The 61,367-nt window shown below is 38.1% G+C and overlaps 1 protein-coding gene across 1 annotated transcript; it reads right to left on the reverse strand.

Annotated features, from left to right (window-relative positions):
- LOC109819403 (regulator of telomere elongation helicase 1 homolog) lies at positions 7,374–44,343 on the reverse strand. The gene is given in 26 exon segments (XM_020385115.1): positions 7,374–7,482; positions 7,601–7,891; positions 7,971–8,057; positions 14,475–14,545; positions 16,267–16,412; positions 18,211–18,831; positions 18,920–18,975; positions 24,709–24,808; positions 24,878–24,935; positions 26,306–26,421; positions 26,749–26,805; positions 27,632–27,718; positions 34,443–34,511; positions 34,659–34,769; positions 34,835–34,926; positions 35,036–35,190; positions 35,310–35,451; positions 36,683–36,728; positions 36,865–36,989; positions 37,202–37,378; positions 38,923–39,085; positions 39,359–39,509; positions 40,552–40,633; positions 40,787–40,926; positions 41,474–41,826; positions 44,122–44,343. Coding segments are annotated over 23 exon segments (3,219 nt in total). The 5' UTR covers positions 44,224–44,343; the 3' UTR covers positions 7,374–7,482; positions 7,601–7,891; positions 7,971–8,057; position 14,475.

The following is a 61,367-nucleotide window of genomic DNA, read 5'->3' on the forward strand; positions in this document are numbered from 1 at the left end:
GCGCCCACTTTTAATGGTGATTTATGGAAAAAACCCCATACTTTTCTAGATTAACATGTATGAAGAAGATATTTGAATTCGTGAGATCTGAAAGACAAATCGGGCATACATCTTTTTACACCCTTTTTATATGCACAGAAATATTTTTATTCCATTTGAAAATTTACGTTCAAACTTTTAAGAGAGTTTTGAATGATAAATCTTAAGTTTAAAGAGCATTTTTCTAATTAAACCCCTGACTAAAAGCCTCATCCTGAGGGGTTTATTGATAATCGTCCCAAGTTAAGTGCAAGGGTTTCCTAATCACAATTATATAGCAAAGCCACCTCATCTCACGTTCGTTTGCTCGAGCCCGACCACAAAAATATTGCCGCTTGCGCAAACCATTCAATATTTAATGTAACTTCTCCACCACATAACTCCGTAGAAACCTACACACGCAGAGTACCAACACTCCAATTACTCCCAATTACTTAACCCTGTGCTCCCCACAAATTAATTCCCTCCCCTTATTTAACCCCCCAAAAACAAACTTCACCCAGCCCACCCTTTCTCTCATCAGAAAATGGCGCCAAAAGCCTCACAAATCCCTCCAAAATATTCTCCTCCAAGCCTCAAAAGATCCGAAGCCCTCAGCCTCCCAAAACGCCTTCCTCTACCAATCCTCTCCTTCTCCGCCTGCCCAAGTACCCAAAGGACCCTCCTTCGCCCTCTGGCCGCCACGCCCATCCGCCCCGCCGCCACCCTCTCCGGATGTGACGCGTTCCTCCAAGCCAGAACTTCCAATCTCGTCTTACACTCCACGACCGACGACCGCCACCCGCCCATCAAACCTCCGACACCGCTATCTCAGTTCCCGGCGCACAGTCGAGCTCCATCGGCTGATTAGCATGCCGGCTGTCATCAACGATGGATCATCGTCATCGCGTCATCGTCGACGGAGACGGAGCTCGCCGCGCCCGGTGTCAGCGTGAACGAGTGATGACGTTCCGAAGGACCGTACGACGCACTCTCCGCGCTCGCATCGCCAGCGGACATAGTGGCAGTCACGGACGCGCGGCCGTCGGCCAGCACCAGTCTGATTGACTTCATGGAGGAGCCCTCTTGTTGTTACTTAGAGCTTAACGACCGGAGCGTGCACAAGTACATACTGAAAGCGTTTGCTGATTTGACGGCAGCGACGAGGGGGCAGAGGAGGAGGAGGAAGGCGTACAGAGATCTGGAGATCACGGAAAGCGGCAACAGTTGCAAGCCTGCGACGGAGATGGCTCCGCCGCAAGAGAAGGTGAAAGAATGTTATTGTGATCACCAGAAGCACATGATGAACGTAGGACTTTGTAGCAGTGGTCACATGCAATGAGTTTTTACGCCCCCCACCCTCTTTCTTTACGAATAATGTTGTGTAACGTAGGGTGGAGATTTTATGTATAATATTAGAGTGGGGGTTTGACTAGATCTGTTCTAAAAAGTTCGGGATGTGCTGCAAGGGATGCTAGGAATGTTGGGAATTTAACGCCTAAATCCCTAATGTAACAGAAACGCAGAATAGAGAACAGTACACAAGATTTAACGAGGTTCGGCAACTGCCTACATCCTCGGGAGCCACACAGTCAATTTCTTATTAATCAAACAAGAAATTACAATTTAGGAGCAGATCAAATATGAGATCTCTCTAAAAAGAACACTGTAGCTACAGTGTTAATACCCACTATAAAATCTCTCTTCTCTTTTCTCTCTCTTCTTAAATCTCCCTCAACCACTGTTGAAAGCTGGAGATTAAATGAGAAATCGCTGCTGCGATTTTAAGGGAACGCCGCTGCGTTTTTATCCGCCGCCAGAGAAGATGTCGGGGAGGAGGAGCAACAACCCTAGGGCATCGAAGGGGGGCCTTTTATAGGCGGGATTCGTGAGCTGGCGACAGCCTGTCGCCAGCGGATAAGCCCGACGCGAGGGTCGGAGGCCGAACGCGGGGGTCGGAGTCGCCCAACACCGAGGATCGCGTTCGCATAGCCGAGGGTCGCGTTCGCTCCAGACGAGGGGTCGCGTGGAGCTCCTCCGCCGTCGGAGGTTGGTATCCACCCCCAACCTAACAATCTCCCACTTGGAGACCAAACCAACGCCGACGGACTATCTCATCAAACTCCTCTCCTGTGTGGCTCCGCCTTCATCATTTATGCATGAAGGCCAACTGAAGTTGCACACAACTCCAGTTTCTGAAAGGTCGCTGCCTTTGTCAACATATCCGCTGGATCCTTTCTTCCTTGGATAATCTGTTGAAATCCTTTGACAACTCGTCGGGCTCTGTATCTTCTGAAACCACCATGTTCCTTCTTCACTCGATACACCCACTTGTTGTGACGTGCCTTCTTCCCCATGGGCAACTTAGCTAGTTCCCATGTCTGGTTGGAGATCAGAGATTTCATCTCTTCTTTCGCAGCAAACTCCCACTTGCTCGCATCTCCTCTCTTACAAGCTTCATCAAAGCTTTCAGACTCTCCTCCATTTGTCAGCAACATATAATTCATGTATCTGCTGTTAGGCACAGGAGGACGAGTAGTTCTCCTCAATATCGGAGCTGGTGCGTCGGGCTCCTGCGCACCGTTCTGTCCAACATGCTCTTCTGGCTGAGGACCTTCTGCATTGGGTTCTTCAGAGAGGTTATCTGGGACATCATCTGCATCTACAAATGTTGACTCGCTCTCTAAGTCACTGAAATCTGTCTTGTGCATGTCCTTATACATCACCTTCTCGTTGAATATCACATCTCTACTCTTGATCACCTTCTTGTTTTCGTTGTCCCAAATGCGGTAGCCGAACTCGTCTTCACCATACCCGATGAATGTGCATTTCTTAGACTTGGGATCAGGCTCATTCCTACCTTGATCACTTATATGCACATAAGCTACACAACCGAAAACTTTGAGATGTGAGAGGGTTACCTCCTTTTCGCACCATACCTCTTCTGGTATTCTGTGCTCCAATGGAACCGATGGACCTCGGTTGATCAAGTAAGCTATTGTGTTGACTGCTTCTGCCCAGAACTGTTTTTGTAGGCCTGACTGCGTCCGAATGCTTCTGGCTCTTTCTGTCAACGTTCTATTCATGCGCTCAGCCACACCATTGTGCTAAGGCGTGCCGGGCATGGTCCTCTCCATTCTGATACCGTGCTCATAGCAGAACTTCTTGAATCTGGTGTCTTCATACTCACCACCATTGTCTGTTCTGAGTTTCTTTACCCTCAAAGCGGTCTCATTCTCGACCATGGCTTTCCATCTCCTGAAAGCCTCAAACACTTCTGACTTTTTCTTCAGAAAGTAGACACATACTTTCCGAGAGTGATCATAAATAAAAGTCACGAAGTAGTGTTTCCCATCAATCGACGCGGTGGTTGTTGGTCCCCAAACATCTAAGTGAACAAGCTCTAGCTTCTGCTTCCTGGGGGGTCTGCTACTTGCCTGAAAGCTAACTCTCTTCTGCTTTCCAAGTATGCATTCTTCACACACATCAATCTCTACTGATTGTAAACCTGGGAGTTTTCTCTTTGTGTGCATAACCTTCATCCCCTTTTCACTCATATGACCGAGTCTCTGGTGCCACAGCTTTGAAGTCTCATTGCCTGATGTAACTGAGATTGAACAACATGCACCTGCTGTCATATACAGGGTACCAGTCTTCCTGCCTCTGGCAATCGTCATTGCGCCCTTCGAAATCCTCCAGTCATCGCCATGGAAAGTTATCGTGTAGCCTTCACTAGCCAGCTGGCTTACTGAGATTAAGTTCCTCTTCAGGTCGGGAATATACCTGACATCCTTCAGCTCCCATACTGACCCATTCAGCTTAATCTTCACTACACCTTTGCCAATAATGGCACATGCTTGATCGTCACCAAGATATACATTTCCAAGGTTTCCGGGGATATACTTCTCGAGGAATTCTTTCTGAGAAGTAGCATGAAATGATATATCAATGCGTCGTCTCCTCCTGAAGTGGAAGTGACTTTCACCTCTGCCTTCGCCTCCTTCTCCTTCTGTGCACTCTTGCACTGATTCTTGTAATGCCCGGTTTTTTCACAATTCCAACACTCGATAGCCTTCGAGCTGTTGCTTGGATTCCTTGATTTGGACCTCCTGTCCTTTGATCTACCTCTGAAGTTTGATTTTCCTCGTCCGTTTCTGGTTGAATTTCTACCTCTTGACTCTGTATGCAATACTGAAGAGGTTGTAGCTTCACCCGTCTCTCTCCGTCGGATCTCCTCACTGAGAACCAAATCACGAACGTCGTCGAACTTTAACTTTTTCTTTCCCGACGAGCTACTCACTACCGTGACTGTAGCGTTCCAACTCTCTAGTAGGGAAGACAAAAGTATCAACGCTCGAACTTCCTTATCAAACTCAATCTCAACTGAACTCAATTGGGTTGTAACCGTATTAAGTTCATTGAGGTGTTGTGCTACTGACGCACCTTCCGCCATTTTCAGATTGAATAACCGCCGCATTAAATGAACTTTATTTGCGGCTGATGGCTTCTCATACATATTTGAGAGAGCTGCCATAAGACCCGCCGTGGTCTTCTCCTTCTCTATGTTGAACGTAATATTGCGAGTCAGCGTCAATCTGATAACTCCGAGGGCTTGTCTATCTAGAAGGTTCCACTCATCTGCCTTCATAGAATCCGGCTTCTTCCCCGATAGTGGTTGATATCAACGTCAATCTGATAACTCCGAGGGCTTGTCTATCTAGAAGGTTCCACTCTTCTTCCTTCATAGAATCTGGCTTCTTCCCCGATAGTGGTTGATACAGATTTTTCTGATACAGATAATCCTCTATCTGCATTTTCCAGAATCCGAAATCTGTTCCATCAAATTTCTCAAGTCTCATTTTTACCTCATCTGTGGCCATGGCTCCCACTTGAATCTGACTTCCTCTAGATCGTTTCACGCTCTGATACCAGTTGTTGGGAATTTAACGCCTAAATCCCTAATGTAACAGAAACGCAGAATAAAGAACAGTACACAAGATTTAACGAGGTTCGGCAACTGCCTACGTCCTCAGGAGCCACACAGTCAATTTCTTATTAATCAAACAAGAAATTACAATTTAGGAGCAGATCAAATATGAGATCTCTCTAAAAAGAACACTGTAGCTATAGTGTTAATACCCACAATAAAATCTCTCTTCTCTTTTCTCTCTCTTCTTAAATCTCCTTCAACCACTGTTGAAAGCTGGAGATTAAATGAGAAATCGCTACTGCGATTTTAAGGGAACGCCGCTGCGTTTTTATCCGCCGCCAAAGAAGATGTCGGGGAGGAGGAGCAACAATCCTAGGGCATCGAAGGGGGGCCTTTTATAGGCGGGATTCGTGAGCTGGCGACAGCCTGTCGCCAGCGGATAAGCCCGACGCGAGGGTCGGAGGCCGAACGCGGGGGTCGGAGTCGCCCAACACCGAGGATCGCGTTCGCATAGCCGAGGGTCGCGTTCGCTCCAGACGAGGGGTCGCGTTCGCTCCAAACGAGGGTCGCGTTCGCTGATTTCTAGCTCAACTGCTCGAGCTCGTCTGCGACTTCCATGAGCTCGTCGGAGCTCCTCCGCCGTCGGAGGTTGGTATTCACCCCCAACCTAACAAGGAAAGCTTCTTATTCCTTCCTTGGTTGGGGCAGGCACATGGCGTGAGATATCATTCGAGGAGGAACCCTAGACGCTGACGGAGCAAAGGATCGTCAACAAGGACGATGTAATGCGAAACCCCTGATATGGGTTCAAAAAGGAAAATCTCTCGTTAAGAGGGAACTATTATGCACCAACTCTTATTGATAATGTCAAGTTGACGCAATACACACATGAATCATAAAGCATCTCCGAAACTCAACCGCTAATTCTAGCTGAAATAAGCTTTTCAAACTACTTTTGCACTACTACAATTAAAAGTGTGGGGGTCCTTTCGCTCAAACTACCGTCAAATTTGTTAAGAGATCAAGAATTCCACAACCTTTAGATGTATGTATTAGTGTAGGGGTGGTTCCAAAAGACTATCGAACATAAAGTCTCGTCGAGAGAAATGGGATACCATCTGAATTGCGGTAAAACGATTTTGTGCAAGCGAACGAGTTTACACATGGATAGGTTATAGGAGCTGTACCAGATGTAGGAGTTATATACGCCATTAATTTTACGCGCGCGTTACTCGGGTTTGCACTAAATCAACAGTTAGCTTTAGATTAGCAAGCACGTGGGGTTAGAGTGCAACCAGATGCTGGAGTTGATAGTAGATATAACTTTGCTTTTTAAGAGGACATGTTTTTCTCGTCACTTTCGGTCGCCTCAGTAAAGATTGAAAATGCAACAGTTGTCCTCGATGTAGATTGATTGGGGATTGGTCACGCTCCTCCGTGTTCTCAGGTTTTCCCTTTAGTTTAATGAAATTAATGAAATTTATACATCTCAAAAAAATTGAATATAATTTTTCCGGGTACTGCAAAATGTTGCAGCAAATATACGAAGCCTTACATCGTGTGCGGATCTAGGATGATATCCGTTGCTTGCTGGATAATGCGGGGCGAAAAAGTTATAGCATTAAAGCGAAACTCTAGACTAGGGTAAAAAGCGGTTAAAAGTTAACAAAACCCGACCTTAGGCAAAGGACGTTACTTCCAATACAGAATATGCCAGAGAAATTCGCTACCAACTCGAGTAGAATATTATGGTCTCGGAGACGAACCAAAAGATATTTTACTTGTTAAGATACTCATTTCACATGTATCTTTGACGGTAGTTTGATTTGACATAACTTTTCAATCCTTGGTGTGATGAATTTAGGGCTACACTATTTCCAACTGACAAAGCAATATCCTACTACAGTAATAGTATTTAGTTGAAACTCATTGAATGGGTAATAACAATGCATGTCGATAGGTTAACAAATCTAGGATGCCAGCCAAATGCAAATATTGAAGCTAGAGAAACATCACACGCGCGTGCTAAAGAAGTATGAATGCCCGTTAATTGCCAGCGTGGAAAGTTGGTTAAACATCATACGCAGAGTTTCTCATCATGTGGTCCGTCTCCCAAGCAAAACAATCTATCAAAGATGCACGACCAATTATTAACTACTAGGTAACATGGACGCATCGAAGTCAACATCAATGAGGCTGAGCACTGTGAGAATGACTACTTCAGGCCCTCGCTTGCCAAGTTCGGAGAAGAACATGCTTGAGATCACCTTATAAGGCTAAAAGGTCGCATGTCCTCTTTAAAAGCCAGCTTAGGACATGAGAGAGATGTATAAGAAGTACGAAATAAATCTGTTTGATAAAGAACAGATGTGACCGTAAACACCTACAATTGGCATAGAACCTACAACAACGGGTCTATATGAGATTGCATAACTCAGGATTAAAGACAATTAAACAAGGTGCGAAAATATAATATCTGCATACAACCTCCTTTGTAAGGAAAGGATGAGATGTAAAAGAAGAAATCAAATAGGCTGCGAAAAAGAAGAAAGAGTGATATGAGAGAGGGCAATATTAGATACATAACGTTAAGTACTTTGGTAGAGAATATTTACAAAAACGGGCAAAATGAAGAAAACAAAATTCCCTAACCTTTTTTCATGATAAAAGGTGTTGAACAGCAATGCTCATCTGCTGGCTTGGTACAAATTGCATAAACCAATGTCACATGTGGAGTTATGCTTCAATATGCAGTAACTAAAAGCTTAATGTGTAATACAAGCCTAGTCAACAGACGAGATAGAGTGACTGAAATGTACTAAGAAAAAGGCAGATAGCAAAACAAGTAGACCATAAGTCAAGAACTAACCCAGTGGTCAAATATGTATTGTTACCTTTGCTTTCATCGCTGGTATCCTTGCTTAGATATCCTGATACCCCACACTATGCAAACCTCAAACAGAAGAACAAATTAATTACGAGAACTTATTCTTCTAAGTAAAAGCTTGGAAGTCCATCTTACACGTAAAAGTTCGAACCAGGAAGATGCAAGCGCTGTGTCAAGAAACATGAAACTCGACGTTGTATTAAATCAAGAAGTTAGATTCACCTGCAAGAGAATTAATCGCCAAATTTAATGAAATATTAAAACAGATATAGCAGTAAAGAATAATGCAAAGAGAAGCTATGGCTATCTATTTCACTATCTGTCAAGTATTCTTTGTGTACAAACTACATTGGAAAACTCAAAAGTACAGAAAAAAATTTATGATAACTGCCTCTAAAACCTTCCAAAGTCATAAGTACATCAAACTTTAAATTTACAGCACTTCACTACGTAAAGATCATAACAACAATTTGCACAAATGAATACACTGATACAGTAGAAGATACTAACACTCCAGTGGGACTGAGTATGTAAGAAATAGAATAAACACCACAATTTCTTTCAAGATATTAACATTGCAACGAGCCATTAATACATGTTAATCCCAGATATATAATTAAAATCCAATTGAACTTCATCACAAATTTCCTGTACAAGTTAAGCCTGTAAATAATCATGGGTGTAAACAAAGCATAGCATACTCATGAAACAGCTATTTGATATTTTAAGTTACCAACTTAAGAAGAAATCGAGCATTAAATTTTGATGCTACGTAGAGATATCGTTTCCAGTGTACATTTATGCACATATTACATTTAATTGCAGAAAATTTAATCTGTTCAAGAAGGTAAATTTGGGAGTGTTGTGCGCCGCGGAAGCCCGATTCGACAAAATCAATAGCACACAAGTGGTATCAGAGCTCCAAGTTGGATTTGGGAGTTTTGTTCGAAGGATTCGCTGTTGGGTTCTTGTTTGAAGACTAGATCTACAATATGGGTGATACAAGCAGGGCTAGTTCAAGTGCTACTAGTACATCGGGGTCGGCTTTGACAAAGGCTATCCAAAATTTGAACAACAATAATACTAAAATTGATGTTCCAAAGTTTGACGGCAAGATTAACTTCGGTTTATGGACGTGTCAAGTAATGGACGCCTTAGATGCACAAAATTTGGAGGAGACTCTTGAGTTTCAAGAGAAACCCGAGGAGATTGATGATAGGGTTTGGAAGAAAATGCACAGTAGGACTTGTGGGGTTATTCGGTCATGCTTAACGTCGGATCTCATTTACGATGTGATGAACGAGACTTCGGCGAAGAGATTGTGGGAAACGCTCAACGAAAAATATTTGACGAAGAGCATTGAGAATAGGCTTTACTTGAAGAAGAGGTTCTACCAATTCAAGATGAAGAGGGGAATTTCCATTCGGGAGCGTGTTAACAACTTCACAAAGCTAATTTCGGATATGGGCAATATAGATATCATGGTGGAGGATGAAGACAATGCGATGTTACTATTGTGTTCGTTACCGAATGAGTTTAGTACTTTTGTTCTCACTATGATAAATGGGCGAACTACGGTTAGCTATAAGGAGGTGACCTCGGCATTGGTAAATTATGAGCTGAGGAAGAATGATAGTGAGTCCTCCGAGAAGGCATCGGGTGATGCATTAGCAGTTCGTAGCCGTAGTCCAAACCATCAAAGGTTCAACCGCTCAAAATCAAAGAATAGGGGTGACCATAAAAGTGTTAGTAGAAATCAATGTGCCTTTTGCAAAGAAGAGGGACATTGGAAGAATGAGTGCCCAAAGTTGAAGGATAGAGTCGGGAAGCAAATGGGAAAAGCTATACAAGCTTCAGAGGTGAATGTTACTAAGGTTGTTGGTGACACTTCAGATTCGAATTCTTCTGGCTATTCTTGTCCCGCACTGCCGTCTGTTTGTTATGCCGACTCTACGGAGTGGATGCTTGATTCGGGAGCTACATTTCATATTTGCCCTAAGAGGGATTGGTTTACCAACTTTGAGGAGTTGGAGAGAGGGGACGTGGTGCTCATGGGGATTACCAACTTTGAGGAGTTGGAGAGAGGGGACGTGGTGCTCATGGGGAACGATCACGTTTGTCCTATTAATGGGATTGGCTCAGTCAGAATCAGAATGCATGACGGGGTGACTAGGGAATTGAAAAAAGTGAGGTTCGTACCGCAGTTGACGAAGAACATCATTTCTCTTAGGACTTTGAAGGCAGCTGGTTATAGAGTGATCTTAGAGGATGCTACTTTAAAGATCATGAAGGGATCCATGGTGGTGATACGATGTGTCAGGGAAAACAACCTATAATACTTGAAGGGAAAGACAGTTACAGGGGGTCTGACTGCTTCTATCACCACAGAGGACACTACCACACTATGGCATATGAGACTTGGACACACAGGTGATAAGTCCCTATAGTCATTGACAAAACAGGGGCTATTGAAAGGTGCAAAAACCTGCAAGATGGAGCTGTGTGAGCATTGCATTCTTGGGAATAAGACTAAAGTAAAGTTTGACACCGCAATTCACAACACACAAGGTATATACCGTATATTAGACTACATTCACACAGATGTTTAGGGTCCTTCTAAGCACACATCTCTTGGTGGGGCAAATTATTTTGTCACTTTCATTGATGACTATTCCAGGAGGAATTTGGTATATACCATGAAATATAAACATGAGGTCCTGATATATTTGTGGAGTGGAAGAAAAAAGTAGAGTTGCAGACAGGTAGAAAGGTGAAGACTCTTCGTTCAGATAATGATGGAAAGTATAAGAGTGATCCATTTCTGCAATTTTGCCGGGATCACGGCATTAGAAGATACTTCACTGTTAGAGAGACACCGTAACAGAATGGGATGTCAGAGAGGTTGAACCGTACCTTACTGGAAAATGTGCGATGTATGATGACGCAAAGTGGATTGGCTAGATCCTTTTGGGCCGAGACGTTAGTTTATGCGAGCCATCTCGTTAACAGGTTGTCGTGCACTGCGATAGAAGAAAAGACTCCTATGGAACGTTGGTCTGGTTCTGTGGCTAGTGATTATGAGACTTCGAATATTTGGATGTCCAGCTTATTTCCATGTTAGTGATGGGAAGTTGAATCCGAGAGCGAGGAAGGCTATCTTTGTGGGATTTAGAGAAGGTGTCAAATGCTTCAAATTATGGGATCCACAAGACAAGAAGATGGTCATTAGCAGAGATGTCATATTTGATGAGACGTACATAATGAAGCCTCGAGTTCCTCAGCAGATGGAGGAAGATCAGACAGGAGGGATATCGCAGCAGGTGGAGGATGATTTGACTCCACCCACTCCAGTCAGCACTGTGTACATTGAGACTCCTACAGAAGTGACACTAGAAGGAGTTGAGATGACAGTCGGGCAATTGGAGGATACAGTGGATGGTGAGACTCAGGAGCAGGGTCATACTCTGGGGTCCATTACAGCAGATAGACCGAGGAGAGAGATTCGTCGGTCAGTTAGATATGATGATGTCATGATGGCATATGCTTTATCTGTGGAGGTCGTTGATAATTTGATTCCTGCCACATTCAGGGAGGCAGAGTCCAGCCCTGATTCTATTAGGTGGAGGAATGCTATGAAGGAGGAGATGCAATCTCTTCAAAAGAACGACACTTGAAAACTTACAAAGCTACCTAAGGATAAGAAAGCTATTGGTTGCAAGTGGGTGTATGCTAAGAAGGAGGGATCTTCTATTGGGGACATTCGGTTCAAAGACAGATTAATTGTTAAGGGATATGCACAGCTTGAGGGCATTGATTACAACGAGATATTTTCACCCGTTGTGAAGCATTCGTCTATTTGGATTCTATTAGCATTGGTGGCACAGCTGGACTTAGATTTGGTCCAAATGGACGTGAAGACGGCCTTTCTACATGGAGACTTAGACGAGGAGATTTACACGACACAACCTATGGGGTTTAAAGCTGTAGGAGGGGAAAATTTGGTGTGCAAATTAAAAAAAATCTCTTTATAGACTGAAGCAATCACCGCGACAGTGGTACAAGAGATTTGATAACTTTATGATTGGTCAATGGTACACGAGAAGCCCTTATGACCCGTGTGTTTATATGCACAAGCTACAGGATTGTGAGCACATTTATTTGTTATTGTATGTTGATGATAAGCTCATAGCTTCCAGGAACATTTCAGCTATTGGGAAATTTAAAAAGGAGCTGTCATCTGAATTTGAGGTGAAGGACCTGGGAGAGGCTAAGAAGATACTGGGCATGGAGATTGAACGAGACAGTGTGAAGGGGAGATTGAAGCTTACACAGAGGAGTTACTTGCAGAAGATGCTGAAGAAGTTCAGTTTTGAGGGCAATACCAAGATGGTGAATACTCCTTTAGCTCCCTATTTTAAGCTTTCAGCTTTGATGTCACCAGTTTCAGTGGAGAATCGGGACTACATGTCCAAAGTTCCATATGCCAGTGCAGTGGGTAGCTTAATGTATGCTATGGTGTGTACTGGACTAGATTTATCACAGGCCGTGAACATAGTATCTAGGTACATGCACAACCCCGGAAAGGGGCATTGGGAGGTCGTGAAGTGGATTCTACGGTATATTAAGGATACCGTGGTTGTTGGGTTGATATTTGTGAAGAATGATGAGACAGGACAGGATTGTATTGGTTACGTGGATTCAGACTATGCCGGAGATCTTGACAAACGTCGGTCCACTACAGGTTATGTTTTTACATTGGCTAGTGCACCGGTGTGTTGGAGATGCACTCTTCAGTCTACGGTGGCGCTCTCTACTACGGAGACGGAATATATGACAGTGACTGAAGCAGTGAAGGAGGTTTTGTGGCTACATGGTTTGTTGGATGATTTGGGGATTGCACAAGAGACCATTCAGGTATATTGTGATAGTATGTCAGCTATCTATTTGGCGAAGAACCAAGTCTACCATACACGCACGAAGCACATTGATGTTAGATTTTACTTTGTACGTGATGTATTGGATGATGGCGATGTCACGTTGGAGAAGGTCCACACTAAGGACAACCCTGCTGATATGTTGATCAAAGTTGTACCAGGTGTGAAGTTCGGTCATTGTTTAAACTTATTGAACATTCTTCATTGTTGAGACCATTGGCGGCCATTTGAATGAACTACGTTCGGCTTAATTCATTGGGCAAAAGGATATGTAAGCAATCTTGCAGATGCAGCCGGTTGCATGAGTTGAGATTGATTGGGGGTGTTTTGGTGTCGGCTCAGTTTTGACAAAACGTTCGCTGAGGTGAAGATTTGTAGAATTGGTTTTCAGACTCAGATTTCAGACAGACAGTTTGGCGGTCGATCGGGACGGTCGACCGCGTTCGTGCACCGCATTCACTATGCATCTGGATCAGTGGCGATCGACTGCAGAAGTTTTTGTTTTCGGAGCGGTCGACTGCGACGGTCGACCGCAGAAGTTTCTGGATTTCGCTGCTACCGCAATGGATCGCGGTCGACCGCCGAAGCGGTTTGGGCCTGGGTTCTGTTTCCAGACCCATTTCGCTTGAGAGTTGTATATAAACCCTAAACTCGTTTCTAGGGTTAAGGGTTGGATGTTTTGAGCTGTTGATAGGGGATTTAGAGGGCTTCCATTGTTAAAGTCATTTGAAGAGATCAAGAGGTCTTGTTTGAGGGTTTGTGCTAAGATTTGTAACCCTAATTTGTATTCCTCTTGATTTTCATTAGTAAAACTTCCCCCTCCTTACCCCGTGGACGTAGGCACATTGCCGAACCACGTATATCTTATGTTCTTGCTGTGATTGGGTTGCTTGTGGCTATTGTGATCTATTTTGGTCCTTGTGTGTGCTATTGATTTTGTCGAATCGGGCTTCCGCGGCGCACAACAGGGAGTTCAGAGGAATCATTTTGTTACGTAAACATATAGAATGATTTTCCTGTTAGGTGCTTCTAAATACAATGTTAAGTTTGAGAAATTATTTTTTTTAAAAAAGGATTAAGGCAGCCATTGCTTCGTATTTCATTTAGTACAGGAGTGAGGGTTGATAGAATTATTTTGTACAGCATGAAATGCTATGGTAGCCTTATTTTTCCCTGTTTAACAAATGCTGAAGATGAAACCAGAACTTGACATTTCCCACAACCCCGCCTGATCCAGACCTCAGAAAGACTTGAGCATTCTTTAGTTTCAGATAGCTGCTAGTGTGTTTGTACCTAAGAATTGAACGCAAAGCAAATCAATTATTTTTTTCCTCCTAAACTCATATAATTCCAAGAATTGCTTCCCTGGTTCAATGAGTTTAATGTGACTGATGCATGACCCATAAAGTGAACTTCCTTGTCTACAAACTCGGTTTCTGGGATTTATTGCAAAACCCTCTCCTGTGCATAGCTATTTATTTAGAATTTCAGTGCCAACTCTACAGATGTCAGCATCAAATTAGTTGCTCTTTGTAAAATTTGGCCACCCTTTCATAGTCTTCAACCCCATAACAATCACATGCTCTTTACTGGACATTGCTTAAGACGATGGCGTTCAAAGTTGCAAGCTCAACCAAAAGTGAATAGTAGAATAAAAATATATTAACAAAAACAATATATTTCACTCTGGAAAGCAAATTCTTACATCAGCTATCAAGAGCTCTGAGATGCTGCTCATATATAGTCTGAAATTTGGCAGGAACAAAATCTTTGAACCTGTTCATAATACCAGTGTAAATGAAAAGATAATGATAAAGAACAGAGTAGTTTCTTAGTCAAAACTAACAAAATAAAATTAAGATAGGCAAAGCATAAAAGATGATGTGCAAAAAGAAACACGAGATAAATTCTGAAATATACATAAATTCTGAAATATACATGGTCTAGTAGGAAAAAAACTGCCCGCATATGTAATAGGTACCAGCTGCCACTGGGAGAAATTTTGAGACAGATATGGAATGTTTGAGGCAGATAAACATCTAGAAGTTGCTTTAAGGAAATAATAAAGAAATAAAAAAAAAAAGATTTTACAGCTTCATGGTAGAAGAGCAAGCTGCAAATGAAGAATGATTTTTCTCTTCCTCCCACCTAGAACTAATAGGCTAGGGGCATAATGACAATTTTTCATTCTCTTGTCTAATAAAACTGAGCTAATTTAGCTTCTAGACATCAAACCTGCAGGATCCTTTTTGCATTACAGGTACTCTCATAGGCTGTAGGAATTAAAATGAACAAAAGCAATTTTCGGAAAAATCAAACACCAAAGGATTTTATCGACATAGTTGAAAAGGAAAGAAGAAAGAAATTCATAAACAAATTGTGTTACACAATCAAAATTAACTAGGAAATAAACATACTAACACTCAAGAACAAATGAGCAACAGAAACAAATAGCAAAATTTGGAAAACTACTCTGATATGGCATTATGACCATTTTACGTTTTACTATGCAAGTTCTTTCTAGATCTATGAAGTCAGAGAACGTGTAAAAGCTATCGCAAAAAATTACATGTGATGTTTAACAAGTAATAAATTTAAATTAGCAATAAGCAGGACTTGTTGTTCATCTTGTAGTAAGCAGAAGAACATGGACGCTCAATGAAGGGAAAATGTGATTACCATCTGATAAGCAGGTTTGTGAACATTGAGATATCAAGTATAGTTGGATTATTTTTTACTATTAATCCCCAGATTCATCTGAACTCTGGATATGTAAACATCTATAAAGGATAGAGGAGGGATACAGCATAACATGATACAGATACAGATATAAGGCCAATTTTTAGAAAGCTAGGACACAAGTATGGTTTACATATGCCCAATTTATACACACACACACACACACACATATCACATATATATATGCACTAATACAGATACAATACAATATGATACATAGATGGGGCAAATCCTAAAATTAGGATACCAACATGTCTGGGACAGAAAAATGATAAGACCATATATGAGGTTGAGCATGCTAATTTTTTAAGTCGGGTTATATGAAATGTTTAAATTATCTAGATTAGTAGTCACATGAACTATCATATTGTGTATTGAGGAAATTGATAAAATATAACTGTAATGCATCTGCAATCATATACAATTGCAAACCATCATAGGTACTTGAGGTTTTCCATTATTCGATTTTTCCACCCCTAGTTTTGGAAACATTTAGGATATGTTATAAATTTTAGCATATGTCAAAAGGAGTACTCAAGCGTTAACCATTAAGTAGTGCAATATCCATGTACCAGATATTTTCACATATGGGCATGCCCCCTAGAACTAGAAGTATGATACTACATAGGTAAGTATCAAGGTAAAATCAAAGCCAAGGTGGAGCAGAATGCTTTTCCCAATCAATTAATAATAATGTCGGTGTAAAATGTTGAGTTTCCCATTATTTAGGATAAGCAAATTGGGAAGGTAAGAAATACCCTATAAGCAGAGGAAACCTCACTGGGCCAGAGAACAAGATTGCAATCCGCTCTATCACAGCTGATATCTTCATAGTCTTTGATTTCAGTGCCTTCATAAGACCGACAAATTCTTTATATTCATCAGGAGTTAGTTTTTCTTGAACCTGCATGATTATCAGAGAGAGGAAGTTCAATATGAGATTTAATTCCTTGGTAACAAGTGAAATATTAAATCAACAACCAACAAATAGGAGGGGAAAAAATAAAACATTTGAAATCAACCTACGCCACTCAGGAAGTTAGATAATTAAAATAAAAGCACGAGCTTTCTACAGCCAATTAGTAAACCTGTACGGGACAGTTAGGGCCTCATAAAAGATGTGACCGGTAATGATGAAACTAGATGATCATATTCTTAGAAAACAAAGAAAGAAAGAACGAAAATTGTCTTTAAAACCACTGGCAATCAACTTTCTTTAGAACAACCTCAGAATAAAAAAGCGGACATTTTAGATTACTTGTTTCTATTCAGCATTTTAAGATAATTCAAGCACAGAACATTGCTTTAACAAATTAAATACAAAAACTAAAATATGAACATACGATGAACCATCGTTCAAATATTAGCTCCTACACCGTTTTGAATTTATTCATTTATCACCTTACCGTTCCTACCAACAGAAGTCCACCTAATAATCACTTATACTGCACCCATCTTGTCTACTTGTGAGCCCACTATGCCCAGCATACTCATGTAAGCCTAATTAGGCCTTATTTACTTGTCTGAGCAGACCCATTGTTAGATATTACATCAAGAGTCTGTAAACTGAAATTTGTGATATAAAGGAATTATGTTGATATGTTCAATGCTGTTCCACATATACAACAAGAACTTTTTACCTCAAAAAAATGTTCCATATACCTTGCGTTTAATTTTAGCCCCATAGTCATTGAGGCTAGAATTATTTGTTAAGATCTAATATTATCGCTTTTCCATTAACTTGAATTATGTTATGTACAAAATAAAGCATGGTACATCTAGTTGAAATTAACCTTGATTACAAGGACAAGTGAAAAAAATGGACTTCTTGCAGAACATTGGTTAAGAAGTAAATAATTCAGCCACTTCAGCATGAACGCAAAATGCAACTACTAATAAGTCTTTGAACTGTGAGTTGCTTATAGCTTTCAATTCCTTAACACTAACAGTCCCATTTTGTGCTAAGGCTTCAACTAAAGGAATCACCAAAACGTACTATGGCGATAACATGTTCAACCTGGGCAACTTAAGTTCAATAATTTTCCACTTAAATAAGAAAGATAATTCTGAGCATGACAAAAGGAGTAGATCTTGCAAGAAATTAATAGACAGCAACAAAAAAATTACAATAGTGATAACTTATCTTGCACAAGCTAAATTCAAAAACAGACTTAAAACAGAGAAGACACTACAAGATGTGCCCTATAGAAAATGGTGTCTGACACAACCCAACATCACAAGGGAAGACTCCCTGCTTCCTAGGCAATAAGTTGTATAGAAAATAATAGAATACATGTTATTTTCAGAATTAAGGTCGGCTCCAGTCCCTTCCAATATACGGGAGAGAGTTCCTCTCTCAACATACCAAAAAGTAGTATAAGTTTGGAAGAATCAGAACCACTAACCTTTCATTTTCACCTTAACAATTGACAGTCTTACAAAAATTATTAAACCTTTTAGGTAATGCAAAAACTAATGGACTTAATGTTTCAAATATTTCAAGTGAGATAGAAGTGGACACCTTAATTTTTTTAAAAAAAACAATTTTCACCACAACAAAGACAAGGAAAATATTATTGTAATGTTAAAAGTAGTTCCCAAATGTTTCAAGCGAGTGAACAAAACTATGTAATTCAAGCAAGGCAGTAAATATCACAATCTTACAGCTATTTTTTATTTAAAAAACTGTATAAAAAATCTACCTGCACCAAGAAAGCAGAACCTCTTGCTGTTGTATCCCCACAAGGTAAAGCACTACTCTGAACACCTTCTTTGTTTTTAGGTGGTAGACCAATCTTCGTATCTGATTCATGTTTAGACGCAATTGGATCAACTTGAGCATATTGAGTTCCCTTATCCTTACTGCATCTCCTAGCATACACAGGTTCACATGCTGAAAGAGGCGATATTTCTTTACAGCATATCCCAGAACTACACTCCGTAGAAGTTTCTGATGGGGAATGGCTTAGATCAGCTTTACATAACTGCATTGAAGAACTGCACTGACGTTTAACTACATCAGAATGAATTTTTGATAGTTTTGGCCTTTTTGCAGAACATTGAGCAATGAAATTAACTCCTTGTTGTTCATGATAAGAATCATCACTAGTTAAATCAATGACTTTATACTCCTGATGCTGAGGAGTTCTGGTGCTTTTGCTAGCTTGTGGTGGATACTGAGAGAAATCTCTTAAACACTGCCTGGTCAAGCTAAAATGCTGATTGTTAGAAAGATGTGAGCGGTTGGCTGGTGCAATCTGTTCCAACTGAATGGGAGCGCTAACACCAATGACAGAAACAGTGGATGTTAATGGTTTGGAAGCCTGTCACAGAAAGAACGAGGAACATATGCTTGTTATCAAGAAAACTAGAAGTAGCCACATTATTTAAACTATTCATTCAGAAACACACCAAACAGGAGTGACTTTTTGAAGATAGAATTTTGGCTTTGGTCACCACAGGCCTCTCTGAAAAAGAAAAAAAAATTCAATAAATCAATTATGTAGGTTCAGTACAATCTTTATAACCAGCATTCTTGTCAGGGCAGAAGACAATTGTTGATCGAGCAATTATCAAGCAGACAACAGTAAAATAAGCCAGAAACTCGAAAAAATAGGAAAATGATCCCAACAGAGCAAAATCATTTCAACTGCTAGAAGTATTGAGAAATTGATGGCACAGAACACATCAAATAAAGCATAAAACAAACCTGAGGAAACAGGCAAGGATAACATAAAATCCCACCCCGCTGGCATTTTGTTTAAAAAAGAACAATAGTTCCAGGCCTCCAGAAAAATTTTAAAGATCAATAAATAACCTTTGCAAAAAACAAAGTTTATACTTCGATGTCATGAACAATACACTATACTCTATTTGCTTGACTGCCAGATGAGCACTCACAGCAGACTTTGCCTTTCTTATACCTTCTACTTCAGACTTGAAAATTAACAAATTTGATGCCCACACGAAAACAGTTAACAATTTATTACCTGCCTGAGTTGCTGGGCACTAAAAGATTGTTGGGAAGTCTATAACAGTGATGTAACTATAAAAGCTTTTATCCAAAATTTTCTTTCAGGCAGCTCCATGAATCCAAATTTTTACCCCCTCCTGGAGGTTGTTAGGATATCAGTAGTGCCAAAGACAAGTGAGAGAGACAGTAGCCTATTGAAAGTCAATTGATTGATCTAATAGATAATTTGCATAGACCCCATTTAGCAACAGTTTACAGGAGAAGGACTAAGAGGAAAGAGACAAATTTAATCAACCTTGGAGAATTAGAACTAGTCAAAAAAATATCTGGTAACAATTTGACGTGACGGATTAACTGACATTATGCTTGAGAACAGAGAATGGATCAAGAAGATTCTTTATGAAACATACTAGTAGAAAGCCAATCTCTTGCTGAGACAAGTTACATCATCTGCCTCAGAAACAGCGCTGTCCAATTGGGCCTGCGGCTGCTATCCCGGCCTTGTGGTCAGCCCGACGCCCAGAATAGCTCGGAAACCTGGCCAGACGGCTCCAGGCCAGGCTCGCGGCGTTAGCTCAGCGAGGCTCGCACGGCTTCCACGGTACCGGCAAAGAACCTGGCCCAGGCGGCCGGCCGCAACCCGGACCAAACTATAGGGAGTCCCGGTAATGGCTCCCTAGTTAGCTGTTGGAACCAACCCGAGGTCTCAGAAGCCCAGCTGACCTCGATTTGCGACCCAGTCCAACTAGCCTAAAAAAGTAGTCTTGAACCGAGCGCCTGACTCGACCGCGATCACAATGGCTAGAAAACTACACCGTCTGGACCTAGCGTCCAGACAGCCGGTCCAAACAGGCTACAAAACTAGCGTTGGACGCCCAGGTCTGTGCTGGGCGCGAGTCTGGGCCCAACCCAACCCAAACCCGACCCTATTTGGACAATGTAAATAGCCTATAACGGCTATTTTTAGTCAAATGACCATACCCTCAAAAATAGTCAAAAAAGAATAAATTTTGAGGGCATTTTAGTAGTTGGGTTAGGGGGCTACCTCTAAATAGAGGGCTTTAATTTGTTTTTCTCATCAAAAATTCATGTACTTCTCTCAAAATACTCTCTTATTCTCTCTAATATAGTATTATACTTTCTTATTCTCCTCTTCTACTTTCTAAAAATTTCTAATTCTCTAATTCCAGTGGCTTCCTCCTCCGATTACAAAAGGTAAAATCCAACTCCGAATGATCCTACAGCTACTCCTGGTACCGACGTTGATCCCGAATCCAACGATGATCCAATACCTAGAGCTCCTAAAAGGTTAAGATCCAATGCGTGGAATTTCTTTAAGAAGATAGAAGTCATCAGAGATCAATACGGCAAACATCTCATCCAAAAAGCCAAATGTGCATTGTGCAGCAATATCTTTGAAGTTCATCATAAGAGCGGCACTAACCACCTCAAGCGCCATTTGGAAAAACACAATAGAGGGCAACCAACGCCTCAAGGCGACATCCACCAATCTATACTCTCCTAATCATCTTCCTCTAGTAGCCTCACTTCATAGAACTACAACACAATTAAAGCCAGGAAATGCATCATCAGATTTATTGTTCTTAAAACCTTTCTTTTAAATTAGTAAAAGATAATGAATTTGAGGATGTGATTAGAGATGATTTTTATCTCGAATTTCAAAAAAAAATCTTGTCAATCTTGTCAACATGACATTTTGAAGTATTATCACGAGAAAAAACATTTCTTATTTTCAAAGTTTAAACAGTAAAATTTCTCTAACTTCTAATATTTGGACATCTAGAGCACAAACTGATTTTTTATGTATCACAGCATACTGAATTGATGACACTTGGCAAATGTTTAAAAAAGTTGTTTCTTTTATTTCTTTTAAAGATTCACACTGGTGAAAATATTACAATCTTAATAATGGAAGAACTTTCAAAACTAAAAATTTCTGAAAAAATATTCTCTTTCACTAAATAATGCAAGTAATAATAATGTAATTGTAGACCATATCAAATCATATTTGTTATTGCCATGTCAATGTGATATTTTTCATATTAGATGCATGCATCATATTTTAAATTTAATTATTTAAAGTGCATTTAATCAAATTAAACCAATGATAGAAAAAAATTAGGGTTATAGCTTATGCACATAATGCTTCTAAACAAAGACTTAAAAGATTAAAAAATTTGTATAAAAATATAAAATCTAAGTTAATTCCAAAAGATGTTACCACAGGTGGAATTCCGCTTGTAATGTTAAATTTAGCAATAGAGTATAAAGAAATTATAAATAATTTTATTGTTTTTTACTCTTCTACTTCTAGCTCTAGTAATATGTATGGAAAAACTGATGATGAGTGGGCAATTATAATTTATAAGTTGCGTAAAAGAAATGCTACAAGTTTTTTATAAAGCTACTATGTTATTATCCGATTGTTCATATCTAACTACTACTCAAGTTGCTTTACAAGTTTTAAATATTCAAACTTCTTTTAATACTTACCGCATGGATAATAATTTTTCGAACATGCTTTTGAAATGAAAAGCATATTTAATAAATATTTTAGACCTATTCCTATTATTTTTTGTTTGGGAATTCTTATTGATTCATGTTTGAAGGATATTGGCCTCCAAAGTTTGTTGAATTCTTTGTATGAGAACATGGTAATAAAAACTGATAGCGGTCACATTATTACAGTTCTTACTCATCATAACACTATTAAATATTATTTTCAAAGATCATTTGATGAGTATACATGCAGATATGGTGTAAGTACCGTAAGCTCTAGACGGGGCAAAATTAAGCTTTTTGACAGGCAACCGATGATAGAGAGGCTAACAAGTATGGGTAGTATTCGTGGATCAAGATCATCAATAAGGAAAATTTTTAAAATTAAACAATATTTAATTGCACCTTTAGTTAAACCTCAAAACAATGTTGATTTCTAAATGGTGAAGAGTATATAGAACAATTTCATCTCTTTTACTTTCCATCATGGCTAGTGACTTACTAACAATATAGGTTTCTATCATAACTTCAAAATCCACCTTCAGCGTATCTGGATGTTTGATCGACGACCACAAAACACTGTTGGATCCATCTGCCATAAAGGCGATAATGTGCCTACAAGATCGGTGAAGGTACGAGAACAGAACTCAATGCATCAACCAGATTGCTAGTAATAAAGATAGACTTAATGAGTTGACAATAAGAAATAAAGAGTAGAAAATAATTTGTAATTTGTAATTTGTATTTTTTGTTTTTTGATTGTAAATCTGTGATAAATATTTGCAAAGAGTTGTATATGATAGTGATATAGATGAGTAGGTATCAACTTAGTTGGGATATACTTATCTATTGTGATACAACAATTTATTAAAAAGTAATCATTGTTAGTGATAATACTAAAGGATTTATTTTTTATTGCTTTAATTTCTATGAACTTTGCAATTTGTATAATTATAAGTGATTAATAATAAGATAGAATTTTTATCAAAATTTTTGCATATTTTAATCACTCCTAAAATTCCATTTTTCTGTAAAAAATATATTTTTTTAGCAATTTTTTGCAAAAAATAAAATTAAAAAATCCGGGCCAGTCCGATTTGGCTTAGTCGCAGACCTAGGCCCGGGTCCAGGTGGGCCGTTTTGCCCAACCTAGACTTTGAAACCCAGGTCGAGCCAACCCGTTTGGACAGACCTACTGAGAAATAGTAAAGAAAAAATAAAGAGGAAGTAGAGGAGAGGTCGAGCATTGCCTCAGAAATAAGACTAAAAATGAAGAGGAAAGAGAGGAAAGATAGGAGAGGTTGGGCTTATATTTGGAACAAAGTGAGAAAATAAAAACAAAAAAAATTAGTTTGGACCTACAAGTTCCAGCCAAATAAAAAGGATTTGATTTCTTACAGCTAAGGAAAGAAAATATAAAATAAACTTAATATATTAATTTATAGTGAGCCAAAACATTCTACTTCCAATTTAAGCAAAATACTAGCTTGCATCGTTTATTTTAACAATAATGCGGAGAGGGGGGCGGGGGTTATATTAACTTACAGTGAACCTAAACATTCTACTTCAAGTTTAAGCAAAATACTAGCTTGCATCATATATTCTAAATATAATACGCGCACGGAGGGTGGGGGCGCGGGGGGTTGTTCTAGAAGATGGCAAAAAGAATTCAACAAGTACAAGAAGAAAGAGTGATCAGTAACAGAAGCAGAGACAGTAACTCTATCTACAAAAGGTCTTGTTGGTTATCTGAAAAGTTTCTATGCTGTCCAGTGTCATCTGACCCATCAACAAGCTATTAATGATACATTAACTGGAAAGAGGTTTCTTAATGTAGATTTTCATATTGTGCATCTTAGCGACATATTGCCTGGCAAGAAGTTGGTTCAGAAGCAGCTGTTTTTAGTAACTTTGGGAATGTATACTCAGATGGACAAAGCACATACATTACATGGAGGCATATGAACAGTTCAAAGACCACTATCCAAATAAAAATAAAAGAGTTCAAAATTTGAAATATCAAATGCTGATTTAGGTATGAACTAAGAGCAGGAGTTCACACTCTGGGCCATGATTTGTGTCTTACCTAGAAGGGGCAGAGAAAGCAATTAAAATGTTGATAAATTATACTAGTGTTATTAGATATCCAACAAACAGTTTGTTAACTATATCACAAAATAATCCGCAATAAGAAGAAATACAAGTTTCCCAGAAAGTGTCAGACCATGAATAGATTCAATTAGCGATCGTTACTGCATCAAAAAATAAATAAAATCCTGGAAAGTTTCAATCAGATCTCAAAAAAACAATCAGACTTTATAAGAGAAAGGAATGGGGATATATAATGTGAGGGTGAAATTTCAGTAGCCAGATTTATCAATTCAACTAGTAATAATCCAAAGGAAAATATTTTAGAAATAACTATAAACCATCAGAATGTGATAAACACGAATTTTGGGTCATAACTGCACAATTGAGTTTACATTATGAACCGAAATATTGGTCAAAGACATGCATCTAATGGTTGCCAATAGAAACTACTTGGCCACATAGCAATTAGACACAGCACATTTTTTCACAAGTTCACACTGAGACATAGAAAGATAGTGGCTGGTAAAGCCTGTTAACAGGCAAGAAAACATTCAGCTAGCAGGAGAATATATATAACAATAAAAGCAGCCATTTTTACGAAATGATACCAGCATACCAATGATCAAGTTTTCTTCTTGTTTTAGCTTCACGAGGTTGCAATTAGCTTTGAAGAATCTGGTCAATGTGAAAACTGCTTCCCCAAATTTAGGGTAGCACTGCAACAGAAATCAAGAATTAGTATCAAAACAAACAAACAAGAATGCAAAATGAATATCAAATACAACCTTGATATAAGGCTGGAGCCAAGATGACATTTGGAATTGCAGGCTTTGTTGGGCAAACCTGCATATGATAGGGAAGGCATAATACATTAAACGAGTATTGCTATTTCTAGAAAATTTTGGAATTAGCTTGCTGACATTACAGATAATGAGAAAACCATTTGCACACTGCAATAGCCAAAATGTGTGACTAGAAAATTCATCATAAGAAATATTAGGATGATGAGAAATATTGAATAGTTCAGGGACTCACTCACCCGAGATACGGGACTCATTCAAAGATAATTTGGAAAATCATTCTTTCATAAAAGAAAGAATTACACAGGATTCAACTCATCCCCTCAATGTTGAAGAGCATGAATGTTAGGTGTGGATGGACAGCATGTAATGCATAATCAAATAATATACTACACAATCAAATTATAAGGAATTGCATGAAAATGGACGTGTAATGCTATCATATAAATGTTAGAAAATTATCCAAAATATGAAAAATAGAAAGGGAAAAATGATGGTGATATCTCTAAAAAGTGAGAAAAAAACTAGCAGGTTATGTTGAGTTATACAGCCTGAGATTAGCTAAACAGAAATGTTCAATATAATAATAATTACAAACTAACAAGAATATGAAAAAGAAAAGTTAACATCATTGCACTGCTAGAAAAGTTAACATCGCTGCACTGCTAGAAAAGTTAACATCAATGCGCTGATAGACTGCTGCCGGAGTAAGATAGGAGAACAGAAAGAGGAATCACCTCTTTGGATTAAGAAGGAAGAGAGAGAAGTCAATGAGAGAGTAGTCAATGGAACTTAGTTTAGGTATTTTACCAAGTTTTTTTTTTTATTTGATATAACTGGTTTAATCATCTCAGATTTAATTATGTAATGGATCACCTTAGAAAAATCAAATAAAAATGCGCAATCGCTCATGTAATTGGCATAGATGCACAAATCACATGCAAGCCATGTTTATATTGTTTGCATAACGGAAGCGTATATATCTAATTCGATTTGGTGGTAACCTACGTACTTTTGTTTAAATATCACTACTCTTCCAGTGCATGCAATATGTGCATGACATGTTGGCACAAGAATGGGGGGTGCTGAAGTAATGGAACGTGGGGGTGGTGAATGTGGCTTTTTTTTTTTGGATTTGCCAGTGTGTGCCCCTCCCATGAGTTTTGAAGTATTCCACATTGTGAGGGAATTTTTTGGAAAGTGTGACTCACATGGCCTAAAGGCTAGCTTCTACTAAATAACAGTAATAAACAATAGATGCCAAATATTATCAGTTATCATACCAAAAAAGACCATTGCTAAGAATACGCAAGAATTTTCTTTATATCTCCTGCATATAAATAATAATAATAACAACAACAAATTAGGTGGCCTTGTAAGTAGAGAGAAGTTCAGAAAAAATGTTGGTTTTACCGCTCATCACAGAGAATTATAGCTCCATAATCCTGGCGGTGCCTAATTACACGCCCAACTGCTTGATTCACAGCCCTTGCTGCTTGCTGAACATACCATTCCTCTCCAGTAAGAGCCTGTAAATCTAAGTGTTAAGTCCAACAAATAAGGTAAAGGCGTGGATTAATCTTGGTAACAAATGATATGGATAAGTAGGGCATGGTTAATTTCATATGTTTGCGAGTGCAGGTGACTGCTGCCACAGTGTGTATGTGCATGCTCACGCTGATGTATGTTTAGTTTAAAAAATGAAAAGAAGAAGACACAAGTGTGATACGGTTGCTTTCCAGCTATCGAGTATTAGTATCTTCAGGTTCATGGTATTTATGTTCAAAACAAGAAAGTTAGACTGAATTAAATGAAAGAACTGCAACTAAGAAATTAACAACTAAATATTATTGTACCTTCGACCCTTTCTTCTGAAAGGCTTGCTGATCCAAGTACTCACGTTTGAGACGAACCTACAACAAATAGTTATGAATTAAATTGTGAGACCAATTGTAATCATAAGAATAAATAAGGGATACCTAAGTGAAACTAATACCGATTGCAAACACCAGTTCCATAATCTAGAATTTGTTGGAAATGGCAGCGAGCCTCAGGTGATGCAGAATCATCAGGGATATGTCATTAATTCAAATCAAATAACTTAATTGTATGTGAAGCATGAGAAGAACGAGATAGGGAGAGAAGAAGAAGTTGTAGTGGAATCTACTACGGATGGTAAGATCAACAGAGAAGACAAAGATGAATAGTAAATGAAAAGGAGAAGAGAGACAAAGAGAGACAGAGGTGGGGGTATAAAAACGGGATTATTGAAAAAAATCAAACCACAACTTGTTCCCACCATAAATAATTGAGCTGATCGATGGATGTTGGCCACGTCATCAAACACTCCAGCCAAGTAAATGGGGTGACAAACCAACCCCCGTTTCCTCTAGACACACACGAGCATGCATGCACACACACAAAGCTAGCAGTTAAGAGGCATCTAATGCTCCACACATATTAGCTCCTTTTTTATTTTCTTGCATGGTGAGATTGGGAAACCAAAGATATAAAGATTGATTGGTAATCAAAGAAAGTAAAGTTAATTTCGCTTTTGATTTAACTCCAGGACTTTCCATTTCTTTTTGAAAACTGATGTTGCGTGGTTGCTCCTCATGATTCACTATGAAATTTTCCCTTTCAACCTATTAATATGGTGTTCTATTATTTTTACTAATATAAGCTATATGAGCTTTTATTAGGTGATATTAAGGATTGTCGCTCCACAAGAATACTAACCTTAGGATCAGTCTTCATCGAAAAGGGCATGCCAGTAATTACCACAGCTCTCCCAGCCTGATCAGCAAAATCCAGACCTTCGCTTACCTGCATATCATGATAAAAGAAAAATCTGAACGAATATATTAGTTATAAATTCTCTAAATTAGAATCAACAGAAAAATCACTGTAATAAAATGACAATTTTCCTTTTTCCTATCTAATGTATAATCCATTTACGCAACAATCAACTCCAAAAAAATACATTTGAAAGCAAGGGTAAACAACACTTGTGCGCATCACTTAACATATGTAAACGAACAGCAGCCAGCTAGCTTAAACCGCATTGTGCCTTGAAAAGAACTTCAAGCAATATCATGTCTCTAGTGTAGCCTAGTCCCATATCCACTACAAACAAGACAATCATACATAACAAAATCCAGACTAATAATTCCTGTTCACTTGCAGAAGCATCTTAATTTACACATTGTAAAAGTACACTGTTATGTGCAAAAGCCTAAAAGTGCCTTTACCAATAACTTTTAGAAGGATCAAATATATGGTGATATACTTTTATGTCTGATCCCTAAATAGCTAGAATGCTAAAATTTTGACATATATTCTTCGAAAGCTCATAAAATCTTTGCATTTGAATTCAGCATCTTTATCATCCAATCTTTTCACATGAAAAGAGGGTCATTGATACGAGTGTATCTTTCTCTTCGAAACTTAGCGATCCTCATGGGAGCTTGAGGATAGATGATTCTCATGATAGCATGAGAATAGAGGTGTCAAACAGTACAAAGGAACGTAGGAGGAAGCGTGGAAAGAGACAACGAGCAGAAGAATCGAAGTATCCAGTTTTCAGCCTGAGTCGACTCATAACAGTCATGAGTCGACTCATCAGGTTGAGTCGACTCATGACTGTCATGAGTCGACTCATCGCTGGTTTTTGAGTTTTGTCCAGTTTCTGACGAGTCGACTCATCTCAGTCATGAGTCGACTCATCGATTGTTTCCTGGTTCGTTTGGGTTTCTGTTCACACGAATTCCTGTTGGTTTTAGGTCTGGTTATTTACCAAATTACCATCCACGTTTGTACACCTATATAAAGGATTGTTTTAGGGTTTCTAAACAATCAGATACAATCAGATAGAATCAGATAGATTCAGAGAGATTCTAATCATTGTATTAGGGTTTAGTGAGAATTGAGAGTTTGTTCTCGATTCTAGTGAGATTGTGAGAGAGGGATTGTAATCTTTTCATACTCATAATCTAGAGAAGGTAATTTTCTTCGCCATATACTAAATTGTGCTTGTGTTTCTGTCATCCTCTTCTCAACCCACCTTTGATAATTCCGCGATCAAAGGTGCTCGCACGGCAACTCGTATCAAGTTGGTATCAGAGCATCAGATCCGGTGAAGGGGCATCCTGTGTATGGTCCTTACTCGATCCAAATACAAGAAGCTTGACGAGATCCTTATTTCATTGGAAGGAGTCCAGGTCTTAAGGAAGAAGATGGCTGAAAGGGACAATTCACCAAGGATTGATGCATTAGAAAAGCAGATCGAGACGATAGGTTCGACTCTCACACAACTCGTCAGTCTTATCCATGGAGGTGGCAAACAAGGTGAATCTTCTTCGAAGAAAATTATTGAGTCCGATGTGAAGAGAGTAGATTCAGATTCCGACGTGGAAGAGGAGACCGTTAAGATTGCATTGCATCAAGAGGGTAAGAATTCTTATCAGAACCTAAAGATTGACTTCAATGTGAAGATTCCTATTTATGATGGGAGTGTTGATGTCGAGAGGCTTGATGACTGGATCGAGCGGATGAAGACGTATTTTACTCTTTATGGCTATTCGTCGAAAGAGAAGATTGTGTTCGCGACTTTAAAGCTTTCAGGGTACGCGTTGACGTGGTGGAAATCCTACTGCAAGCAGGAGAAGAAGGCGGTGTCATGGAACAAGTTCAAGGAGTTACTGAGGAAGCAGGAAATCCTACTGCAAGCAGGAGAAGAAGGCGGTGTCATGGAACAAGTTCAAGGAGTTACTGAGGAAGCAGTTCTACCCGGTGGGATTCCTTGAAGAGCGTTGGTACAAGTGGTACGACTTGCGCCAAAGGGTCAATCAAACCGTTCAAGAATACACTACGGAGTTCCAGCAGCAGACGATGGTCCTTAACATTACGGCAGAGGAATATTCTATGTTTATGAAGTATATGACGGGATTGAGCGATTACATCCGGAATGAGATGAAGTTATTCACGATCGAGACTATTACAGAGGCGAGCGTGAAGGATATTGCCATCGAGGGCAAGCAAAAGAAGGACAACGAGGCTAAGGAAGACTCCAAACAGACGGGAGGCGAGTCCTATGAAGCACGGATACTATTCCAGAGGCCACGAATCCGTGTCTGACACGAATCAGACACGTTTCGTGCACGACACGTGTCGGACACGGTCAATCCGTGTCCGACACGGGTCAACGGTCAAAATTGGCCGGACACGGTCAACAGGGAGTTGGACACGGCTCAGACACGCCCTACAGCGTCCGACGGAAACAAAAAAAGAAGCAAAAAGAAGCGGTAGTTAGGGTTATTGGGTACATACCCGATTTCCACTTGAACCCGAAAATCAAAAGAAGCGGCTACTAGGGTTTTTTGTCGCTCCTTCTCCAACTCTTTCTTCCGAAACCAAAAGGAAGCAACAGTCTCCACTCAGCAGGGCGAAGGCGAAGGCGAGCGGCGACAGAGAGCAGCAAGCAGGTTCTTCTTTTCCTTTTTTCAGTTTTCTTTTATTTTCCGATTTCTTTTTGTTTTGAAGTTTCTTTTTTTAGGGCTTTTGTTCTCTCCCTTTCTCTTCGGTCTTCGGTGTTCTCCCTTTCTGTTCCCGTTTTCTTTTATTTGTGTTGGGTTCGGTCTTCGGTTTATTTTTCATTTGTTTCTTTTTTTCACTATTTCTTTCATTTGGTTTCGTTTAAGCTTTTTTATTTTCTTTTTTTAGCTCAGTTTTTCTCTTTTTCATCTGTTTCTTTTCCACCGTTCTCCCGTTTCTTTTTTCACATTTTTTTTCCTTTTCTTGCTGCTGCTTCGGTTTCTTTTTTTGATTGTTAAGCCATTTACTTATATAACTATAACTGTTAAGCCATTTACTGTTAATTGTTAATGGTTTCTTATTTAACTATAAAGCAATGTTTTTGAATGTTTAACTGTTAATTATTTGAGATAGTAAGTTAGTAAACTGATTTTTAATTAATAATAGGTAATTATTAAAGTTTGGTTTGTGGACTATTTTAATTAATAATAGGAGAGATTTAAGGAGAGATTTGTCTTAACTGTTAACTACTGGTTTTTATTATTATTATCACTGTTAAGTGGTAACTGTTTTTTTCAGAACTAATTGCTTGTTTCTTATTAATACATATCGGTCATAATTGTTGAAAATGTGCTACTATTTGTGCGAGAGTGCGAGTATTGATTCTTGCTATTTGAGCTATGAGTAGTGCTACTAGTTGACTTGAAAGTTGAAACTTAAAACTTGATTCGTCATTTGTAACCTGTAAAGAAGAAAATAAAATTTAGCAATATAGTTGTTAGTGATGCAGTATACTAATATGAAAGTTTGAATAGTTTGCAAGCTTGAATGAAAATTAACGAACAAGTTTAAAACTTTAATTGACTAAATTTTTCTATATAATAATAATAATTTTTAAAAAAATTCCCTGCCGTATCCCCGTATCCTATTTTTTGGATTTTGCTATATCCCGTATCTGTGTCCGTGTCGTATCCGTGTCAGGTATCCGTATCCGTGCATCATAGGACGAGTCTAGTGGTTCTCAATCTAAGGAGGAAAAGAAGGGTGATCCAGGGAAAGCAGGGCTGATTTGTAGTCACTGCGAGAAAGTAGGACACGAAGCTGATCGATGCTAGGAGAAGTATCCTCATCTGAAGCCAAGAGGGTTGAAAAGGAAGGAGGAAAAAAATGTATACATGATAGCTCAAGGTCCAAAAGAAGTCCCGGGGATGACAGAGCCCAACAGCAGTTTCAACCTTATGGTTGGGAAAACAGGCCACGAAAGAGGACGAAGACCCGAGGGAGCAGCTCTTTGTTCTTAAGTTGCAAGTGAAGACCAGTTTAGTTGATGCCATTGTTGATTCGGACAGCGAGAAAAATTTAATATCTGAGACATTGGTTCAGAAGCTGGGTCTGAAGACGGTCAAGCATCCGAAGCCCTATCCATTAGGGTGGATTCAAAAAAAGGAAAAACTAAGTGTAGTTGATCAATGCACTGTCAGATTTGCGCTCCACGAGTCGTATATTGATGAGGTCACATACGACGTCGTTCCATTGGATGGTGTAAGGTTCATATTTCGTTCGGCATCTCTTCCGAGGGAGACAAGCTTGGGGACGGTGACGCGAGTGAAGAGACTAATGAATGCAAACAAAAAGTTTGTCTCGTTGTGCATTAGACTTCCAGAAAAGCCATCGACAAAGGATTGCAACTTAGAGCGAGCGGTGACTACGACGAGACGCGGGACGAATGAGTTGTTTCCGATCGGACGTTGAGACCGGATTCCTAGCAAGGCCAGGTGGTGCAGAAAAGATGGAGGAGCTCGAGAGTTTCCTCAGTAAAAGTTCTAACTTGAATGGGACTTCAAGTTCTTAAAGAGGGGACGCATGATACGGGTGTATCTTCTCTTCGGAATTTAGCGATCCTCATGGGAGCTTGAGGATAGATGATTCTCATGATAGCATGAGAATAGAGGTGTTAAACAGTACAAGGAAACGCAGAAGGAAGCGTGGAACGAGACGCGAAGTATCCAGTTTTCAGCCTGTGAGTCGACTCATAACAGTCATGAGTCGACTCATCAGGTTGAGTCGACTCATGACTGTCATGAGTCGACTCATCGCTGGTTTTTGAGTTTTGTCCAGCTTCTGACGAGTCGACTCATCTCAGTCATGAGTCGACTCATCGATTGTTTCCTGGTTCGTTTGGGTTTCTGTTCACACGAATTCCTGTTGGTTTTAGGTCTGGTTATTTACCAAATTACCATCCACGTTTGTACACCTATATAAAGGATTGTTTTAGGGTTTCTAAACAATCAGATACAATCAGATAGAATCAGATAGATTCTGAGAGAGATTCTAATCATTGTATTAGGGTTTAGTGAGAATTGAGAGTTTGTTCTCGATTCTAGTGATTGTGAGAGAGATTGTAATCTTTTCATACTCATAATCTAAAGAAGGTAATTTCCTTCGCCATATACTGAATTTTGCTTGTGTTTCTGTCATCCTCTTCTCAACCCACCTTTGATAATTCCGCCCTTCGCCATATACTGAATTTTGCTTGTGTTTCTGTCATCCTCTTCTCAACCCACCTTTGATAATTCCGCGATCAAAGGTGCTCGCACGGTGTCATCCTCTTCTCAACCCACCTTTGATAATTCCGCGATCAAAGGTGCTCGCACGGCAACTCGTATCAATCAGTGAAGGGACGTGACCCAGGGTAAGAAGCTCCATGAAAGATTGATTGAATACAATCAGTTGTCAGAAGAAAATAAACCTCCACTATTAGGTGCAAATTTTTGTACAGATAACTAAGAGAAGAAAGGGACATGTCATAGAACCCGATAACCAATTGGCAGGTAGATAAACCTGCCTCTTTTGTGCATAAGATAATTAAACCCAAGGGGTATCCTTCAACTTCTCCTTTTAAAAAAGGATGTGTTCGCTTTAGGGATAGTATTCATCTTAGAAGTAAAATGGTATCGCGTCCCCAAGGCAATGTATCATTCTATTTCCTCAAACCACGCAAAACAACCACATAAGGCCATTTACAATTGTACCTCACATTTTCCATATTCCAACAGTTGACACCCAACTCATCATGTGTGTCAACCTGGATCACGTGGGAACTTATTATTCAATCCCTCTAGTTAGTTGTGGCCCCAATCTCATTTGGAGGGTACACAAATACAACGATCTTGAGAGTAGTTCTTTGGAACATTGAAGTGTGGAAGGTTGTGGAGTAAATATGTAAAAAAACCATGACTAAAATAAGATGACTAGAAAGTAGGTTTTCCTAACAGCATGTTAACTTCTAGGATTTAAGGCAAGCCTCTCTCATGTTCATAGTCATAATTTTCTAGAGTAGAACTTTCACAGACACTTGTAAAATTTTGTTAATTTTAGTCGTTCCTTTCACCCTAACTGACCCCATGTTGTCAGAAAAGTCTTCGGAGTGATGAAGAAGAAGAAAAATATTAACATTTCCTATGTGTGACTTCCTTTAGTTGTATACAGGTCCCCCCCTCCCCCCCCCCCCCCCCGTAAGAACATAAAGTTTGAAGCATAAGTTAGTTTTGTTCTGTCTTCAGATATTGAGATGGACATTTTGATTAAGGTGTGGTCACTTACAAATGCATGAGTAGAAGTTTATAATGTCTCAACCTGAGAGAAGTATTTTGATGAATCAAATAGGTATCTTAATGCTCAAATTCTTTGATTACAATGAAGGAGTGAACTTAAACTAACACACAACATACTATATATGATTGCCTCCAACTTTTTCCATTTCTCAGGAACAAGACAAAATTTATCTCAGATTCTAATATAAGGTGTTGGAAAAAGTGTCTTCTATGGTTTTTATAAAATGAATTGCACACAGCTAGGGATCAAAAGAACAGAGAAACATGAAATGGGCTAAACGTGATATTTGATTTGATAATAAAACCCCTATCTTTCCAAACTCTAAACATAACTACATAACAATACTTAACATAGCGTGCAGAAAAATGGCAATAATGCTGGCATATTTTAAAATGAAACTGACTTTGCCACGACAGACAGCAAAAAAGATTGCCCCAGAAGTAGCACTGTCGCGCAGTTTAGCCTCAAAATCCTGCAAAAAGAGTCAGCCTGAAATATTAGCAAAAACGAAGACGAAGTACAAAAGATTCTAACAGCACTCGTGCAAATCATTGAAGCACGCGGAAAGAAGAATAATAGGTACAAGAATACTATGAGAAAAGGGGGGAGCGGAAAAAACTCAGATAGCATCTGGGAAGAGCTGCTGACTGGCTTTAGGCTCTACAACTGGTTGTTTATTCTTACAAATCCTTTCCCATATTGTACTGAAATCTGTGGAGCTTGCATGGCTCTGCAGAAAGAATCTAAATCTGTTCAGAACAAAGGAGTACGGACAAAGCTATGAGGCTCCCTTACCATGTGTTTCCAGCAACTAATGCACTGATCCATCAGGTAGTAAGAAGGGAAGAACACCAGTAATCCATCAGGCACTATACGGGAAAAATTAACTGCAGTACAGTCACACAGATAAAAACCATGAAACACTTATGGATCAAGAGACATGATAAGTAGATAATCACAACAATTAAACTTTTTCCAGAAACTTTCATTACCTACCAATGGCATTGCCAAGCTCTTGCTTATATTCTAGAGAATCACGAGTTCTGTATGAAGAATTAAACGAATAGCCAGATGGGCCACTAGGTACAACACCAACCCAAACTTGATCAGGAGATATGACATGAGGGTTCTCCAGTCTGACTGGAAACTCTCTTTGAAGGAAAGAGAGAGAGAGAGAGAGATCAAAAGAAAATCAGGCTCGCTACATGTTTTGAAGGGAAAAGAAAATAGAAATGAAAAGGAAAGGAAACAGAAATGAGATTTGACTTACAAGTTAAGTTCCAATGCCAATGAGTCCAGAGGAGACAAAGTGCCAGATGTCAACAGGATAGATCCCACACCCATCGTTATGAATTCTTGCATGGCAAGTCCTGGATTAAAGCACCACCAACTGAGCATCCGTGATGCTTTGCCTACATGTTAACAACGCGAAGAAAATTATTTCTGAGAGTTCTATACAAAAGTTTTGTGCCTATTTCAAGCGTCATTTGAGTATGAAAAACAAGAATGTGTCAAAAGAAATTTTAGTATCACAAGCTTGGTCAAATGATATGAATATGCAGCAACTTTAGCATTAGATGGCAAAATGATATGCATTCAAATTTCAATTTGCAAGGCTATATATACTTGCATATGAGGAAAGAATAGCATGAAACATGCAAACAGAATGACTCATAATTTAATAGATAAATATGCAAGAAAGTAAATAATTCGATGAAGAGGTACAAAATTATACTTTAGATTGTAAAACCTTTGAGTTGTTACCTTAAATGAGTGTTTAGAGGGATTTATTATTACACTAAGGGTGACAGAGATGGACTGAAAAAGTGGCAAGCATGACCATTGACCGGCAATTGCCATGGTGTTCTCATAGGAACTAATTAGTGGTTAGCATAAAAGAGCTGGAATAGGATTACACTTTATGACAGGATTTTAAACTGCTGGAACATGTTAGGGTAATATATTCCTCATGCATCAAGGAAGACAAGCAATGCAGTGCCAGTGAGCAGTCATTCCCGGAAATTTCCCAACATAATAAAAGAGACAGTTTCACTTAAAACTCTGACACTACTGGAGTTTCTTCAAATACCATTTCCAATCACAAGCTAAAATGATCAACATGTTTAGACATTGTATATTCCAATGAAAATATCGTACTTGCAGAGTGCCTTAGGTTTAATAAAAGGGAGACAAAAAGACTTTATATATGAACCACATGAAGATTACAAAAACTTAAAAACAAGTTTATGAACAATTAAAAACAAGAGGCCAGATCGGTCTGCTAGCAATATGTAAACACAAAGCTCGTTCTCATACTTTATGTACATATGCCCCCAGCAAATCTTGAAACTTAAGTCAACAGTAGTATGCAGTAAATTTTACAACTTAGATGGACGTTTAAAAATTAAAAAAAAACTGAAATTGTAGATGATGTAATGAAAAAAGACACAAAATTCGCTGTTCCTTGACATAATATTCTAGAATTGAGCTATAAAATAACACGGGAAACGTTGTGGTAACAGCGGGAAGAGAAAAACAAAAAGAGTTAGTAATTAATCCTTACTACCAGTGCTTCTCCAATGAAACAAGCAACTGACTTAAAAAATACAAAACATTTTGGACTTCAGAAAACAGTGTCATTACCTTTCACGGAATCTATGGGACTCGACTTGGATTCTTGCACATGAAACTGCAAATAAACAATGTTTTGGGAGCTTACAAAATGTCGAAGTTTAAGGTCCAAAAATATGAACCATATAGCATTGTGCTACTACAAGGTTCAAATCAGCAAAAAAAAATGAGAACTCAGAAGGACCCCTACTTACACGATAAAACTTTGCATGCCCTTTACCACCGTCCCTGAAGATAATATTAAGAATATCCCTGATGCTCTCTAATCTGCATATCGTTCCCTTTGTTTTAATTGGTAAGCCATTGCCACTTACATTTCCTGATATGGACAAGGAACAGTATAGACTACTACTCATAAGGATTTCTTAGATGATAACACTAAAGAAGGGGGGAATACAAATTTTCTCAAAGATCATAATAAGAAAATTCCGTTCCATCAAGAAGCATGACATGTTTTGAAGTCAGAATTTTTTTTAAGATCAAGAAATAGCATAAGAGGACAACAATAGCACTTTCAATGGGATGCCATACCCTCTTCTAGAAGCAGAGCAGCATTATCAATTGTATCAATAAGCATATTGGCCGTCTTATGTGTGATATTCAGATCAGAAAGGAATTCATAAATATAATGCCCAGGTCGAGTAAAGCCCAATTCCTTAGAATCAATGGTAATTTCAGTAACTCGTTTCTCCAGCTTCAACAGAAGGGCTGCAAAAAGTTATTGTTGGTAATGCACAAACAGTTAAATTGAAAGTTAATCAGAAACAATCTAGAACAAATTAACTATGAGCTGTATGCAATCTGCAAAGCATTATTTCAACCATTTACAAGTGCAATTCCAGAATTTGTAACTATTCTAAGGAAAATCAAGTATCATATACAAACATCTGAAAATTTCTTAAAGAAATGAAGATGTCTATTGTATAAGAAATTTTCAAGTCCTGTTAGCCATATGTTTATACATTACAATAATAACAACATTGAATTACCAGATTTTAAGAAACATTTAAGTTATAATTTTATGATTAAAACAATATAACCAGAAATAACATCAAGCAACCTGTATTACAGTATAACTAAGGGAGATACTCCTGTCAACAAATGTAGGCCTACCAGCTGCAGCATTGCTTAAAATACTACAAACTGATGTTCATTAATCAAGAAAATTATATCAGTATACAAATTGCAAATTTTGAATTCAAGGTTATTACAGAATGAGAGAAGTATGATCAATTCTTGCAACAAAGTTAACATTACAGAGACTTCTTCACTTGACCTGATTTCCCTTTTGCATATAATTGTTCTGAAGGCTAACATATAGAAAGGAACATGCAAGTATGAAGGAACATATACTGATCCAAAAGAAAGAGTGAGAGATAAAGAGAATGAAAAGAAATGGCGAACCGTGTGTAAAACGATGTGGGAGCGAAACGGCAAGACAGAGCTTAGGCTTTAGCAGGCCTTACGGAATTTAGTGGCTAAAAAGCCAAGTTTTCCTAGATATGGGACGGGTCCCGCAGGGGGGGCGTACAAGGCACTAAAAGGGGAAAAAAGGGGGGACCCGAAATTAATTTTGCATAGTAAAGAAACGAAAAAAGTGTTAGTGCAGAAATCTTAATGAGAACAATCAACATCAACACAAGAGTTTATATGTAAAGCATATAAATCTTTTAAATCTTGAAGTGAGGGCTAAAACATACCAAAAGCAGTAATATGAAGATGATATAAGTCGAGCTTTTGCATGATTTTTATAACAATGGAAATGGCACAAATGCTTGGGTAATTAAATGAACGCTTATATCGAATTACAATGCATTATCTTAAGGTACCAACAAGGAATTCTAAGCAATATGATTGAAATATGGAAAACTAATCGGAAATCAACAAAAAGCAGATCAAAACCCACTATAGAAAAAAGGACGGAGCAGAACTACAAGATTCCATTATATGACATCAAAAAAGCTTGTTGCTCGGCTAGTCCAGATAAGTATCCCCCTTAATGGAAGCATATTTTGTCTAGCAATAAATAGTTGTTTTCAAGCCAGTCCTGAAAGTTATATTTACTAAGTAGTAAAACAAGTAGATATATAATCAAACAGAAACCATAATTCTACCTTAAATCCAAAAATAAACAAAGGTATAAAAGAACACTATAAAAACTCATTGCTCTCTAGAGGTTAAGAACACAAATATAAAGCAATACTAACTACCAAACAAGAAAGTACAATTATCAGCTATGAGGTGTAGTTAACCACTAAGAATGGCATAATTATCTGGATCATGCTGCTTATCACTTGATTTATCAATCACCCTCCTCTTTAAACAAAGGTCCACACATTGCTTTGCTTCAGAGATACAAGCATTCAGAGAAGCTGAAGGCAAGTCAAAGGAAGCTGCATCTGCACATATGCCCTCCTGTATAAGATGTGTGACAGATCCATTATAAGTAGGTAAACTCAATCACTAAGAGAAATTCATAAATCTCATACCACGACAACCTATATATACTATGTAGCTAGATAGAACATAACAACTAATAAGAAGCAAATTTCAGCAGATGTAACCTGATCAATAACATGATGAACAAGCTCTGAGGATATAAACAATTTAAAATTATATGAAATCAAAAACCATAAAAGTACAACGACATCACAGATTGGAATTGACAATAGCCTTGAACTTTATTACCAGATTGTGCGCTTCATCAAATATAAGTACAGAATTTTTCCAGTTGATGCCTGATAGAGAACGCCGGTTTCCAGGATCAATGAGATAATTGTAAGGGGCAAACAAAATGTCAACAGCCTTATGAAGTTCTCTCGATATGTAATAAGGGCATCTGCAAGAAAGATAATACTTTCAAATGTGCAGAGTAACAAATTTCATGATTGTGAGTGTAGACTTCTACGAAACATTATAGCATAACAATAGAAATATGGGTTTTTGTCATATAGACAAACCCCCCCCCCCCCCCGCCTTGAACTCTTTAATTTTAAATTAGACCCTCAAATTCTCACATTTCTAAACTAGAGCCTCCAATCTCGAGTTTTTTTTAAGAAACATCACTGGGCGGATCCCGTCCAAAAAAATTATTGTGGTATGTTAACTCTTTAACCATCTTGGTAAAATTACATCAATGCCCATATTAGTGATGTTTTCCCTCGCTTTCTCTTTGTCATTCTCTGTCTCTCTCCCATAACTATTCTTTCCCAATCTCTCTCTGTTTTTGAGTTTCCCAAATCCTCCCCCCTCCCCCCCTATCAAGGTCACAATGGTGCAAAGATAAAATTATGCTAATGGGTAACAGTAAAAATTGAGCAAGTACAGTTAAATCTAGGGCTTTTTCCTAGAAACCACCTTAAAATAGAGTTATTTTACAAAAAGCATCTTTCATTTTTGATTTATATGTAAACCAATTTTAAAGTGGTTTTTTGTTCTAATGAACCACCTCTAAGTCAAAATTTTCACCGAAAATCCAAAATACCCTTAAAACTCACATTCAAGACATGTTACTATATTTATGTTTAGGTCTAGTTAAAATACAAGCCACATACCTTAAACTTGCATTTTCTAAGGTTCTTTTTGGTTTATTGGTGAAGATTTGGCAAGGAGGTGGTTGATTGGAACAAATGTCCACTTTAAAGGTGGTTCAAATTGAAAATGAAAGGTGGTTTCTCTAAAATGACCCCATTGTTAATGTGGTTTCGGGGGAAAAAAGAACCCACCTTAAGTCTAATTAAGATTATTTTTTAACAACTTAAGGGATTAGGGGGTTTAATTTAGAAATATGAATATTTAAGCGTTTTTACAATTAAAGAAGATCTGCAGATCCCTTATGAGAAAATCCCTGAAAGAAATATGCAAGAGGCATAAGAACCTACGGCCCCTTTGTTCGTCCGATCTTAACCAAGTCTTCAATGTCAAAGGGCTCATTCCCAAGTTCATGGTTTTTCTTCATAAACTCTGCAAGAATTTATAAGTCAGGTCATATCAAAAGATCACTTAAGCAGAAGCTTGAGAACTTGATAGAAGAGTGTAACATGTCAAAAACAGCACAAATAAATGAGCAAAAGAGAATAATTTATTAAATACAAAGAGTTTGGGTATCAGCAGTACCAGACACTTGAGTTTGATGACGGCATTTACGTTTCTTGCATAGGGTATGACAAGCATTATTTTGTGCTTTGCCACGAATCTCTTGCACTTGATCGTGAATGCACATCTGCTCTCGAGATCCCAGTATCGACATTTTGGGCCTGTGTTCTTGAATGAGTTATTAGCTAAATTAGCATCAAAGATTCAAGAATTTATACAACAACAACCTACTTTTGCAATAATATAGAGGATATATACAATATAATTGACACACACTGATGGAATGCAGTACTAATTATAAATGTTTAGAAACCAAATCAATAAGGAAAAATAATGGATTCAAACAAAAATAACACAAGCAAAATGGCTTCCCTCAGATAAAACTTGAAAAGCCTAACAAAATATTAACTGTTAGATTTTTGTGATAAAGAGGAAATAAAAATGAAATCATGGAAAAATTTTGAGAGGAGAGGTTAATAAATAAAAAGGTCTATATCAAGATTCCTAGGAGATGAATAGGAAAGAACTTGCATAATAACATCAGACCTTGCGAATCCTTAGGATATTAATTTTGCATCCACTGATCGCTGAATCCATAATGAAGATTATGAGAATATGAATAATTTATAAAGGAAAAGGTCAAAATGACAATATAGTGTTTGCTTGTATATCTGATGCAGGAGAAAGAGCTACTGTGTGGAAATTAACCTGTAATTGCTTGTTTTTAATTCTCTGATAACCTGCTTCAGCTGGCTGTGAGTGCGAGAAGTATATACAATTACAGGATATTTTGATCGTGGAAGCTCCATGGATAGACTGTCAGGCTGCTGGCTTCCAGAACTCTGACTTCCAGAAAACCAGCCCTTCTCTTCATTTGAATGCTGACTTCCAGAAAACCAGCCCTTCTCTTCATTTGAGTGCTGACTTCCAGAAGCCCAGCTCCTGTCTTGATCTGCACTGGTCAAGAAGTCACCTAGACTCTTCCTCCATGCCAGTGTAGCACACAAAAGGCACAGAGTTTTTCCGGTTCCAGTTGGACTCTCTAATAAAGCATTACATCTCTGGAATGATAAGAACAAGACCCATTAATCTATCTAAAGCAGTGAACAGCAAACAAAATTTATCGTGTGTCTGTTTGTGTGGGTGGGGGTGTGCGCTAGACTTGATCATAACCTTTAACATTTTCAATTTGAAAGCCGTTGAATGAGCAACCAATCATAACCCAAAGAAAATAATAAATTAAGACCTCTAATTTCTAATGAAATAATGCATCTCTACGAAGATAGGAACACACAAAATATCGCATTTGAAATATGAAAGAAAATATACAATAGTTCTGAAATTATATTTTTAGAAGGAGAAATTCTCAAAATAGACCCTTTCACACAAGTATTTATCATTTTTGACCTGTTATGAAAATATCAATCATTTTCGACCTAGTTTCGGCCACCTCATCTGGAACTAGGTCGATTCTGAAAAAAATGGTTATAAAGTATACGGGATTGGGAATCCTATATAGTTTAACTGTACATCAATCTATATGGGATTTCAGATCCCGTGTAGTTTAATACACAATTAAAGTACACGGGATTGCCAATCTCATGCACTTTTATATGTAAATAAAATCCACAGGATTGCTAACCTCATAGACATGCGGTAGCCAGCAACAACTCTCTGCCAAAAACACAGGACTATTAGTCCTGTGTTTTTACAGAGAGTTCAGCTATTTTTCAAAGTCCACGGGACTGGGAATCTCGTGGACTTTTTGTTATATAAAACCCCCCGCCAGCTGATTTTTTTTTTATAAAACCCCAGCCCGCTCTCTCTCCCTCACACACAGTCATTCTTCTCTCTCCCCAACAGTTCCCTCTCTCTCCCAAGCCCTAGGGTTTTTTTACCCATCCAACTACTCCAATCACAACTCCGTCTCCGACCACTTCCACTGACCATCTCCTGCCGCCACCAACTCCTCCTTGCCGTGCTCTCGCTGGAGTTCGTCGGAGTTCATTTCTAGGGTTTTTACATATTTTTGGTAATTTCTTTAAATTTTTTTGTGTTTCCTTATTTTTCACATATTGCCATCTATTTCATCCCCAATTGCTCATTTTAGTTTATAATTTGGATTGATATTTGGATTTTTTGAAAATTTGTATGTAAGTGAGAAATGAAAAATTAGGGAAAATGATGTAAAAGTAACAAAATTGAAATGGTGGAGTTTTTTTATAATTGATTTAAAAAATTTGTATTTCTTTCTAATTTAGGGATTGAAATGGGTTTTTGAGAAATTGTATGTAATTTAGAAAGGAAAAGTTAGAATAAATGATGTAAAAGTAAGGGTTAGGTACTAGGTCAAAGGTCAGTTTTACATGTATGATATGAGATTTGAATTATGTATCATATTTGGATTGTGTGTTTCTGGTTTGTGTTTGGATTGATACAAGGGAGATACTAATTTTATGATTGAGTATATTCTTGTATTGCATATGTTTTGGGTGATATTATGGATCGTGATCTAGGTTTCGGTGCGAATACAATGTATATGTAATAAGGTGAAGCCGCAGGCTGCAAAATTGCAGTTTGCGGCTAAGTATAATTGTACAGGATTGTCAATCCTATAGAGTTTTGCTATAAGAAACAAACTCTATGGGGTTGCCAATTCCATAGAGTTTACCTACGCAAACAAAGCCCACGGGCTTGGCGATACCATAGAGTTAGTGAACAATTTTTTTTAAAGAGCACGAAGCTGATGTGGCTAAAACTAGGTTGAAAATGGTAATTATTTTGATAGTAGGTCAAAAATAATAATTCATTTTGTGAAAGGGTCTATTTACAAAAATCCTCCTTTTTAGAACTTTGAGATATTGCTTCAAAAATTAACTGAATAACAATGTGTGTGATTGAGCATAATCAGTAAGTCACGTTGCAGGTTTACCTTACAAGATGATAAATAATTTGTTAGACAACAGGTTAATTATCTTACATTCAGACAAAAAATCAACATAGTTATGCTTAAGCAATCAAAAACGTGACATGCAACGTGACATTTTTATGTTTAAGCAATCAAAAACGAAAGAACAAGAACTGCTTCAGTTCATCATAAGCAAAAAGTGATGAAATTTTGCTACTTCACCAAGGGACACGAAACACAGAGCAAACGAATTAAAATACAATTTTTTATGATCTTAAACAGTAAAACTATAATTAGCAAAAAACTAATTAGCTGATTATATCGATTTGGAGATCTTTCAAACGAATTGAGGAACAAACGCTGGGCCTTTTCGGTCCAAATTAAGGTTTTTAACCTAACAGACTCTAAAACGCGATGGATTTAAAGAGAAAGATCAAGATAATGGTACCTCTTGGAGAGATTGGATGACCTTTTCCATGTAGATGATCTGGCAATCGTACGCTTCGAAGGGGAAATCTACATTGATCCCTCGAATCTTGTAGATAGGCATCTCCGACTGATTTCTAGGGTTTTTGAGAGAGATCAGTCGGCGATCGGAGAAACCCTAGGAAGCTTTTTGGAGAAGGGGGCAATGCGGACCGGGAGACTTTGGGGCTCTACAACCTTCCCGCCTAAAAAGGGTACTTTTGGTATTCGCATCCGGATTGTCGGGTAGAGTGCTGTTTCGCAGCCCGAACCGGCTGAGGCTCCGGAAGGCTGCACGGTTAAAAAAAAGGACAAATTTTTAAAACAAACCATTTTTGAAACTTATCATACTCCCTTTAAAAGCACGAGTTCGGAAAATCTTTTTTAGACAAATATACCCCTTTATAGTTTGAACTACCTTATCTATAATCAAATCCTAATTTTCAATGGTCAATATTACCCTTCACTATTTTGAATATTTTATTTATATCTTAATCTATCCTAATCATAGTCATATCTTATCCTAATCCTATGTGAACCATGTTTAGCTTAACAATTTAAAAAAACTAATATTAATAAAATATATAAAACATAAAAATGATATTAGTTTGTTAAGATAAAGAAATTACAAGTAGATAACATATTATAATACATGAAGTATTGCAAAAAAACCATAAAAAGTTTTAAAATTACAGAAAAGACCCTGAAAAGTTTAAAATTATAAAACTCATCCAAATGTCTCAAAACTTAAAATAAAAAACATAAAATTAAAAAATTAACATCAGTTTTCAAAGAATTTAAAATTTACAGTTAACACCTTAATGTCTCAAAAATTATAGAAACACTCTCAAAAGTTTAAATTACAAACAAGCACATTAAAATTCTAAAATTTTAAAACTTACAAACAACACAGATGAATTCAAGAGATTACCATGATACACCTAAAATTTTTGACATTTAAATTTAAATTTTTTAATTAACACCCTCAATATCTTAAAAATTATAGAAACACCTTTAAAAGTTCAAATTAAAAAAAGCCACCCTAAAATTCTAAAATTTATAAATAAAATAAGATGAATTCAAGATATTACCCTTAGACACCTAAAAAATTAAAATTTGCCAAAATTAACCTCAAAATTTTTAAAAAACTCCTTCAAAATTTAAAAATCGTAAAAAAAAACTATAAATTTTCAAAATTTTTAACTAGCACACATCAAATTCGTCGATTGGTAGACCGCTGAAATTTAATTTTTTTTTTTAAATTAATCTATAGTTTTAATAATTACAAAAGACACCCTCAAAATTGTAGAGTTACAAGAAATATACTAACATTTAAAAAATTACCACCAACACATGAAACATAGAATTTACAACTACCAAACTTAAAAGTAAATTTTTTTAAAAACTCTTTCAAAATTTTAAAAATTATAAATCACACCCTCAAATTTCAAAAATATTATAGATTAAAAATTATCGGCACTATATAAATTAAAGTAATTTCATATAATTTTAGTAATAAGTTGGGGTAGCCAAAATACATTCGTAACATTAATTGATAGATGTTTAAATCCATAGAAATGATAAAACACTATAATATTATACCTTAGCATTAATTGATTTTAATTTAGAAACTTTAATCTTTAACGTTAATAATATTTATAGGGTAAAAGAATACAAGAAATTACATATGGAGAAACTATTAGAATATTTAGAGATAACTTTAAAAGAATTGAGTTATTTCCATTGCAAATGGGAAAGTGATGGAAATAAATCTAAAATTCAGAAAACATCAATGAATCACTTGAATTGACATTAACATAAGACATATCTATTAATGAAGCACTGAATGTGTTACATTAAAAAATAATTTAATAACTTTATCCTAATCAAAGAAAAAATCTCCATGGAAGACATACGAAAAATTAGTAAGTATTCATAAATTACATACTGTGTTCTTCAAATTAAATATTAATATTATAATCTAAGAGAAATTAGTAATGAATAATGCAGGCATTGAAATAGAAAAAAAATCAAAGTCTATATTTTGAGCAGTTTGTGTTGAACATCATAAGTACATTTGACTTCTTTGTAAAGTTAAATGAGATGATAAAAAATTAACGAGCCTAGGAAAGATAATAGCATAAAAAATACAAAATTAGCCTGATGTCACAATTGATGTAGATGATGAAGACAATACTCTAGAATTGTCCGAAAAATGATAAATGATAAACCTGAAGAAGGATTGATCTTAACTCAATAAAAAATAAAATAGAAGAAATAAAAACAATATTTTATGAATATTTTATAGAATAGTTTAATTATTTTAAGTGAAATTAGGAATCTTTAGAATGGAGTTTCATGAATTTTTTTCAGTACTTTTATATTCTTATGTGGATGTTTTTATCATATAAAAGTATACTATAGTTAGCATTAATCTTTAATTTATACTTTTTTATGAAGTCTATCAATGATTAGGAATAAACTTCATATTCTCTTTTGCATCGTTTTAACATACTTTAAATCAATCATTTTGCCATATTGGTTTTAAATATTCACCTTCCTTATATAACACTATTTTAATATTTTTTACTTTGCAATGCTATACTTTCTCAAATAAAGCTTAGTTTCATATCGGTCGAAAATAATATGAAAATTCAAATTATTTTTAAATTATATTTGTTTTTTGTCAATTCAAATATCAACATGAAAATTTAAATTGGGTGTATCCCATTTAAACAAAAATAAAAAAATAATCGGGATGTAAGAGTTTAAAGAAAAAAATAAGCACAAACTGCCAAAAATACTTAATCATGGTATTAAATCACGTGCATTGCACGTGTGTAAAAACTAGTATTTTTAAAATACGTCTTGTTTCAACTTTAATTATCAAAACCGATCTAGTTTTAGTCTCAGGACTGAAACTAGATCGGTTTGATAAAAAAAATTCACAAACTTTACAGGAGTTGAACTCCTGTGAAGTTTTTTACATAACAAAACTTCACGGGACTTCAACTCCCCTAAAGTTTTGTTATGTAAAAAACTTCACGGGAGTTCAACTCAGTGAACTTTGGGAACTTTTTCGTCAAAACCGACCCAGTTTCAGTCCTGAGCCTGAAACTAAGTCGATTTTGATAATTAAAGTTGAAACAGGTTGTTTTTGAGGAATATTTTTACAAATGGTTTGGTTTTGAAAATTTGTCCTTTAAAACAACGTTCTTTTGGAATTACTAGTCTCCCAAATCTAAAATATTAGTTCTCCAAATATTGGAATTGGTACCTGGCCCTAAATCATCTTATATTAGTGTATAATTTATCTTACATTAGTATATAATTTAGAGTAAAAATAAATGAACAAGCACTCTTCACAACGTGCCACATCAGCTCTCTCCTTCACACAAAAATTTGACACTTCGACAATTGTCCCTGCCATTTATCTGCATCTAAATTCTATCTTTAATAATCCACTTGAATCTTATGTGCACACTTCAATAAAATGCGCAGTTATCTATATTAGTTAAGAAAAATTCTTTAAGGACCCAAAATATGGGACCAATAGAGGGGACAAGTGAGGTGTCCCCCTCGTATTGGATAATGAGTTGGTCATCATTAATGATAGCCGCCAACTCATTATCCAATAGGAGGGAGACACCTCACTTGTCCCATTTATTGGTCCCATATTTTGGGTCCCTATAGCAAAACTCATTAGTTAAAGTATCTCGCTGACAACCCTAACAATTTTGCATAATATTAACCGAAAATAACAAAACCCACTAATTTCTTAATCATGGATAATCAATTTGGATTTCAAAAAATATATAATTAAAAAATATCTTCTAGCAATTTAGAAATCTCAAATTGGTTAAAAGTTAAAAATCTTCTATTATCTCTAACAAATATTTCTTAAAATTTGATGTTTCTTTTGCCTCGCAAAACCTCTGACCCTAACTGCATCCTTCTCTACCATCTTCACATCTTCCTGTGCTTCCACCGTCGAGTCCTACATCTCGATCTCGACCACAAGCTCTCAACTTTCATTGTCAAGTCCCCCATCTCCACCGGAAGTCCTCCAAATTTGATATTGCTAGGATCCTTTGAACACCGGTCTCATATGTTCTCAATCTGCTTTCAATTACAAATATTGAGTGATTTTTTTGATAGTGCTTTCAACTACAAATCTGCTTTCAATAACTTACACTCATACGTGTTTGCTAATCTTGTGTATTTATGTGTACATGTTTACCAACATCTTCATCGCTTGTATTTATGTTTATATGTTGATTATCAACTACTATGTCCTCAGGGGCGTAGCCAGGGCAGTCTTGCCCTGGGCAGCTGCCCAGGGCAAGAAACTGCCCCACTTCACCTCCCCCTTCTGCCTCCCCTCGTTTCCCTTCTTCTGCAACCACTTCACCTCCCTCTTCCGCAGATCCAACCTCCTCTCCCTCCTCTTCCAGGACCTCCATCTCAACAATCCCCAACCCTCCTCCCTCTCCCGCGTCTCCCTCCTCTCCCTCACCGAGCTCCTCTCCCTCCTCCGTCGCTTCAAGTCCCTCACCGCCGACCGCCTTTATTTTTCGCCCAGGGTAAAAAATATTTCTGGCTACGCCACTGTATGTCCTTATCAATTCTATTGTGTTTGGGGTTACATTTGTATGATTTACTTGCTTTAACATTGTCATGCCATAATATACATTTAACATGTATGTAATAAATTAAACTTCCTAGATAAAACATTAACAAGTAAAAGCGTATACATAACACATATCCTATAACGTTAACTGCCAAGTTGCAAACATTAACATGTAAAAACATATATTTCACACATACCCTATAACTTTTAACCATCAAGTTGTAAACATTAACAAGTAAAAGCTTATACTTCACGCATACCTAAAATTTTAACAGCTAAACTATAAACATTAATAGGTAAAGGAGTATATATCACACATACCCTATAACTTTAACAGCTAAGCTGAGAATGTTAACAAGTAACGCCACACAATAAACATATATGGAATAATCTTAACAGTCAATTATTAACAATAACAAGCAATGCTAAAAGTTAATGCGTAGTTTGCAAAATATAAGCAAAACGTTTAACAACCAACAAAAAGAAATCTAAAAAAATGATAGCAATAAACTTTCTTCATTACAAGCAATGCTGAAAGTTAATGCGTAGTCTGCAAAATATAAGCAAAAAATTTAATAACCAACAAAAACACATCCAAAAAATTGATAGCAATAAACTTTCTTCATAAATTAGCAATAGGTCTGTTGCATATTTTGTGGTTATGACCTTCCATATGGCATTGAGAGCATTTTAACTGGATGTGTAGAAATGGTGATATTGTTGATTCGTTCAGTTTTATTTCTCCTTTGCTTTTCATTATAGAAGGTGGTAATATCTGGATCTGATCTCGTGGTACACTACGCTTCTCATAATCAATTATAGGTGTGAGGGATTGGCCCATAATTTTTTTTAAATGCTTTGCCTGACATAAACTAATAGCGGAATTGGTAAACGACACTCTTTATAAACACAATAGATGTGCAAGCATGTTTATAAGGAATACGAGTTATGTCCCACTCACGGCATTTGCATGTGTTGTGCTCTAAACTCACTTAGTAAGTTTTATAGGATTGTAATTTAAATAATCATTTATGGATTAACGCATATCTAATGGGCACCTGTTTCCCATGTTTTCTTTAAGGAGCATCATGGCTTTGGGCCAAAGAAATCCGTTCTATTTTTCAGCCATCTCTTGTAGATTATTCGTGTGAATCATAATTTGTTTCCGTGTATACTCCACCATTTGTAGTATGGATAGCACTCGGTCCTCTTGTATCCAATTACTGAAAGACTAAGCGACATTAAATATAACATGACCATATTTGAAATAATTTATAAGATAGAGGTTAAAAATTCTCAAAAAAAGCCCAACTTTATAACATCTAGCATAACCTGAACAAGCAATGACATATCGATAACAGGAAATGACTTAACTTAGCATGAAATAATTTAAACTTATAGAAATAATTTAACCCTGACATAAAATACAGTATCTTTAAAAAAAACTAACACAACTTTAACATGAAATATGATACCCTTAACAAGAAATGACTTAAATTTAATAGGAAATAAGATAAACTTAACAAGAAGATTATGAAATCATATACTTTACCTAATGCCAAAAAAGAATGTGTTTGCCTATAAACTTAACAACTATACAGTTAACAATCATTGGATAAATTTGTATTCATATCTGTAGGCGGCAAAAATTACATATAGGTTCCACTACGCAGCTCGAGACAGAGAGAAGATGATGGACATCATTATTCGAGTGAAGAAGAATTATTTGACGCCGACAAGCGTATGAAGTGAGTTGACGAAGCGTATGAATCAACGGTACGGCAGAATAACGAAAAGACGATTCGATCGGGAGTTATGTTTCACCCACGAAAGACGAAGTGTCACTCGTGTATTGTCCACTCCACATGTGATTCACATATGGGAGATTGTAGATCTCTTCTCCGGATTTCCAGCGCACTTTGAATCGCGTAATTCCGAGAGATTAGACCGGGAAATTATAGGAAAAACAATCAAGGCACGTAAAATGGCGTCTCGGCCGAAACCGAGACACATGTCTTGTATTGGCCAAAGCCGAGACACAAAATGTGTCTCGGCCAAGGCCGAGACACACTTTGTGTCTCGGTCAAGGCCGAGACATAGAGTCTGTCTCGTGCCCTGAAATGCAGTTTTCACTATTAACCGTTAAGATTTCGGTAGATTATGATCCAACAGCCCCCTAACTGAAGTGAACATGGTTTTAACTGAAGATAAGAGGGAATCGGTCGTTATTATCCAAAAGTCGAGCTTCTGAAGCCAATAAATATGGCCCTAGGGCCTTCATTTATACAGATCTGGAATTCTCGAGTCTCGACGAAGCCCTGTCGAATTGAAGAGTGAGGAGTACGAATTTCAGAGAGGAGGAAGAGATCTTGGCGAGTTCTTCAGCACAAAGAGAGGAAGAGTTCGAGAGATCTGCATCACGTTCATCTATTTTCCTTAAGATCGTATCTAGCTGTGATTCTCGAGAAGAGTGATTGTCTCGTTGTTGTCGAGATATCACTTCAATTTCTTGTCTCCTTTGCGAGGCAACAAAATCGTTATTCGGACCTGATTAGTTGGTGGTCCACGGATAAACCTCGACACCGGTAAAGATCCCGAGCAAGCAGAAGACTGATAAACGATCTCTCTGCGTGTGTTCTCAGGAAGTCATCTATTTTATTTTTATTGTAAGAGAAGTCTTATAAAAAGTCTAAATTTTCTTTATTTTGAATCGTTGCAACGCCTGAAGTTTAATGGATTCGAAAGCAATGAAGTCGATTTCCGACGGAACACGCTGGCGACCACAGTAGGAGCCAACAGCCTCACTATCGAGGCGATCGTGTCGCAGCCGCTGATCAATATCTCTGTGGATAAAGAGGTTGAATACAAGTTTGACCAACAGAAGTTTGAGGACTACATCTCCTCCTCCTCTTCCAGATCTTCCTCTCCTTGCAAGCGCAGGAATACCACTTCCCTCAAGAAGGTTCGTTAGTCTTCAGATCTAAGGATCCAGGGTGATAATCTTCACCCAATTGTTGTTGAAGACTCCTCCCCGACATCCAAGAAAATCGGATTTGACGCTTGTGATAACTCCCCAAAAGTAAAGGAGTTTCTTGTTGAAGGCACATGAGTGCTAATGAAGAGGGCTCGTCAGAGGCGCCGCCAACGTCTTGCCCGTCAATTCACCAAAGCTCTGGAGAAGGTGGGCAGACTCCGCTACCAAACAGATCTAGAGTTCAAAAAGCACCAAATGGCTAAGCCATCGCCACAACAAGCATTGGGATCTTCCTCCCAACCGCCAACAAAAAAATGCGTTCGTGTCAAACGAACCCGTTCTACTCTCAAGGAGCACATCCAAAAGTGATGCGCACTTCTTGCGCATGCCCGGATTCTTGTACAAAAGACACAAGAGTTGCAAAAAGAAGAGGTGATCAAAGAGCCACCAAGATCTAAGTAGGTTTGGATGCCGAAGGCTAAAACAGCACCTACAACTGCACCAAATGTAGCTAAGGCACCTCTACCTGACAAAAGACATCTGTCATGTCTCTCACTCAATTCCAGCTCCAAAGCTACTTCCCAGCCTTCGTCAAATTCAGATTTTGCTCCTTCTGCTCCCGCACTTCCAGTGAAGCCCTACGGCAGCGTGGATCTCTCTAAGTTCAGAATTCCACTGAAGGGTCACCTTGGTCCTCTACCTGAAGATCGAGGCAAAGCTCCTGTTAAGGAACGCTTGGGTCCACTGAATGGTTCCTGAGCAAATATCCAGACTGGGGGTCGTACGTGACCTTCCAACAAACTGATTCTCATAACCACCCACTTGGGAGTACGTGTAAAAAAGTAGGAGCCCGTTAGGGTCCCACCCTCACGAATGTGTAGCTCCAAATGTGCGACTCCCAAAAATATCAACAATGAGTTATCTCTCCAGAAGAAAATGTGTATGTCAGACGGCGACGTTATACCTGAAGGTGCTCATAAATAGCCAATAGGTTGCTTCGGCCACAACGCCGATGAGTTGTACTATCGGGCTGGGAGTACGAACAAATCTCGAAAGAGAAGTATCCTAAAACCGGACTCTCGCTATCCTTATGAGAGGCTTATTAGGGCAGTATTATCAGAATGTAGCTGCCCCAAGATCGCTCTACAGAAGGTCTCGGTATTCCAAATGTTTTCCATTGAAGCGTTAAAACCCAAGTCAATACACTCCCGCAAAAGAAGATCAACCATTCAGATGACAAACTCACAGAAGTCACCATCAACATGGCTGACAAAGGAAAGTCTGTGTTCAATTCTAATAACGTTAATCCCGACTTTTCTTCGGGAAAAAAAAGTTGATTCAAGAATAGCCCGATGAGTGTCTCAGTTCTAATTAGAAGCCGTCAAATATGGGGATTACCCAAAGATGCACAAAGGATTGTCTTCAGAATATAAACTTTCAGATACTTTCTCTGCAATCGCCTCCAATGATACAATGTCTAGCATGGGGGCGAGCTTGAGAAGTATCCATGATCACTACCGAACAAGTGGCTCAACTTCTTCAAGAAACATTAGCCAAACAAAAAGAAGATTTTAAAATTGAAATGGAGATGGTCGTGCAACGGGTCAAGGATTTACATGCTCAACAACTTCAGGAGTTGTCGAATCAGCACGGTAAATCCAGTCATCGCCACACTACCAATCAGGTAGATAGCGACTCAGAGATAGAGGAGACTATCAATGCCGATGCTCCTCCCAATGACAAAGATGTTGGGGATGGCCCCAACAATAATACCAATACTAGGGGTGACCCTAATAATAATACTAATACTGGGGGTGGTCCCATCACTAATAACAACGCTGAGGGTGGTCCCATCGTTCGTCCTCAAAATCGCCCGAAGAAAGATACATGTGATGATGAGATGATGAAAGAGCTAGAGAATAAGGTCAATGTCTTAATGTCTGCTCAAGAAGTTAGGAAAACGAGCATTCTGTGCCTGTATCTAAGAGAGTGAGATTCAATCCCATACCCGGCTAAGTTCACCCTAATTAACTTCACGTTATTTGACAGGAGAGGCTCACCCACTCAACACTTAATCTATTTTAAGTCTCATCTGGGAGTGATCTCTGGGAATGAACCACTAATGATCTGGTCATTCGTAGGCACCCTTCGCGAGGACGCCTTCGATTGGTATCAACGTCTCAAGCTAGGGAGCATCAACTGCTGGGACGATATGAAAAGCTCATTCCTCAGTAATTTATTTGATGATGACACTAAAGTGTCAATTAGAGCTCTTCTAGATGAGAAGCAAGAAGACAGAGAATCAGTTGACACCTTCGTCAAACGCTTCCGAAATAAGGCGATGAACTGTTGAGATCTGATCACGGAAGAGTTCATACTCCAGACCTGCCATCACAATCTCTCCCTCGATGTCCTCGAAGTCATGTGGATTATCCCCTAAACCAGTTGGAAAGAATTAAAACTACATGGAGAACAGGTTGAGCGCTTCCTCAGAAGAAAGAAGGTCGAGAGAGGCCAGCCGACAACACCTGTGGTTGCTGTTGATGTTAATCAAACGTCATAATAACAACCTCAGAAACAGCGAAGGACTTCAGATCTGAGACTCCAAAAAGATCACTCCTTCCAAGATGAGGAAGTTCCAGCCATCTTGAAATACCTCCTCGCCAACGATAAGATCGAACTACCACCTATTAAAGGCTAGGAAGGAGCTAAGAGGATTACGGATCCAAACTACTGTGCGTACCACATGAGGGTTCTTCATCACACCAAGGTTTTTTTTTGCCTCAAAAATAAAATCCAAGCCTTGGCGTCATAACGACAAAACAAGCCAAATGAGAACGGTGTAGACTCCGATGAGTATATGAGTATAAACTGCTTCTCCCTCCACTCCGAAGAGTATACGAGTATAAACTGCTCCTCCTTTGTACTCCAATAAGGTATACAAGTATAAATTGTTTCATAAACCTCCAACTGATACATGAGGCTGATAATCATATTTTATTATAATTTTATACCCTTATTATCTATTTTACATGAATAAATATATCACTAATAATTATTTTTATCTTTAATTGTAGGTTAATAAAGAAATAATGAATAAAAGCTCAAAAGACTCAAACTTTCTCATTTTGTAACCTTTTATAGAAGCCGAAGAAAATAAAAAATCCAATATGAAGAGAAATTATATTCAAGATGGTTGGCTGCAAAAAAACGATGATATCTCCTAATCCGGAAGGCGGAATTTAGCATATAATATATAAAAATCACCCATCTCGACGAGACGAAGCTAAGCATGAAGTCATAATTTTTATAGTTACATCGATGCCCCCATCAATGCCCCATCGGTGCCTCCATTCTGTTACAATCCTATGGCTGAAATTTAAGGGTTTTGGATAAGAATTTGATCCAATGGCTCACATCCATTAATGTTTACTATAAATAAGGGTAGAGAGTGAGGGGTTAGAGGGTGAAAAATTTTGTAACTCTATTTGGAGAGGAGGGTTACTCTTAATTGAGAAGACCTTCTAATTTTATAACTTTTGTTACAACCAATAAAAGAATTTTTTCACCACTTTAAATTTTCTTTTCTTTGTTTGATGATGATAATGAAGATGAAGAACAATTTAAAGGTTTGCTTTTATTTTAATTTTCTCTTTTATTTCTTATTTCTTTTTAGTAATTTATTTCTTATTGTTGTTGATGCTCGTAAACAAACAGTCGATGGGGGTTTCCCGCAGTCGGATGTAGTTTTGATCCTGACCACGGTGGGGAAGAAGAAGAGGATGAATGTTGGGGCCGACTCCTCCTCTGACTTTATGCCCGATTCTGAGCGTGCGGGATGGACTGATAGCCTGCACATGCAAGAATCACAGGAATACGGGGCTAGTTTCCCTCGTAGTACCTTCGACGGTCAAGTCAGTTGATGAACTTGGGAAGGGTTTGTTGAGAGGCCCCTGGGTCATTGAGGTCCTTGCAGGGGTTTTTTCCTCTAGAATTATTAAAATGCTCTGGATGAAAAAGATCCCGAAGGGGAGTAAACCTAAGGTGTAAGAAGAAGCAGAGATCCAACCTCCTATGCTCTTACCTTCCTTGCCTCCTTTTATAGCCCCATTGCCTCTGGGAGTTTGACCCTCGGCTTTTGTTGACTATGCACATGAGGCGGTTTGAAAGGTGAACAGACATGCTGCTAAGTCATCTTTCTTCCTCCAGGTATCGACAGACGACTGAGAGGGAAGTCATTCAGTGTCAGGGGAGAAAGGTCTTCTTAGTGCTCTGGGTTTATTAGAATAGGCAAGTTATAGGGTAGGTCGGCTGCATGGCCGTCCTTCTCTCTCCAGGTGGCGGCTGGGAATTGGAGGAGAAGTCATTCGTGCACAGAGAAGCATCATGGCAATTCTCTGAGAAATGACTTGTAAGCCGAATAAACGGCTGGTGCACGAGGGTTGTGAGAATGAAGATCTTGATAGGACTAATCAGTATTGTTGTGTCAGTTGACGTCTGAAATGATCTTGGTCGGCTCTTATCCCTTTGGCCAGGACGGGTTGATCTGTGAGTCACCATTATGATTTGGCGACTCGGTAGTCTAGTCGTTTGCTCAATGAGTTGTCTTAATTGTGAGGGGATGACTGACCCCGTTCTTCGAGTCGGTCATTATGACCTGTCGATCGGAATAAGGCTTGTCTGCTCGTTTAGTCGAGGGACTTGCCTCTGACTGGGCTTTTGAGCATCTAAGTTGATTCGGACCATAGCTCGCTTGGGCTTATGTAGGTATTCTTCCGATACTTCTATTTTGGTGTGGTGACTGACCATAACAATTGCTTATTAGTTTAGATTTATATTTATGTCTTGTAGAGCAGATTTATTTTCTTGTCTTTATTTTATTTTGTATTTTAATTTGTAGAGTAGATTTATTTTCTTGCATTTTCATTTCTTTTGCAATTTAGTTAGATTTATTTCTTGTTCATAGTGTAAAGTTCCTTGTTCAATATCAACATCAGCACGGACATGCGAGGTAAACAATTTATTAAGTACCATCTCAATAAAAAATGTTATAATTTAGCTTAGAAACTTACATAATCTCTCTCTATCATCCCACTATGGATGTAACTGTCTGTCGGTGGTCGTGGTGTGTGTCCAACTGATGGATGTGGGTCATGCGTGATCCATCTACGTGTGATATCCCAATACCAACGCATATACGCGGTATAGTCAATAACTGTGTCTCTTCTATCCTGTATGAAATCCCACCTGTGAGTTCACTTGTCTATGTAGGCCGCACGAACTACGGCCCAGTCGGTACGGTGCGATATAGGTTGTCGCTGACGATCGATCTGCTCGATAGGCTCTGGCACAGGCTGAGAGAGCAGAAATTATCATAGCACACGATCGGGGACATGCAACTCCACTATCTCCCAACAAATCAATAGAACTCTGGCTCTCCACAAGTCGGGACTAACTCTGGTTCTCCACAAGTCGGAACTATCTCGACAGATAGGTGCAAGAGTATGCATATCGAGCTTCGGCGGTGAATATGATCTCCACTTGAACTGAAATAAGATAAAACATTTATTAGTATCAACAACAAAACTATAATATTCATAACAAATCAATTTTTATATTTACCTATTCGTGTTAGAGGCTATCAAGCTCATTTCGGTAAAACTCATGATGTCGCGTCACTGATTTGTAGTTAGCATACCACACGTTATACCTATTTGGCATAAAAAATATATGAGTTCAAATTTAGTTGAATAAAATTGCGTGGACAATTATACATATATGCCAAAGGAAACTGTCCCTATAAGTGGCGGTGCACAAGCAAAGTCGGTCTGCTAACATGAATGCGCTCCCATGATCAAATCTGGATCAACGTGCAGCATCCCTTGAATTCTTTATTCTACATTATGGATGCTCTACCTAATTCTCTATACAAGTATGCCAACACTGCACTTTCCCACGATAGTGCGCCGCATACACCAAAATCCTCTAGCACTGGCAGTCATCGTGCACGTACAAGGTGTTGGTCTCTGGCCTCCACCTCTCAATCAGTGCAGTGATAAGCGGCTAATCAAGCCTAATATATCGCCCTGTCGAACACTCCCGAAACCCGACCTGAGCTATCAGCTGTAGTACTCTCTCATCCTTAATGACCCAAGCCGAATGACTCTGGGAATGATCGACCATGGTGATGTCTGGTACGGGCTGCACGTTAAACAAAATTGATTAAGTATATTGAGAAAAATTAAAATTAGTGCCAATGCCAAGGAATATATATACCAACCACGTTTTACCTGTCCCGAGCTAATATGGTCTGAACAATGACTCGCCTGGAGGTACAAAACGTCGGGATGTATCGGTCCCGGATCTATAATGAATATATCTGAGATTAAAATATTAGAAGACAATGTACAACGTGTTAGATATTCCAGTTGAATGACTGACTTAGTCATATATAAAAAAACATATTACAACAAACGAATGTACAATGTGAACAAGGAATAATTTAAAACCAAACATTAAAATTAGATCCCAAACATAGTACGAAACGCTATAAATAACAATTACGAATGTCATACGGGAACAAACATAGTGCAAAACGCTACATATTACAAATCAACGCCTAATCCTAGCTGGACAACTGTTTCTGTTGTGGCCCGGTTGATCACATCTACTGCACTTATTTCTCCTCCTAATTCCTTCACGATCGTCATCCATACTATTTCTAATTCGTACGGTATGAGGGCATCACGCTGATCTTTTATACAAATGAGGTAATATTCGTGGCTCGTCTTGTGTCCAATGTCGATTATCATATGGTGGACGAAAACACTCTTTGTACGTTTGTTGATAGTTGTAAGTAGAATACCAAGCCGCGGCGAATTCATAATGTGAAATCCTCGCACAGTCGCACCACCCTATAGATCAGAGCAAACCGCGACAACATGTAAACAAGCAATCCATTGTAGTTGCGGTACATTGTAAGTGCACATACATGTGTGATCCACTAACATATTAACTTTGTAAGAGCGACTTTCTCTTTGTGATATTCCCTCAATGACCTCTCATTCATTAGAACTGTATCTTACGACATGAAAGGATCGAGCTTGCACAATCCGAGCCGCTAGCATTTCATCAACCTTCGGTGTGAGCTCTGAGCGGATATTTTCACCAAGTATGCAATGTCGGAGAAAGAATTTATTAAGTTTGTAAAATATTTTAGCAACTAGTGATTGTATTGGCATACCGCGTGCTCCCTTGAGCACACCATTGAAACTCACAGAAGCGTTCATAGTCATCATACATAACCGTTTCCCGCTATCTTTACATAAAGTCCACTTATCAACATTGTGCGGTCCCAAACTAGTTTCGATCCAATCATGTGCAGCTCGTAAGATGAACTTAATCCTCTCTCATTTTGATCATAAACTAATTTTCCTGTTGCACAGCCGACTTGCCAAAGAAGATCTTAAACCTGACCGTTTCCATACTTCTTCTTGAAGTTGTCCCTAATATGTTGCAGGCAATAACGATGTGCATGTGGTGACGGGAAATGTCGTTGGAGTGCTCTTGGAATTCCTTTTATCCTATCAGATATGAATGTAATTGGCCACGCCCCCACACTATGGATATGATATCTAATGCATGCAAAAAACCACGCCCAATTCTCTGTGTTTTCAACATCAACCACTACAAACACCAAAGGAAACAACCCGCCATCCTTGTCAACTTCGGTTGCAAAAAGCAAAAGGCATTTGTACTTACCGTATAAGTGGGTGCCATCAATGCTAAGAAGAGGACGACAACATTGGAACCCCTCAATACAAGGTCCAAATGTCCAAAATACACCTGTGAACCGTCGTTCTCCGCCATCAACATGCTTTGATGATACTTCAAAGACAGTCCTAAGATTTTCTCTTTTGAGTGCTTCAAGACAATATGGTAAGATCTCATAAGATTTGTCCTAGTCCCGAATATTTTTATCATCACCTTCCTCCTAGCATTCCAACACTTGTTGTATGATACATCCAAGTTGGTCGCTTTATGCACTAAAAGACGAATATCTTTCGACCTTTGATCAAGATCCTCCATTAGATGCGGTAAAATCAATCGATATATAAAAGAAGAGGATGCATGCTTGTTATTCATCTCTAATCGAGGATTGCTACATGTGTGGAGTCCGTTGTATGTCGTGATTTTAAAATACCCGCCTACTCTTACACCTGAGCGTGAATTAAGCTTCCAAGGACATTTCCCATTGCCGTCGTGGTGTCCACCATTATCTTTATTTTTTGCCATCTTTGCGATAAAAACAAACCACATTATAGCTTGTTGTGTTATTTTTTATTGGCCTAAGCTTGATATTTTTTGCAATGGCATACGAGTGAAGCACATGTATCAATTTCTTCTTACTTTAAAAAGATCCCCCTTTATGAATGAGAAGTCATCGCCTTGTGTATCATCACCACTATTAGTGCCAATAGGAACACTTTCCATCATAGAGTTATCAATCCATTTTTCTACTTGAAGTTCATCGGGCGACGGATCCTCTAAGACGACATACTTATTATTAGTATAACATCCGTCAATGTTTTGGTTGTCCCCTACATCACGATCTATCAACATTATACTATTAATTTGTAAACCGTCCTCTTCATCATTATTCTCGGATTCGACACTTGCATTATCTTCTTGATAGGTCGTGTTAGTATCGAAAGTATTTTAAGTGCACGCAAATGAAGGATTGCTCATGTATTGTGATTGTGTACAACCTTCATCTTGTTGCGAAGATAAAAAACTGACTGAGTCAACTTCAAGGTCCTCCAACATGCGGGAGTACGTTCTGTTGTGATTCAACGATTTGCCCAAATTTCGTTCATGTTTTTCAATAAACAATTCGACCGAAGGCTTCTCGTCGTGTAACACTCTAATGAGACCCATATCATAGTCACTTGATATTTGAATATCGCTTGTCCTGTTCCCCACAACAGGATAATTACAAATAACACTGAGGTGATACTCACGTGAGTTGGTTAATGTAAGTTTGTGTAATTCATTAACAAATTCATCGAAAGTACACGATTTTATTATAGACAACGGTCTCGTCACACCTCATTCATAAACGAACATATTATTTTCGAGATAGTTAATCTTCTCATCATATGAACAAAGAATTACGATTCGATCGTTTATCATTACCTTTGAAGAGTAAAAAATTCAAGATCAATATTACACGAAAAAACTTTAAAAAATGTTACTTACCATTAAGTCCTATATCAATTTTAGTAATCCATAATTTTAACCAAATTCATATATCGATGTCAAACATATGTAGTAACACTAACTTTTATATTTTTGATAATTTCCCCTTTAAATCCACAAAATTATTTAATTTTTCTTCACAAAAATCAAAAATAATTCACAATTAATTTCTAAAATCTAATTTTTTTACATGTAATCACCATGAAATAGTGAGAATATACAAGAAATTAGGAGAACTTTTTTTAAAATGATTTTACCTTCAATTTGTCGATGCATTAATTTTCGGTGAACTCCGGCGACAACGGCGGCGAGAGCGATCAACTCCGACGGTGGGGACTGGAGGCGGGGGTGGCGGGGGATGAGGGAG

This window comes from Asparagus officinalis, chromosome 8 (assembly GCF_001876935.1).
Source record: "Asparagus officinalis chromosome 8, Aspof.V1, whole genome shotgun sequence".
Taxonomy (NCBI): Eukaryota; Viridiplantae; Streptophyta; class Magnoliopsida; order Asparagales; family Asparagaceae; genus Asparagus; species Asparagus officinalis.